Below are 72,089 nucleotides of genomic sequence, written 5' to 3'. Positions count from 1 at the left end.
AGACTATATTTGGGATCGCTTGACATGGAGTCAGAGGAGCCGGAAAACAACGTGCCCGTCACCATCTGGGACGTGGGCGAACAGGACAAGCTGCGGCCCAGCTGGAAGGATTACCCGCGACCCAGCCAGCAGCAAACAGCGACCAAGGAAAAGGGAGGAGTACTCCTTCCCTGCCTAGGAATCGCTGGAGACTGGCTGCCAAACCAACGAAACAACCGCACACCGACGCACCACCTCCATCATTCGAAAGGCATCCACTCTTTCTTCAACAGAAATACAAACTAATAATACAAAACAAACAAAGAATACATGGTTTCTCAGGCGGCTGCAGGTAACTCCCCACCCCCTTCCTCTTCCCCTTTTGCCAAAGCGGCCAAGGACGTGCCCAACCATCCCCAGCCTCAGGCAAGCTGTCTCCCACCTCAGGGATTCCCCGAGCACCCGGAAAAAGACGGCGCTGATTCCTGCAGCGCATAAATGTTCCAGCATTCCCCTGCAGCCAGCCTAAAATGGACCAAACATACCGGATCACCCCCCGGCAGCCCGAGACTGTGCTCTTCTCCCTTCTGCCAACTTAAAACAACCATCCCCGTCCTCAGGCAAGCCGTCACCCACCTCCAGGATGCCCAGAACCCCAGCCCAATGGAAAAAGATGGCGCTGCTTCCAACAGCACATTTCTCTTCCAGCATTCCCCTACAGAAACCCTGAAATGGCCAAAAAAAAAAACCGACAGACAAAGAACATGCTCCTCTACCTTCCGCCCATCTAAAACAACACTGCTGCCTCAGCACAACAAAAAATAAAAAACATGGAAAAATAAAAACAACACTCAACAAAGGCTGACCCCCCTACAACCACATTTACATTTCACCAACAGAAAGACCCCCCTCCACAAACCTCCTTGACAGACAAAACCACACACACACACAATACAACAGAAACACACCCTCAAAGCCACTCACCAATCCAACCCACTTTGCCAGCACAGCACAGCACAGCACATCCCCCAACCCCCAAGCAAAAAACAAAACAAAAAAAGACACACATCAACAACCTGCACACACACCGCACCCTCACACACTCACACACACACACACACACACAAAATAACTCTGTGACACATACACACACACACAAAAACCCACATGCTAGCGCCCGTTTCATTGGTTTTGGAAACGGGCCTTTTTTACTAGTTAAAGTTATAAATAAATTGTTGTTCATGTCTTTACAAAACCTTATCCAGTTCTCTGAGACAGTCACGGAAGAAAACCAACAAAAAAGATCTAATATTCATTAAAATTCTGACCTTTCTCCAAAGAATGTTCAACTAGAGGTTTGTCCTTCAATTTCCTTTTCATGCAACTTCTATGTTCAATAACTCCTTCTCTTGAACTCTCTTTCAGTCTTTCCTATATATAACAGTTTACAAGGACACATTCCTACATTTTGAGCTTATGGCAAAACAGAATATGAATAACATTTAGGGGCATAGTTATCAATGTGGACTACCTGGTTATTTTACCACTAATGCGTGCTATTTTAGCACAGTTCCCACTTTATGCAATGAAACCTAGTTACTAATAACCGGGGTTAACAGTAAAATAACATTTCTTAACAGTAGCCTATATTGATAACTTCTCACCTAAATGTGTTGATTAAAAAAAAAGGATATATTGGAGAAACAAGCCAGATATTAAAGAAGAGATTTAGGGGTCCTTTTACAAAGGCGCACTAAAAAATGGCTTGTGGGAGTGTAGGCATGGGTTTTGGGCGGGCACCATTCCATTTTTTAGCGTGCCTGTAAAAAGGGCCTTTTTAAAACATTTTTGTCGAAAATGGACATGTGGCAAATGAAAATTGCCGCGCGTCCATTTTGAGTCTGAGACCTTACCGCCAGCCATTGACCTAGTGGTAAAAACTCACACGGTAATCCAGGTGGTAATGACCTATGTGTTCCAAATGTCACTTGGCGTGCGTCCGTTATGAGCGCCAGAAAATAAAAAATATTTTTCAGACGCATGTAGTGGATGCACGCCAAAAATGAAATTACTGCAAGAGCCATGCGGTAGTCGTGCAGTAACTCCATTTTGGCATGCATTGGGAGCGCGTAGATGCTTACATGGCTTAGTAAAAGGACCCCTTAATTTACGTGGAGGGGCATAATCGAACGGAAACGCCTATCTCCATGGGCGTTTATCTCCGAGAACGGGTCAGTGAAGGGGCGGGCCGAACCGAATTTTCGAAAAAAATGGACGTTTTGAGCTGGGCATTTGTTTTTTTTAGCGATAATGGAAACTAAAAACGCCCAGCTCAAAAAACGTCCTAATCCGAGCCATTTGGTCGTGGGAGGGGCCACGATTCGTAGTACACTGGCCCCCCTGATATGCCAGGACACCAACTGGGCACCCTAGGTCAGTACGGTGGACTTCAGAAAAAGCTCCCACATGCATAGCTCCCTTACCACGGGTGCTGAGCTCCCAACCCCCCGCCCCCAAAACCCACTACCCACAAATGAACAACACTACCATAGCTCTTAGGGGTGAAGGGGGCACCTAAATGTGGGTACAGTGGGTTTTGGAGGCCTCCCATTTACCAGCACAAGTGTTACAGGTGGAGGGGGGGGATGGGTCTGGGGCCACCTGCCTGAAGTGCACTGCGGTACCCACTAAAAGTGCTCCAGGGACCTGCATACACGCAGGCCTCTAGGACTGGTTGCTGCTATATAACATTGGCACACCAGTTGACACCTGAAGACTAATCTCTCCGAAAACGTCCTTTATTGGAATAACCGCCTTTACTCACAGTTAACTGCTGATCAGAGGTTGTGCCCCACTGGCAACGAGTCTCCCTGGTACTGAGATGAGCAGTAGATCAGAGCTGGCAGAATGCTGTACAATGCCCTCTTTCAGCCACATTCAAGGGAAGAACTAAGTTGTCTAACGTGGCTAACACAGGAAAGGGAACTAAAACTGGCTTACAAAAATGGCCACTACCGCATGGACTACAACAGGAAACACAACAGGGCACACTCTGACCCAGTAGGCAGGGGGAAAAGCACCATGGGAGAGAGCCTACCAACTACCAACATCGTGAGACTGTAACACAAGCTAATGAAATCACGGAGCCCAATACCCTACACCCACCACAATGCAATGCTGACGTGACCCTGTACTGCACCCGAGAGCCACATCTGACCCAGGGAAAGGCTGTGACAGGATCAAACATATTCTGCTGTCATGGTGGTGGGTACGGCATTTGAGGATGGCATAGAGACTGGAAAAAAAATTTTTAAAGTGGGGTTTTTTTTTGGTGGTAGGGGGTTAGTGACCACTGGGGGAGTCCGGGGAGGTCATCCCCGATTCCCTTCAGTGGTCATCTGGGCAGTTGGGGTACTTTTTTTAGGACTTGTTCGTGAAAAAAAAGGGTAACAAAAAAGTGACCCAAGATCGCGCTAAAAACGCCTTTTTTTTCGATTATCAGCTAAAGACGCCCATCTCTCCTCGGCTGATAACCACGCCCTAGGTCCGCCTCCACCACGCCTCCAACACGCCCCCATCAACTTTATTCGTTTCCGCGATGGAGTGCAGTTGGAAACGCCCAAAATCGGCTTTTGATTATACCGATTTGGGTGCCTTTGCGAGACAAACGTCTATCTCCCGATTTAGGTCGCACTATAGGCGTTTTTCTCTTTCGAAAATAAGTTGGATAGGCATCATATGAAAATGCCAGTGCCAACCAGGATGTTATCTCTGTGCATTTTACAAAACCAGAACACTGTATCAATGATTTTATGTTGAGAATACTAAAAGTAAACTTTAAGACATTCCAGGAACGTAAAACCTTTGAAGTCAGAATGATTAAATATTTTGACACCGACCAGACAGAACTTAACAAAGATCTGGGTTTTCTATCCCATTATAAACCATAAAATTCTACTGCTTTGTCACCCTCTTATCACTATACATATCTCCCTGTCCCCCATCCACCCAGCTCTCCCTGTCTCTCATCTAACCCACCCCACCCTCATCCTGTGAGACTGTCACTGGAATGCTTTTGTGTTTCATTTATATATTCCGATATTTGTCAACATTTGATTATTTCTGATCTGAAGAAGAGGGGTTACCTTTGAAAGCTAATCAAAAATGTATTAAGTTAGTCCAATAAAAAAGGTATCATCTTATTTTCTTTTCTATGTTTTCTTTTATTGTATTTCTATTGATCACCTTTAAATAAGGAGCTTAGTTATAATTTTATCCCCTTTAGCTGAATGTAATGCATTCAACTAGTTTATAATAGTGGATACAACTTAATCCTTTAAAAAGAGCAGTGTATGCTCAGTAAGGCAGGAACAATAAGGATAATGAGAACCATTTTAGAAATAACAAGGTGCAAAGCAAGAGAGATCCCAGGGGAAACATGACTCTTGCAGACTTGTGGAAGTATTTGACCAAAGTGGAAGCTGCTAATTGCAGGTGATTGACACTGAAACCTTTAAAGTCAGCTCCACACCTTGTTTTTAAGCGAGTGGGGGATAGGGATATCTTGGGGAATGCAAAGCACCTTGAAAAGAAAAGAATAACAAAGCTTTGTGCATTTTGCCATCTGACTTCCTCCAGTACTCTTCTGCCTTCCTCCTTACTCTTGTTAGGACTTGTGTCAGTTTTCATGGATTTAAGATTATATCCCTCTGCTTTCAAAAAAAAAAATAAATCTGGAAATCCCAGTGTTTTGACTGTTCTTGTCCATCCCCATTCCCCCCTCCCCCTGCCACTCATCAAAGATCACTAGTGAAGCAAAGAATGGACCGATTTAAGAAGTGTCAGGCACTTCAAGAAAACCAAGCATTCTTTTCCCCTGAAAGGATACTTCAGAAGGGCACTATATCATCTCAGTGTCTTTCTCAAGGATGCACCTTTGTATTTGCTCGTAATGGAAATTTGTGGTCATGGTTTGATTTTTATTTTTTTTTTTACTTAGAACACAGTGAACCTATGGGTCCTTTTACTAAGCCTCTTAGACGCCTACGCACATCCAACACATGCAAATTCAGAACTACTGTCCGGCTACCACTTGGCCTGGGCGGTAATTTCATTTTGTACACGCATCCACTTAAGCGCATTTTGCTGCACGTCCATTTTCAGCCAAAAAAAAAAAAGAGTCTTTTTTTTGCAGGTGCGCTGAAAAATGGACCTGTGCACATGGAGTAGCCTAGTGGTTAGTGCAGTGGACTTTGATCCTGACAAAACTGAGTTCAATTCCCACTGCAGCTCATTGTGACTCTGGGCAAGTCACTTAACCCTCCATTGCCCCAGGTACAAATAAGTACCTGTATATAATATGTAAGCCGCATTGAACCTGCTATGAGTGGGAAAGCGCGGGGTACAAATGTAAGAAAAATAAATAAAATATCAAGTCCCATTTCCCTTTCCCTAATACATGCGTCTATAACAGCACGGGCCATTTTACTGCACACCTTAGTAAAAGGACCCTGTAGGAGCACTAATTTGTTAAAATATGCTTTCCTTTTCTTTTTTTGGTAATACATAGAAAAGAAAATATGTTTCTTATTGGACTAACTTAATACATTTTTTGATAAGCTTTTGAAGGTAAGCCTTCTTCTTCTTCAGATCAGAAATCTTGCTTACATGTTGGGTTCAAGAAAGCTTTCAGCTGGGGGTTACTTTCCTTGTTTATATTTGGTGGTAGAGGTATGGATATACTGTTTGTTTTCATCATAGGCATGATAGATACTCTTTTCAAGCAAGAAAAATTCAAAGCAAGACTAATGAAAATGGCCTCTCCAAGGGATCTATTATTAAAATACAGTGATCCTAGAAAAATAATTAAAATTTAAAAAAATAATCATTTATGGATCGATATTGAAAAGCGATTTAAATGGTCAGGAGAAGCACTAAACTGAAAGCCAGCTATTTTGTGGGCAGTCCAAGGGCAGAGTCAGCACTTATGCAGTTAAGTGCCAGTACTTAGTACTTAGGGTTGCCAACTAGCTCCAGATTCGCCCGACAGGTTGATCCAGTCTTGAGCTCACCCATTGAATTCCCTAAGGGGTCCTTTTACTAAGCTGCGGGAAAAAGGACCCTGCAGTAGCGGTGGAGGATGTTTTTCCCAAGCGCCAGGGCCCTTTTTACTGCAGCCAGTAAAATGCCCCCAAAAAATCTGCCATGGGTTACGATAACTCTTACCGGGTGGCCATGTGGTGGGGAGCAGTTACCACCACCCATTGAAACGGCGGTAAGGGCTCCCATGGTAATCCAGTGGAAACCAGGCAGTGCATGGTGATGCCTGATTACCGCTGAGCTAGCACTGTGCTAGGGAAAAAAATTTCCCGAAGTGCCAGAAATGTCACACATTCCAGCCAGATCTATCGCCGGCAGCTGCATTGGGCCGGTAGTAGTTATGTTTTATTGTGCGGTAAGCCTGCATTGGGCTTATCACCGCTTTCTAAAGACTCCCTAAGAAAAGCCAGGCTATAAGTCCCTGCATGCATTGAGGTAAGCCCAAGAATGGATCAAATCTGTTGGGCGAATCTGGAGTTATGTGGCAACAGGGGCGTAGCTATGTGGGGCCACGGGGGCATGGGCCCCTGTAGATTTGGCCCTGGCTCTCCCCGCCGCCAACACCCTCGACCCCCCCCCTCCCGCTGCCAACCCTCCCACCGAAGTCTGGCTATGCCCCTGCTTGGCAACCCTATTCGTATTTTACTTAAGTTAAGTGGCCAAATCAGATCCCACAAAGCACAGTCCTGTCTTTATGGTGGTGTCACTTAAGTGGTTAAGTGCTGAATATTGCACTTAATCACATAATGTTGTCTAAGGTATCATTCAATAAATAGTTGTATTAAATTCATACAATATACTCAACAACTATTGCATTTATTTTTATCTTTATTACATCAATTAATCTCATAAACCTAACAATTATTGTCTAAAATCCCCATATATCTATCATTCATTCATTCATCCATTCACTCTAATTCACATTTGTAAAACTAATATCAAAATATCAAACTCTATAACTCTATAAACTCTATAAATATCAAACAATAGAACACCCGGAATAATAGAATCACTTATGATCTTATAACAAAATGTTGCTTTCAATAGCAATACTGGTGTAAAACTTATAGATTATACTGACATTTGAATGTCAGTATAATCTATAAGTTTTACACCAGTATTGCTATTGAAAGCAACATTTTGTTATAAGATCATAAGTGATTCTATTATTCCGGGTGTTCTATTGTTATAGAGTTTGATATTTTGATATTAGTTTTACAAATGTGAATTAGAGTGAATGGATGAATGAATGAATGATAGATATATGGGGATTTTAGACAATAATTGTTAGGTTTATGAGATTAATTGATGTAATAAAGATAAAAATAAATGCAATAGTTGTTGAGTATATTGTACTTAATCACATAAGAGATAGCCGGCAATATAAACCTGGATATTCAATGCTGGTGCCAGGACATGACCTGGCATTGAATATTGGAGCATAAAACCAGCAGCAACTAAAAAAGGCTCACTCACTACTGCTGGCTGAGTATTTACTCCTTCAGTTCTTGCCTTAGTGTTTTGATTTTTATTAGGTATTCATTTACAAAAACAAGTGACTGTCTAATGAGGACATGAGGCTAAATTCAGTAAATGGCCCTAAATAAAATCATGCTGCTTTCCTTGCCTGGGAATGAGCTGGCAAGGGAAGCTACTCTCATTGGCTGGCAAGGTACGCAGCCTCACCTCAGCCGATGGAACCTTCAAGCCCATGTAGAATGGGATAGGATTGGACCACTGGCAGATGTGCTGCAGTGGAAAGCTTTTTTCCCTCCTTCCCTCATATGGTGGTTGTGCAGCGGTAGTGGCAAAAAAGGAATGGTGGGAACAGCAAGACCAGCAGCAGCCAAAGCACATTGGGACTAGTGAACAGTGTCAGCAATGTCGGGGACCAGCAAGAGCAGTGAAAGGAGAAGCGGGTCCAGCAGAAGCAGAATTTATTTATGTAAAAGATCTCTAGTCCACACCTCTACCATTCTGAGTGAAGAACAACTTACACTCATAATCATAATTCCACATACTATACAATCACAAACAAACATAAAACCACATAAAACATAAAGCAAGAAATTACTGATCAAAAAATAGTCAAAATAAAAATACCCATTGGGTAGAAATGTTAAATGCTCGCTGAAATAGAACAGTTTTTAAAATCATTCAAGCTTCTTAAAGTCTGAATCTCTTTAGGTGGAGAGTTTCATAGTCTTGGTCCTGCAATATATAAAAATCGAGTTTCTGTGTTCCTCAAGATAAGCTGTCTTAAAAGATGGAACATCAAGCACATTGGATGAAGCAGACCTCAAAGACTGAGATGGTTGGTGTAGGTGTAAACTAGCTGCAATCACAGGAGAAATGTTGGTAGTTATCACTTTAAATATTAATAGCAATATTTTATATTGCACTCTGTACTCAATCAGAAGTCAATCCAAATAAGTGCAAGAGTAATGTGTTCAAATTGTTTTAATCCTAAAAGGACACAGGCTGCTGCATTCTATGCTATCTGTAGTGACCATAAAACATTTTTGTAAGCCAAAAAAAAAAAAGCATTGCAATAATCAAAATGGGACATCACTATACTTTGAAGGACAACCTTCAACCTTCTAACCTTTGGGGACCAGTGGGAGCAGTGAGAGGAGTGTCAGGACCAGTGGGAGCAGAACAGCCTGCAGAGGAAAAGTTTAAAACTTTCAAAGAGCCTCTGTTTTTTTATTTTTTGGGGGAGGGGGCGGGATTATGAGAGAGATGGAGGGAGGCTCATGAGAGACTACTGTATTTGATTTTATATGGGATGGGGGGGGGGGGTCATGAGAGAGACCACTGTGAGATGCAATATGGGGTGAGGGTGGAGGTACACGAGACACTACTGTGTGGGATGGTGGATGGGGCCATGAGAGAGTCTACTGTGTGGGATGGGGAGGGGCCGGGTCATGAGAGAGACTGCTATGTGGGATGGGGGTAGAAATTGTCATATTCCAAATTTGATATTTGAATGTCTCTTATACCTTTGCACAATGTAATCCATAACCAAATTGTAACAAACGTATTTCTATTATTCATATCCTATTGTAAGCCACACTGAGCCCGCAAAAAGGTGGGAAAATGTGGGATACAAATGCAATAAATAAATAAATAAATAAATAAGGGATCAAAAATGGCTACTCCTCTGGGGAAGGTAGGAAAAGTTAGGGGTTCAAAGAGGCTGATACTGAGGTGGGGGGTTTGAAAGAAGCTACCGCTCAGATTGAAGGTGATGTTTGGCATGGATAATGATTTTATCAATATGGTTAAAGTACTATATTCAATTTGCTCTGCTAGACTTTTCATTAACGCCACATTAACCTGTCAATTCAACGCTACAAGAGGGACACATCAAGGTTGTCTGCCTTCCCATTTACTTTTTATTTTAGCTTTAGAATCCTTATAAATAACATTAAGAACTTTCCACTCTGTTCAGGGCCTATGAATAGCTGATACTACAATTAAATTATCAGCATATACTGATGATGTCTTGTTTTATGTCTCATCTCCTGATGCTTCTGTTCCAGAAATGTCTCATACTATTGAGAAGTTTGGTTCACTCTCTGGTTACACTATTAATTGGTCTAAAACAGAAATTAAGCCTTTAAATATTCTTTGCACTAAAAGTGATTTTACAACAATTCCTATTTGATGGTGTGGAAATAGCATAAAATATCTTGACTTAATCTTTCATCCCAGCATTTGAGAAACTTTAACCATAAATATCAACAAAATTTTAGACTTGATTAAAAATCCTGTTGCTGACCTCCTTCCAATCTGCTCTTTTACGTGCCAAACAGGATTATTATATCAAACTGACCAACTCTCTTGGCTCTAATCCTCGACTTCTCTTCACCACATTGAACTCGCTCCTCAAGGTGCCCCCTCCCCCAACTCCCCCTTCATTATCTCCTCAGACCCTTGCTGAATTCTTTCACAGCAAGGTTCAAAAGATAAACCTTGCTTTCTCTACCTTACCACCTCTCCCTCCACTAGTCCGTTCCCCTCTCTCTCCTTCCCCTCATTCCCTTTCCTCCTTTCCTGAAGTTACTATTGAGGAAACTACACTTCTCCTTTCTTCCTCAAAATGTACCACCTGTTCCTCTGATCCCATTCCCCACCCACCTTCTTAATGCCATCTCTCCTGCTCTTATTCCTTTTATCTGTCATATTCTCAACCTCTCACTTTCCACTGCGACTGTCCCTGCGTGCCTTTAAACATGCTGTGGTCCACACCTCTCCTTAAGAAGCCTTCACTCGACCCTACTTGTCCCTCTAATTACCGACCCATCTCCCTCCTTCCTTTCTCTCCAAATTACTTGAGCGTGCTGTTCACCGCCGCTGCCTTGATTTTCTCTCCTCACATGCTATTCTTGACCCACTACAATCTGGTTTTCGCCCTCTCCACTCAACCGAAACTGCGCTTACTAAAGTCTCCAATGACCTATTACTGGCTAAATCCAGAGGTCAATATTCCATCCTCATTCTTCTTGATCTTTCCCGCTGCTTTTGACACTGTCGATCACAGCATACTTCTCGTACCCTGTCCTCACTTGGATTCCATGGCTCGTCCTTTCCTGGTTCTCTTCCTACCTCTCCCTCCGCACCTTTAGTGTTCACTCTGGTGGATCCTCTTCTACTTCTATCCCCTGCCTGTCGGCGTACCTCAGGGTTCTGTTCTTGGTCCCCTCCTCTTTTCTATCTACACTTCTTCCCTTGGTTCATTAATCTCATCCCATGGCTTTTCCTACCATCTCTATGCTGATGACTCCCAAATCTACCTTTCTACCCCTGATATCTCACCTTGCATCCAAACCAAAGTTTCAGCGTACTTGTCTGACATTGCTGTCTGGATGTCTCAACGCCACCTGAAATTAAATATGACCAAAAACCGAGCTTCTCATTTTCCCCCCCAAAACCCACCTCCCCCGCTCCCCACCATTTTCTATTTCTGTTGATGGCTCTCTCATTCTCCCTGTTTCCTCAGCTCGAAACCTTGGGGTTATCTTTGACTCTTCTCTCTCCTTCTCTGCTCATATCCAGCAGATTGCCAAGACCTGTCGTTTCTTTCTTTACAACATCCGTAAAATCCACCCCTTTCTTTGCCGAGCACTCTACCAAAACCCTCATCCACACCCTTGTCACCTCTCGTTTAGACTACTGCAATCTGCTTCTTGCTGGCCTCCCACTTAGTCACCTCTCCCCTCTCCAATCGGTTCAAAACTCTGCTGCCCGTCTCATCTTCCGCCAGGGTCGCTTTACTCATACTACCCCCCTCCTCAAGACCCTTCACTGGCTCCCTATCCGTTTTCGCATCCTGTTCAAACTTCTTCTACTAACCTATAAATGTACTCACACTGATGCTCCCCAGTATCCCTCCACACTTGTCTTTCCCTACACCCCTTCCCGTGCACTCCGCTCCATGAATAAATTCTTCTTATCTGTTCCCTTCTCCACTACTGCCAACTCCAGACTTCGCGCTTTCTGTCTCGCTGCACCCTACGCCTGGAATAAACTTCCTGAGCCCCTACGTCTTGCCCCATCCTTGGCCAACTGAAAGCCCACCTCTTTGACATTGCTTTTGACTCATAACCACTTTTAACCACCCTCCTCTCCTCCTTCCTGTACACATTAATTGATTTGATTTGCTTACTTTATTTTTTTGTCTATTAGATTGTAAGCACTTTGAGCAGGGACTGTCTTTCTTCTATGTTTGTGCAGCGCTGCGTATGCCTTTTTAGCGCTATAGAAATGCTAAATAGTAGTAGTAGTAGTAGTAGTAACAAACTAGCACCCCAACATTATGGCTTGTGATAGAACACCTTTCTATCCCTATCCCCCTGAAATGTGGATAGGTTCTGTTTTAATTATCCCAAGGTTCCAGATAAAGACATTACTGTGATTCCCTAATGGCGACTCAAAGCCTGGATCATCTGTTAGAATGGCTATCATGAATACACAATATGTCCCTCTGTTATATGGAATACTTGGGCTAACTCATAGGCATATATCAGTTATATGTGTTATGTATAATGTTTCAACTGAATCCTTTACAATATTACAAGGCAAATTTTATTTACCTAAATCTCAGTTTTCCTATATAATAAAGCTCACCTCCAACATTCTGAGGCAGCCTGGTGGCTTCCGGTGGTGGTGGTGTCCTTCATGGAGTAGATCGTGATGTCAGGGAGAGGGGAGGAGCCACGAGTGTCCACTGTGGAGGTGGAGTAGGGAAACGTCAGGGAGAGGGGAGGAGGCGCGAGTGTCCTAATGTGGAGGTGGAGGAGTATAGAAACGTCAGGAGAGGGGAGTGCCGCGAGTGTCCATGTGGAGGGGGAGGAGTAGGGACAGGGGCAGGTTTTCCTACTCCTCCCCCTGCCTAGGAATCGCACCAGACTGCCTGAACCTCCCGACCCACGCGCCACCTAACGCCCTCCAAAAAACCAGCCGCCGCCGCCCTCCCTCTGCTCTCCAACTCCTGATTCGCACTGATGGAGAGGACGAGAGGGAGGGCGGCGAGACGGCAAGTGAGATGCTGCGCCGACTGTCCATGTCGAGGAGGCCAGTGATGGTCACAGCGCAGTCGCGGTCCACTCGCAAGAGGGGGTGAGGGAAGACCAGCGGGATCGACTAGCTGCACATCGCTCATCCACGTTCACTCACAACAAAGCAACCAAACCTAGCAGATGCTGCAGGATGTCTAATAGACAGGAATGGAAGACAGCACAAGTAAGTCTAGGGTAAGCAAGGAAGCCCATTGGTTAATCTCTGTTTCCACTCCCCTACTCAGCCCTCATTGGCATACTCTCAAAAACAAGGAAACCTAGGAGCTGCTGCTGCACATTGTCCTTTTAAAATTCTTGATACACAGTGCCTTAAAACGTCAAGGACAAAAGGAGGGGGGAGACAGACAGACCCTGCAACTGGGAGGGGGGAGGGGGAAACAGGGAGGACCCTGCAACAGGGAAACAGGGAGGAAGGAAGGAAGAGAGGGAGGCAGAGGAGGGGACCCTGCAACTGAGAGACAGACCGGGGGTGGGGGGGGGGGGGGTGATGACCCTGGAACTGGGAGGGAGGGTGGACTCTGGCACATACTCTCATTCTTACACACACACTTGCACCCAGTCTCACTCTCTCTCTGTCACACACACACACACACACACACACACACTCGCACATTCACTCTCTCTCACACACTCACTCTTATACACACTCACTCAAACATACACACTCCCAGGAAAACCTTGCTAGCGCCCGTTTCCTTTAAAACAGAAACAGGCATTTTTTTTACTAGTTTTAAATATTGCAATTAAGGTCTGCTCTGTTATTAAACAAATCTCTTTCAAAGTACTCTTCTTCTCCACCAGAAATTTATAACATCATATCAGTGGGTAATGTATCTAATAAGATGGCTTCAATTTTTTTTTACAAAACATTTCCAAAAGCTACTCCCCAAATACAGCATTGCAAGACTTATGGCATATAGATAATATTACTTCTATTACAGAGGCTCAGTGGTCATACTGGTAAAAAATCAGTAGACTACTGGCCTCAACAATCTTTATTTTTTTATGATGCATAAAGTTTGTTGGACCCCATTTAAACAAAACAAAGTAAATAGTACAATCTATAATCTTTGTTAGTCTTGCAATGATACTCTTGGTACTCTGGAACATTTATTATTCAGCTGTATTAATGTGCTTAGGTTTTGGATTGATGTTTGGGAAAGTATATCTGATATCTTACAATTAAAATCTAAAGCATCTTATGACATTGCCATTTTAGGTCGGCTTGCCTTACTGACTCTAACGTCTGATGAAAAGAAATTGATATATTGATGACAGTCACACTAAAAACTATTATCCAGGAATGGAAAAATAATAGCAAAGTCTATTTTGTATTCTGGTGAACTCTGTGTTTGATCCATAAGTATACAATGGTAGGAGGAATACCTTAAAGGACTCCAAAGCATAAGGTCACCAAACAGATGAAGATGAATCCGGTAAAACTTATATGGAAATATAATGTTTAATTTTTACAAAATATTTCTAAAAGGTCAGGAAAAGACCTCAAAATGCCCGACTGCTTACTTTCAATTTTCAGCGGCTTTAACTGGGGGCGTGGTGTTCATCACTGGTCATAAAAACTTTGCTTGAAACAATTACTTCAACTTTTAATTTATTTCCAAAAAGATTTTAGCAAATTTATTTTTTTGTAAATTTTTAAAAATATATTACCAATCTCAATGCTAACTTCAAATTTTATTTGGTTCACAAAAACCTTTACCAATTCTTATGAAATGCTATGAAGCAGTTATTTTCACAAATAAAGTAAAGCCGAGCACATATCTGTTGCCCAACGGTGGCCCCATCCGTTTTGCTTATAGGCTTTTTCAAGGGCTGTGCTTCGACAGAGAAGGCATCGAAAAATTTTTTTCTGAAAAATATATTTACCATATATTTCATTATAAGAGAAAACAACTGGAAAGTCAACATACAAAAACTTCTATGGACAATACAAGTAAGAACTACTTTTTAAACTTACATTTTGTCTCATTTTAACCATGACTGATTACTATTTCAGTTTACATACTCTTAAATCTCCAAGCAATCTGTACTGCTTGACTATAATGAATTTAATAAGTAGAAAGATTGCTAGAACCTAACATTATTAGAACAATAACTGTGACATTTAAATATAAGAACTCATGTGAACATTACAAATAAAGAATTCTCAATATGTCCCTCTTTGGGGTAACTCATGTTTGTATTAACAAAAAATCTGTTATATGGAATACTTGGGCTACTCATGGCATATATCAGTTACATGGTGTTATGTATAATGTTTCAACTGAATCCTTTAAAATATTACAAGGCAAATTTTATTTACCTAAATCTCAGTTTTCCTATATAATAAAGCTCACCTCCAACGTTCTGAGGCTGCCAGGTGGCTTCCGGTGGTGGTGTCCTTCATGGAGTAGATCATGATGTCAGGGAGAGGGGAGGAGCCACGAGTGTCCACTGTGGAGGTGGAGTACCCGCTCTCTTGTTCTGATTACGGCTTAGTGCTGTTTCAAACAGAGAACCCATAGTTCAAAACAATATTTAACTTGTGGGAACAAAGTGAATAAGCCAATCACAATAAGTTTTAAAACTATGATGTAATGTTGTGTAAATTGGCTTAATTTACCCTTTCAGAACTGATGTCCATTTTCTTGTCTCTTTGGCAACAAATCATAATAAGGATGAAACAATCTCTGCTTGCATTGAAAGCTCTTTTGGTTGTTAACCTCTAAAATCTTGAATACACTAAGAACTTTTCATATGTACAATCAATCTGCCCTATTTAGCTTCCAGAATTTTAATCAATGGGTAAATGGCAGGAACTTGACTGTGAGCTATTTGTTAATACAGCCAGTGCCTGACCAGCTCAATAGAACCTAGCTGTAATATGCCTAGACCAATATGCTCATATCACCCCTCTCCTTAAGTCACTTCACTGGCTTCCGATCAGGTACCGCATACAGTTCAAGCTTCTCCTACTAACCTACAAATGCACTCGATTAGCAGCCCCTCATTACCTCTCTACACTCATCTCCCCTTACGCTCCTACCCGTAACCTCCGCTCGCAGGACAAATCCCTCCTCTCAGTACCCTTCTCCACCAACTCCAGGCTCCGCCCTTTCTGCCTCGCCTCACCCTATGCTTGGAATAAATTCCCTGAGCCCATACGCCAAGCCCCCTCCCTACCCATCTTCAAATCTTTGCTCAAAGCCCACCTCTTCAATGTCGCTTTCGGCACCTAACCATTGTACCTCTATCCAGGAAATCCAGACTGCCCCCAACTTGATTGACTGGCACTTTTTGTCCTTGTTGTCCTTTAGATTGTAAGCTCCTTTGAGCAGGGACTGTCCTCCTTTGTTAAATTGTACAGCGCCGCGTAACCCTGGTAGCACTTTAGAAATGTTAAATAGTAGTAGTAGTAGTAATCATTCAATCAACGCCTATCATTACAGCTGATCTCAAATCAGTATCGTTATACCTCATCCAATAACCTTGATTGTTGATTATCAAAATCATGCTGTGTGTTGTCTCAATTGTCTAACTGGTGTATTCCTGACAAAACGCTGAGAAGATTGAACCACACTTTGTTTCAATTATGTCACATTTGATTTTTACCCTTACTGCTAACTGTGATACATTTGCTTAACAAGATAACTGACTTATATCTTGTTGCTGATGTAAAGTTGATAACAGATTGCTGCTAAAGTGCATACATATTTTATGCAGCTTGAATAAACATAATTAATTGAAGAATACCCTCTATTCAATGTTATTATTCAAACCTGAGGGTTCCAAATTGTTCAATCTGTGTATCCATCTCTGTTCCAATTTCAACAAAAGTTTTGCACGATCCCCTCCTCTAATGTTAGGTTTAATTAAATCAATGATGAAACATTTAAGTTGTCCAAATCCATGAGTAGTTTCAAACAATGGTCAACTAATGGAGCCTCCAATTTTAGTCTTTTGATGTTGCTGCAATGTTCATTTAGTCTAAGCTTGAAATTTGTGTAGTTTTCCCTACATATAAACGATTGCAGGGACAAAAAAAATTCCATATACTGCATATACAGTGTTGCAATTGCTAAAGTGTCTTAAATTTATAATTTTGTTGTCAAATGGATTTTAAAAGATTTACACTGTAAAGACCTACAATCCAGAATGCTAAAAAATCATACCACACATTCCTTAATCTTCATTTCCCCAATTGTAAAGGTCTAAATACAAACTAATGCACGAATCAACTTTTCCTCTATGAGCACGCAATTCTGGAATGCATTGCCACGTAACCTATGAACTTACCCAACTTCCGTAAACTACTAAAGACCCATCTCTCGACAAGATATACCACAAAGACCAAAACGTGTGAAACTCCCACATATACCCAGAAAATGTTAATACTGTCTTTGTTATATTCCTATCATGTATTCCATTACCATGTAACCCAAAATCCTTCTGTAACATTCCACATCACTCCATGATGTATTGTAAACACATTGAGCCTGCAAAGAGGTGGGAAATGTGGGATACAAATGCAACAATAATAATAATAAATAACGTGACATCACAAGTTTTTACATTGTCCACACTTGAAGTGTCCTAAGATCTTATTTTGACAGAAGTCACAAGAGTCTTTGTGGAGGAGATATGACGGACTGAGAATCTCTTTTATGTTTCTTCCTCTTGAGTATGACATTCTAAGGGAAGTATTTTAAATTTATCATGCGATTGCAATGATGTGCCATTGTTCTTTTAATGATCCTAGAGATTCTTGGACTTGCATTAGTGTATCTACTGATAATGTGAGAATATTATCAATCTACAGTGTTCACCGTTTTTTAAAAAGCCATTGTCTTCGTTGAATTTTGCAACGTTTATATGCTTTTTTAGAAGTTGATCTTTGTAACCACAATTTTTAAAGATCTTTAATTAAATTTTGGACGTGATGTTTAAAATCCTCCATCATTTGTGCAGATTCTTTTGTATCTTAAAAAATGGGGGAAAATGGTAATGCATCTTTACACTGTTTAGGCTGACAACTTGTGGAATGCAACAAAGTATTTTTATTCATTGGTTTTTGGTAAACTTAGTGGTTAATTTGCAATATTGTTGTGTAATATCAACATCCAGAAAATTAAGTTGTTAAAAATTGTTCAAAAGAACAATTGTAAGTAAATTGGGATTGCAGAATTGCAAGAATTGGCCCAGAGCACAAAAGATTTTAATTCAGTGATGTTTCCTTTCCAAAGTAGAAAAACATCAGCGATGTACCTGTGCCACGAATGGATACATTCCAAAAAAGGTGATTTGAAGATCCATTGTTCTTCAAAGTGTTTTCATAAATAAGCAGCTATGGAAGGGGCAAAGGTTGCCCCCATAGCGACCCCAGATACTTGATGGTAGAGTTGATCATTGAAGAGGGAAAAATTTCTTTCAATCGCAATTCTTGCTGCGACAATGATGATTCTGTTGGAACTTTGTGTGGCCTCTCACGTCTGTCTAAAATCACTCTGAGAACTGTAAGTGCCCTCATCTTGTGGTATTGACGTATACAGTGAAACAACATCTAGTGTCACCATCAGAAATGTTGGGCTTCACCTTGAATCTCATGTTCAGATATTCAAAAAGTGTGTCTTATCTCTGATGTAGGCAGGATGTTTTTCAACTTCATTTCTGATGAAAGAATCCACAAAAATAGACAGCGGTTCTAAGAGGGATCCACGGGCTGAAATAATTGGATGTCCTGGTGGTTGTTCATAGTTTTATGAACTTTGGGGAGTAAATTACAAACTGGTGTTGTTGGATTTAATTATTCAAAAACCTGGCCTCACCTTTTGAGATAAAACAAGACGGGCCCCTTCAGTAACAAAACTGTTTATTCTTTTTGCAATTTAGTAGTTGGATCTAACTTCAAAAGCTTATATGTGTTAGTATCAGAAAGTTGTCGTTCTGCTTCTTTTATATAATCAACGGTATTTTGCACTACTATTGAACCTCCTTTATCAGCTTTTTTTAATGATGATTGATTCATCTTCTTTCAATGATTTAAGTGCCAGTCTTTCTCCTTGTTGTTAGATTATTTTTCCTGTGATTAAAAGTTGCTTTAGATATTTCATTAAGGACAACTTGACGAAAAGTTGAAATTATTGGATCCAAAGGGCCAGGTGGCATCCAATTTGATTTAAGCTTGAAAGTACTTTGTTCAGTTGTAAATGTGTTATCAAAAAATACTTTCAGCTGTAATGTTCTAATAAATTTCTCAAAGTCCATCTGTCTATTTTTGTGGATTCTTTCATCAGAAATGAAGTTGAAAGATGAGGCACTTACAGTTCTCAGAGTGATTTTAGGCAGACGAGAGAGGCCACACAAAGTTCCAACAGAATTCATCATTGATCCATAAGTATGAAACTAACCCCCCTGTTCACTAAGCCACGTGGCAATGCCAACACAGCCCATTCAAAGTGAATGGGCTGTGTCAGCATTAGCACACCGGCAGCTGCTAGCTTGGCTTAGTAAACCGGGGGGGGGGGGGGGGGGGGGGGGGGGGGGTTAGATTGCTGAAATCAATGGAGTGCTTGTTTGACTTATGAAGATTGGGGAGCCCTCTCAGTTATTGTGCTCTGATAAGTCTGTTGCAGTTAAGACTTATGTATGAACTATTATGATTATATGATGTATCATTTTCTATTGATGCATATTGTTCTTTTTTTTTCTTTATTCATTGTTTGAATTTAAAGTTGAATAAAGATGGTTCTGAACTTAAAAAAAAAGTGTAGACAGAAGTACTTTCTAGGATATCTCCTGCAGGGCCCAGAATTAGTTTTGAAGTATCAACTGGAGAAAGGGAAATGGGTTTTACTCGCTAATGATTTGTCAGCTGGTATTTCTGGAATCAGTCATGAACCAACACTGCATGAAAGTTCAGTGTGTGATCATAAGGATGGAATGGCACAACCATTTAAACAACTCATGACCATGTCGTAGAATTGATATACAGAATGGCATAACATTCACTTACGGTTTTATAACTATAAGGATAGAATGCACTACCTAAAACATCATGACAGCCCTTCTTACAAGTTTTCAAGATACTCAAGGAGTCAGTGCTCAGGGGTGAAAGAACCTCACTAATGTCTTGTATTCGCTCTAGAATGATGAAGCACACTGTATGGAAAGTAAACCCAAAATAAAATGTTAACATAAAGCAATGGTTGCCTCACACAAGCCAAAGGTCAATGTCTTTTCTTCCCTGTTAATGCTGGCTTTGGAGGAATATATCGTGAAGTGCTATGCAATGCATTTACTTTGAACACATACTTCCATTAGCAGAATTCTCACTGGCTTTAAGTGGTTTCCCTGCAATAGTACACATTTCCTGTATTTACCAGCCTCAGATCTCCAAAAACACAAAGCACTACCAATGAAAAAAGATCGTCAAACTTGAAACACCAATATTTAATAAAAATGCCTCAGTTGTATAGGAAATACAGATACATTTATTTTCTTCCTTCCTCTGCCTCCCTCCCACTAAGATAGATTTATCAAAGGACTAGCTGTAGCTGAGCTCCCCCTTCTCCTTTTCTCTTTCTATTAGCCATATGGCTGTGTAACACCCTTCAGAAAATGGACAAGCCTTCTTGGTGCGGTACTACCCCCTACACCAATAAACAGAATGAATCTGGGTCTATCACACCTAGGTCTAAGGTCAGAGTGATTTAGAACTCAAATAAGGGAAGAACAATTTCCATAAGGCCTGCATGAAATTGTCTGCCAGCCCAGACATCAAGAGACATTTATCTAGCCCCTGATAGAAAACATTCATTCAACACTTTGCAACATCCACCATCCTCCACTCATTAGGTTTTCCAGATGATTAAGACATTTGGCTCCTACTGAATCGCTAATAGAATTTTAATTCCAGAGCACTGGGCTGTGTAAATAAAAGCCTCCTGCTGTGTGACCAATTGGATTTTGGAAAATGATGGAAATGGCAACGAGGGCCTGCCAGGAAGACCTTAATAAATGCCCAGCTGGTAATAAGACAGTCATTCCACTAAGTTCACTGGCCTTTGTTGTGCAACTTTGTTGTGGAACTTTATCAAAAGCTTTTCTGAAAATCTAGATACACTACATCAACCAGCTCACCTTTATCCACATGTTTATTCATGCCTTCAAAAAATGAAGCAATTGGTGATGCAAGACTTCCCTTGGCAGAACCCATGCTGACATCTGTCCCATTAAACCATGTTTCTCTATGTGTTCTGTAATTTTATTCTTTATAATATATATATATTTGGTTTTCATCAATAAATTACATTCTGTCTCCTATCATGACGAAAAGATGCAATGTCTAGTTATACAGCATGCGTGATGGGCAATGAATATGTGTAGATAGTGGCCAGTGACACGGGATAAAATTGAAAAATGAACTTGCCGAACTAGAGGACATGAAATGAGATTGAAGGGAGGCAGACCAAGAAAAATGTCAGGAAGTATTTTTCACGGAGAGAGTGGTGGATGCTTGGAATGCCCTCCCGTGGGAGGTGGTGGAAATGAAAACGGTAAAAGAATTCAAGCATGTGTGGGATAAACATAAAGGAATCCTGTTCAGAAGGAATGGATCCTAAGGAGCTTAGCCGAGATTGGGTGGCAGAGCTGGTGGCGGGAGGCGGGGATAGTGCTGAGGCAGACTTATACAGTCTGTGCCAGAGCCGGTGGTGGGAGGCGGGACTGGTGGTTGGGAGGCGGGAATAGTGCTGGGCAGACTTATACGGTCTGTGCCAGAACCGGTGGTGGAGTGGGGCTGGTGGTTGGGTGGCGGGGATAGTGCTGGGCAGACTTACACGGTCTGTGCCCTGAAAAGGACAGGTACAAATCAAGGTAAGGTATACACAAAAAGTAGCACATATGAGTTTATCTTGTTGGGCAGACTGGATGGACCATGCAGGTCTTTTTCTGCCGTCATCATACTAATGTTACCATGTTACTATGTTACTAACGATCTGCTTTGTTCATCTTGGAATTTGCAGATTGTCTGCCTTTTTGCTTTCTTGGAGTTATAGAATAGCCCCATTTCCATGCCAAAGTGCCAGGAGTTGGGCACTGGCATTTACACCAGGTTTCAGCTGGCATCAATAACTTGTACCCAACTTTTGTCATGAAAATGGACTTTAAGCATGATTCTATAAATGACGCAAAACCTGGATCACTGTTTATAGCATAGCACTGTGCACCAATCTTTTCTGGTGCCAAAATATCAACATCATTTATAGAATGCCACCTCCCCCCCGCCCCCCTCACAAGTGATCTAAGAACATATGCAGGCAACTAAGAGAAAGTCACAAATACAGAAAGGACAGAATACCTGCTCAGAATGCCTTGAAATCAAGAAACAACATTTTGAATGTTCACTTGATATCCAACTGGAAGGACAGTGATGTTGTTAAGCATTGGAGTGACATGATAGATTTGTGTGAATGACAGCTGTGTTTTGCATAAAAGGTAAATCTAGAAGCTTGGGCCTAACTTTAGGGTCCAATAGTGTGCTTGTTTATAGATCTTTAGTAGCACTTACATGAGTGACTGGCCAATAATTGGCAGTTCTGTGTGTAAGTGCTAGTGCTATCCTATAAAGAACACACTTAAATTGCATAGCATGCTATTGTCAGGGGTTGCACAGGTGGGCAGTGCATGGGTGTGTCATGGGCATGTCACCAAGCAATGTGCAGAACTTACAGAATACTATCATTTGCATGCATTGCATGGCACAATTAGGTATACCCACTTAGGCCAGCCATTGACCTGTCATACTAGATGTGCCTACCTTTTAGAATGCCAATGTGGGTTTGTGCTATTATTCTATAATGACTTATATAAGAACATCAGAATATAAGCATTGCTATACTAGGACAGTGGATTTTCCCAAGGCTTATGGACTTTTAGAAAATTAACCAAACCTTTTTTAAAAACGTGCTCAGCTAGTTACTTTTTCCAAATTCTCTGGCAACAAATTCAAGAGTTTAATTACACGTTGCAATGAAGAAATATTTTCTCCAATTTGTTATAAATTTACTACTTAGTAGTTTCATTGCATGCCCCCTAGTCCTTGTATGTTTGGAAAGAGTAAACAAGTGATTCACATCTACCCCATCTCCATGCCACCCAGGGCTAGATGCACTAATCAATTGTTAGAGCCCTTCCTTACCGATTCCCTTAGGTGAATCAGTAAGGAACAGGCATGCATCAAGGAATAGGAATGCAATGAGCTGCTCGTTGTAGCTTACTTGCATTCTCTATTCCCGCCGTTAAACAGTCGGAGAGTCAGAGCCGGTCAAGCAATGCGCAGAGCAGCCAAGCGTTATGCTGGCTGCTTCACTATAAAAAAAACCTGCCTCTAAAAGACGTTCTTTTACAGGCTACAAGCTAAATGTACAGTTCAGAGGCAAGAGAATAAAACTAACCTGACGATACGGAGGAAGCCTTCCAGCCCAGAAAATCGGGACGTGAGGAGAACACAAATCAAAACTTTTGGGACGTCCATCCCTCCAGTCTCTCTCAGCCAATCCCAGCGTTTTTAGCTGATACTGGTAACAGCTAAACGCGCTGGGATTGGCTGAGAGAGACCTGGAGCTCATCAGTTATGCTATTACTTACCTGTTCTAGAGTGCTGTATTTTGTTATGCTGTTTTGATAAATGTTCAATAAAGACTTCATACAACTTAAAAAAGTGGAAAAAAAATCCAAGTGCTCATCCTTTTATTTTTTTAACAAAACTATTAGGAGGATTTGAACCCGCCACAAGACCGCTGCTCTAACCACTCGGCCACAACTATACTTACTTGGATGTCCCTCCCTTACTTCCAGGTCTCTGAGCCCCCCAAACCCACTCCCCACAACTGTACACCACTACCATAGCCCTAAGGGGTGAAGGGGGGGCACCTACATGTGGGTACAGTGGGTTTTGGGGGGTTTAGAGGGCTCAACATTTACCACCACAAGTGTAACAGGTAGGGGGGGATGGGCCTGGGTCCGCCTGCCTGAAGTGCACTGCACTCACTAAAAACTGCTCCAGGGACTTGCATACTGCTATGATGGAGCTGGGTATAACATTTGAGGCTGGCATAGAAGCTGGCAAAAAATGTTTAAAAATTTGGGGGGGGGGGGGTGGGTGGGGGTCGATGACCACTGGGGGAGTAAGGGGAGGTGATCCCCTATTCCCTCCAGTGGTCATCTGGTCAGTTTGGGCACCTTTTCGAGGCTTGGTCATGAACAAAAAGGGACCAAGTAAAGTCGTCCAAATGCTTGTCAGGGCCGGCCTTCTTTTTTCCATTATCGGCCGAGGCCGGTAATCTCTTAACCACGCCCACGTCCCGCCTTCGGTACACTGCCAACACGCCCCCTTGAACTTTGGCCGGCCCTGCGACGGAAAGCAGTTGAAGCCGGCCAAAATCGGCTTTCGATTATACCGATTTGGCCGGCGTTAGGAGAAGGCCGGCCATCTCCCGATTTGTGTCGGAAGGTGGCTGCCCTTCTCCTTTGAAAATAAGCAGGATGGCATATAACCCTTTTCCCCATAGTTTTAAACTGAAACTTTCTCTAGACGTAGAAACAGCCAAGAGCATTAAAAAGGATAGTAGCAGGGTTTTGTCCTAAAATAAAGTTATTTTCTGTTCTTTGGCTGCTGGAGACGTAGCTTTGCTACTGATCTGAATTAGGTGTTATACGTGAGGAAGTCGAATATTTGCAAAGGTTACTAGGGCAATCTGACTACTGGGTTAGCTTCAAAGGCTTTTATCTCTGGTATTTGAATTTCAATGCTGTTAAATGTGTTTATTTTTGATACTGTTTCACAGAAGTTCCATTATTAGGTTTCAATTTACTGTTTTCAAGTTTATCATTTATTGTGTTTATGTATATTGTTGGTTATTTTACTATTGTTATGCTGTTAACAAAATTGTAAGTTTTATGTTAAACTGTACCTGCTGTACACCACCTTGGGTGAATCTCTTCATAAATGTGGTTAATAAATCCCAATAAATAAATAAATAAATAAATAAAGGGTCTGTCTGAAGCAGTCCCCTTAGAATCAAAACTATATAGAAAGGAAAAGTCCCACTTAATTTTCTTTCTAAGAAATTCTGAGATAAGAGGACATATTTTTAGGGCAGGTGAACATTAGTTTCCTCTGTGAACTCAAAGTTTGGGGTTTTAAAGAGGAAATGTAGGTTATTGGTAAAGACAGAAAAAGTAAACTTTATTAACTAGTCTCCATACCTTTTTCCCCATACTTTTAAAACTTGAACTTCTGCCACAGCTTAACAGATAGCCTCTAGAAGGCACAGAAGGGCCTAGTTCAGTCTTTAATCCTAATCCTCCTCCCCAGCTCCCCCTCATCTCTAGCACAACTCTTCATTTACAATCAATTATTCTAATTAGGATAACAAGAGGACAGTTTTCATTACAGTGTTATTATTTAATTAATTTCTGAGAAGCAAACACTAAATACGTTATACCATACAATCTTAAGACTCATTATATTAATCTAATATCCCTAGAACCGTAAGAAGTTTTAATTAAACAACTCTATAATATTAAGATGCAGATAGCAGTCTAGCAGCGAGAGGGGTGCTATCCAGTCTCTTGCATTGAGTGTCACATGTATTATTATCTCCCAGTTGATGAGAGGTTATATGTGTGTGCTCGATGCAAAGAGCTCCTAGTTCTCAGAGAGTGAGTCCGTTCTCTTTAGGCTAGAGTAGCAGACTTGGAGGAGCTGAGGGAGACAGAGAAGTATATAGAGGAGGCCTACAGGGACATTGTAGAGAAGTCTCACCTCCAGTCTGGCAGCCCCTGTGCTGCTTTGGAGGAGGGAGGTCTCCTAAAAGGAGCACATCACCCTGGTGAAGTTGGAAGTAATCATGTAGTCTAGACCAGCCCACCAGGGGATGCAATATCCTCTCACACTAAGGATGTGTCTCCAGGAGCTTCTGCCCAAGAGGGAAGGGTTAGGACAGCTGTTGTAGTTGATGATTCGATTATTAGGCATGAAAATAGCTGGGTAGCTGTTGAATGTGAAGATTGCCTGGTGATTTGCTTTTCTGGTGCAAAGGTGGTTGAAACTAAAATGGTGTGTGTGTGTGTGTATGTGTGTGTGTGTGTGGGGGGGGGGGGGGGGGGTTGGAAGCCAACAGTCGCCCAGGAGCGCATGGTTCAGTGTGGAGTATCCTTGAAGGATACTATTGAAACAGGATCTTTAAGGAATCCCGATAGAGAGGTTTAAATGATGAAAGAAAGCCAGGCATGTTCAATGGGAAAACAGAGTAAGGTATGCAAATTATCTCTATTAACTTCAAAGCAGCCTATAGATGCAAGAACACAAGACAGTTTGAAGTGACCATATAGAAATGCTAGAAGCCTTAAAAGTAAGATAACAGAATTGGAGTATATAGCACTAAATAAAGAGGTAGATATAATGACCAGGGGACACTCAATGAAATTGCATGGAAATACTTTTAAAACAAATAGGAGGAAATATTTTTTCACTCAAAGAATAGTTAAGCTGTGGAACTCATTGCCAGAGGATGTGATAATGGTGGTTAGCTTATCTGGGTATAAAAAAGGTTTGGGCAAGTTCCTGGAGGAAAGTGCATAGTCTGTTATTGAGATGGACATGGGAGAGCCACTGCTTGCCCTAGGATTGGTAGCATGGAATGGTGCTACAAATTGGGTTTCTGCTAGGTACGTGTGACCTGGATTGGCCACTGCTGGAATCAAGATAGATGTACCATTGGTCTGACCCATAATGGCTATTCTTATGTTAAAAAAGACTCCCACCCCAAGGAACTGGCCTAGTACATCACTCACTCTATACTTTCCTCCCATTAACAGCTCCCAAAAGGAGAATTTCCATATTTTAGCCTGTGGTAAAAGCCTTATGGACCTTGTGCTTAGGTTGGCCCAACAAAAGTATCACAGTTGCAAAAAAATCTGGCGTTCTCCATGGTCAGTACCAACACTGTAACTCTATATTTTTATTTCAATAATTTTTATTGGAAAAAACTTCAAAATAAACTTGTTCAACAATACTTTGGCTTCTACTGTAACTTATTTAAGTCAACATCAACAACTCATTTGTCCAATGTATATCTCAACAGTATCTTATGCATTTAAAGACATTGCAAAACCACGTCATCATAAACAGCATCATAATATGTTCCTTTTATCACCAAACTGGTCTATTGTTCTCCAATTCTTTTATATTTCCCCCCCCCCTTTTTCCCCCTCCCCTCCTTCCCTCCCTTTCCCCTACCCTCCCACCCTTGCCCTCCCTCTATCACAGTTATAATTCACATCACAGTTATTTCCTATTACCCCATAGTTCTCACATATTTATTATTTGTCCTCTGGCTTGGGGCGTCAAGGTCAACCAGAATAAAGTCCAGCAGTTCCAAAATTTTTTTTTTTGTGAGAAGGGGTCCCTGACTTCTTAGGCCTGTCCGCTCCGTGCGTAGCAGGTTGATCATCTGTCCTCTCCATTGGGAAATCGAAGGACTCTCCACCGACAGCCACATCAATAAGATTATTTTCTTGGCAACCATGATTGTTTTAAACACAAATGCCCGGCATCCCCTTGGGGCATTTCTCGATAATTTTGGGTGTCCGAACAACAACAGTGGTTCTACTTGCCACTGTATTCCCCACATGTCTGCCACCCGCCGTGTTAATGTCCTCCAGTATGTTTTAATCTGTGGACAGTTCCAGAACATGTGTCCCAGTGTTGCTCCTTCTGCCTTACACTTAGGACATGCTCCATCCGGCGATATGCCCATGTGAAATGCGCGTCTGGGAGGGACATACGCTCTCAACGTAAATTTAAACTGCATTTCCCAGTAGTTTGTTTGATCCGTATTCTTACGGTATCCAATTAAGTGTTCCCGGATCAATGTTGCAGTTATATCCCTTCCCAACTCCGCACTCCACAGTTTCGATAGTGTCACAAAGTCTGGTTCTTGTGCCATTTCCTTTAAATGTCTGTGGAAAAATTTCAATGGGACTTTTTGTTGTGCTCCCAATGAAAGGGCCGATCCCAGTTCCTCTTGTACATCTTCTGTCATTGTTTCCTGCGGGAGACTACGACTATAGTGTTGCAGTTGCAGGTAGTGAAACCAATCTGATGAGTCGAGCGTAAACTGGTCTTTAAGTTGGTCCCATGATTTAATCTTCCCATCCTTGTTTATTGCCTGGTACATGTATTCCAAGCCCTTGTCCTTCCAGCGTACAAAGGCTGCATGTTGTAGTCCAGGTGGAAATTCTGGGTTACCCCAGATTGGAAGGTATGGGGTTGTGTTGGCCCGAAATTTATGGTGCCTACAGAGCCAACGCCACACCGCTTGCACTGCGGGCAAAATTTGCGCTGTTACTAACAAGTTCGTTTCTGCTTTGCTCTTTTTGTGTAGCAGATAGCTAATATGTCGCTGGCCCACTTCTCGCAACTCAAGGTGTGAGGGAGTAAAATATTGTGTTTGTCTTAGCCAGTCATTCAAGTGCCTCATGCCACTTGCAATCGTCATCTCCCGCAAGTTCAGTAATCCTAGGCCTCCAAATTCCCTCGATAGGTGAAGCACAGGCAGGGCTATTCTTGGTTTTTTCTGTATCCACAAAAAGGTCTGTAACATCTTATTTAGTTGTTTTTCATCAGCCTTAGTCAGATATAAAGGCAAAGTTTGAAATACATAAAGCCATCTGGGTACTGTTACCATGTTGTAAAGGGCTATCCTGCCCATAAGCGATAGTGGGAACCCTTGCCACATTTGTAGATTTGACTTTGTGGTATTCATCAGCTTTCTCACATTTCGGTCATATAGCTGGGATAGTTCTCGAGGTATTAGTACACCCAGATATTTTATTGCCTCTGTCCCCCACTCTATGGGCAAAGTCAGCTTCTGTCTTAAAGAATCCCCCTGTAGCACTTCCAAGGCTCTAGATTTTTGAATGTTCAGTACGTACCCTGATAAGTCCCCAAACTCCTGTACTACCTCCAATATTCTAGTTATTGCCCGTTCTGGCTGTTGGGTTATTACCAGTAGATCATCAGCGAAGGCCAGAGCCTTAACTGTGCCTCCCGTCAAGGGTACTCCCCTCACCTCCCCATCCGCCCTAAGAACATGTAGCAATGGCTCCATTGCAAGGATAAAAAGAAGAGGCGAAAGTGGACACCCCTGTCTTGTTCCCTGTCGAATCTCAAAAGAAGTTCCTTTTATTCCATTTACTAACACCGCTGCCCGGGGTTTGTTATACATTGCCCTCAATGCATCTCCGTACCATCCTTGAATTCCCATATAGTTTAATAGTCCAAACAGGTAACCCCAGTCTACCTTATCAAATGCCTTTTCAGCATCCAAACTAAGAATCAAAGCTGGTTCCTGGTCTTGTTGACTTTTTGCCATTGCCAAGAGCAATCGTCTAACATTACTCCCTGCTTGTCGATTCCTCACAAAGCCTACCTGTTCCTCCCCTACCAAGTCTGGAAGTAGCTGTCCCAATCTGGTGGCAAGAATACGGGCTAGGATTTTTACATCTAAATTTATCAAGGAGATCGGCCGATAGGACCCTGGTTGTGTTCCCTCCCTGCCTGGTTTAGGTATCAGAGTGATTAGTGCATCATTGGCGTACAGGGGAAATTCCTTGTCCTCAACTACCTGTTCTAGGTATTTCCCAAGGGCTTCCAGACCTTCCTTCGGTATTGTCTTATAATATTCTCCCATAAAACCGTCAGGTCCAGGTGCCGAGTTCGTGGCTAACGCTTTAATCGTATTTTGTATTTCCTTCCCTGTTATAGGCCTATTTAGCATATCCATCTGTTGCGGCTGGAGTTTAGGGAAGCCTATTTGATCTAAGTATCCTACCAATTCCCTTATATCCTTTCTCGGCGAACCTCCATATAAAGAGCTGAAATAATTATAAAATATTTCCCCTATATCTTCGCTTTTATTTTTTGTCTCCCCGTTATGATCTTGTATTGCGGTGATCACCCATCCTGGTGTCTCTGTTTTCAGCAATCTTGTTAACATAGTGCCTGCTTTGTTACCAAAGCGCTGTAGTCTGCATTTGTAATATGTTAGGGATCTTACAGTCTGTCTGTGAATTAGCGTATTGAGGGTTATTTGAGCCGTTAAATACTGTTCCTTGTTTGTTTCTGTCGGATTGTTTGTGTAAGCTTTTTTAGCCTTCTTAAGTTGGGCTTCTAGATGCAAAATTGCCCGTGCCTGCTTTTTCTTACGAGCTTGCACAAAGGCTATGATATCCCCCCGAACTACCGCCTTGGAGGCCATCCAATATAATTTTGGATTATTCTTATGTTGCTTGTTAAACCGTTCGTATTCCCCCCACTTGGCGTTAAGGTAGCGTATGAACTCCTTGTCCCCATGTAAGTACATCGGATATCTCCAACCCCCTCTATGCCCATAGTGCTCCGATGCCTCTATCTCCATCCACACTATTGCGTGATCCAATATTTCTGTGGGCCCTATTCCAGTATCCCGTACCCAGGAGAATGCTGAGCTGTCTAAAAGTATATAGTCTATTCTGGAACTGGTACCATGTGCCCTAGATAGATGTGTATAATCTTTTGTCTCTGGGTGTAATGCCCTCCATGTGTCTACCAGGTTTAGTGCACTTATAAACGTCGAGAGTGCCCGCTTTCTGCTCCCCCCTTGTGGCGCTTCTCTTGGGTTGGTGGTATCCATCTTTGGTTCCACTACTAAATTAAAGTCTCCACATATCAACAATTTCAGGGAAGTGTATGGGGCACACTGCTTTATTATGGATTGAAAGAAGCCTGGCGAATAATCATTGGGCCCATATAAAGATATAACCAAGAACTCTCTATTTTGAAGCCAAAGATGTATTAGCACATATCTTCCTTGAGGGTCTGCCTGAAGTAATTTTGCCTTAGCTGCTATTCCCTTCCTTATTAAGATTGCTACTCCTCTCGACCTGCCTTCAGCAGAGGCATAAAAGACTTCCCCCACCCAAGCTCTTTTCAATTTACAATGTTCCTCCTCCGAAAGCCTAGTTTCCTGGAGGCAGGCCACATCTGCCCTATGTCTCTGCAGTGCCTGTAATATTTTCGATCTTTTCACAGGAGTTGCTATGCCCCCAACATTCCAAGATATAAAACGAATCGTCTTAGCCATCCCAGTATAATTTTTGCCATATTAATATCCAATTTTCCTTTTGTATATTTGGGATTCGGGCGCCCAGCCTCGCCCTCCTCTCTATTAAACTACCCCTATCAGTGGGTTCCTTAATTTGTGTTCTACTCAAAGAGTGTGAGAATGTATTACTCCTACCCTCCCTCCCCAAGATTATCTCCCTTCTCCTCCTTCTACTTGTCATCTCTTCTTGCAGCTGTGATTTCAAATCTGTTAGATGTTCCTGTGATAGCCCTCCCTCCCTCTTTAACCTCCCTTGTCCCTCCCTCTTCCGCCTGTTCTCCCTCTTCCCTCCCTCCTTCTTTATTCTCCGCCCTCCCCATTCCTTCTTCCCTTGCCCCTTGGTCCACCCCATCCACCTTAAGGCGTAAGACTTATAGTGATGGTTCCCCTCCCCCAGCCCGCATTCTCTTTATATTATTCAGTTTCTTGTTCCCATTCTTATGCAAATCTAGTTGTCTTCCCCCTCTAATTTTATGTTGAATAACAGTCAATAATGTCTTTTAAGTTCTAGTTTTGCTCCCTGTGTCAAAGTATTCAAACTTATACCTCTGATTTGCCTTGAACTGGATTCAGGTATCAGTGTCCTCAGAGTTCAGTTGTTCTTGGAGTCCATCTCGTGCTTCTTGTGGGGATTGAAAAACTTTCCAGTTTCCATTCTGTAAAACCTTCAGTTGTGCCGGGTAAACGAGCATGAATCTTCTATTCGATGTTGCTAATTTCGTGCAGATTGGCCCAAAAGCGCGCCGGCGTTCCTGCAGCACTATCGAATAGTCCTGGAAAATCTTTACCTTTTTGCCATCGAATGACAATGTATCCCATTTCTGGCGTGCTCCTCTTAAAATTTCGGTTTTGTGTACAAAGTTATGGACTTTTGTAATGACTACTCTTGCTCTACCACTTCCAGCTCCTCTTCGGCCTAGCCGATGGGCGCGCTCCAGGCAGAGAGGTCCCGCGCTGTCCGACAATGCAAATTCCTCTTTTAGCCAGCGTTCTAATTGTGTTTGAAGTAGTTGATCAGGTACTGTCTCAGGAATTCCCACTATCCTCAAGTTTGACCTCCGCGATCTGTTTTCTAGATCGTCTAGTTGTTGGGCCTGAGCTGTGGTTAATTTTTCTAGTTCCTGTACTCGTTCCTGTAGCGCATGTTCTGCTTCTTCAGCTGCTACTATGCGGCCTTCCAGATCCCCGGTTCTCCTGGTCGTATCTGCTAACAACGTTTCTACCGCTGCCAGTTGTTCGGAGATCTGGGTGTATTGTGGTGCCATAGCTGTTTTAACTGCCTCCGTTAATTGTGCAAGCTGCGAGGAGGTAAACATCGACGGCGGGTTTATCTGCGCAGGGCTTTCCACCATTTTAGGTTCGCCAGACCCGCGTTGTCGTTCAGTTTCTTTCTTTATTGTTTTCCCCGGCATTGCTGTTGTTATTCGGATTAGGTATTGTTCCATATAGGTCTTTTCCTATAATCGCAAATCGCTGCTGTTTCGCTTATTTGAGGTGTTATTTTAGCGTTGCTGGGAGAGGGTTCTTAGAGAGAAAGAAAGCACGTCCTCTCCTCTCACTCCATCACCGGAAGTCCCCTCCACTCTATATTTTTATAAGGATCATTCATTTTGGAAAACATAATTTCTATTCTCCTCAGGTATCTAAGCATCACACATATTTTCTCCCATTTTTGCTTTCTTCATTCTCAGATGTGTTAATCATTCCTAGTTTTTTCTCACTGCAAGGTCTTTTATCCCCCTCCTAAAATGACCTATATGTTGTCCTGTTGTCCTGCACCCCTCTGTATCTCTTCTGCTTCATATTTCATGAGTATATTGCTCAGTCAGCTGTTTTAGCTGTCAGCTAACACCACTAAATTGTGAAGCTCATTGCCTGAATCAGTTATTTCATTTTCCAAAATAATAATTAAGATCTCTTATTTCCTCCTCAACACCAAAACATCTTCATAATGGTTCTTGAAAATATATAATCCCACAATTAGTATTGCTTGATTCAAGCAGATTCACCAGAGCATAAATGCAACTGGTTGAAAATAAAGAACAAAGGGGAGAAAAATAGACTAGATTATTCACTTCAAGCAGTTTTTGATGGCTGTTTTATTAAAGGAAATATCTTTTTCATGAGAGACTCAATAGGTTGTCCTTCTACTTCTTTCAACAGAGATGGAAGCTCCGACTAAAAAGCTTGCACATGAAAAACCAAGATAATAGAGAACCAAGGTAAAAAGGTCTTATGTCAGTAAATAGTTTTATATTGCAGTGAGATCTTTACAGCCAACATTTAATTAAGCCTTTCATTGGAGAACTACTGTTGATGTTTAAGTGTTCTTATACTGAAGCCTCTTAGTCATTCAGCATGTTTTGAAGGGATATCACAGTAATAATGTCATCTTGCGGCTTCTCTCATCGACATAAAATTACTTTATTGGACGTGACCTTGCATTGCTTTATTTTTTTCCCCACTAAAGTGCTGTTATACTTAAAACAATTCAATATGCCAGTCACTGAATGTTGGTCCTTAAACATACTCACTATAGAGTGGAGAGTTAGCATAGTAGTTAAAGTAAAAGGCTGAGTATAAAAAATGCCGAGGTTCAGATTTCAGTAATGCCACTTGTGATTTTGGGTAAGTCACTTTGTGCTTCATTGTCTCATGTACAAACAAAGACTCTTGTTAAAAACTTGTATTAGCAAGGTAGCATGAGTTAATACATTTCAATGTGCATTAAGTTGAATGTAAACAGATAAGCCTTGATTTTATAACAGGATGCCTAGGTGGGAAATCTAAAAAGGACCCTGTTGTATAAAGGCACCATAGGTTCCAATGTCCATTGTAAAATTTGCTCCCAGAATCAGACCCAATTATTATTATACTTAAAACTTATATCCTACTATATCCATGAGCACAGTGGGTTACAACAATACATACACAAGAACAAGAAACAATAAAGCAGAACAAAATCAGTTTAAAATATTCCATAAGCCAATTTTCATACATACAATAAAACTGGATAATTTTCAGTTAAATGATTTATGATACTGTTTTATTTATAGTTATCAAGAACAACAATAGTAGAGCAATATGACATTTAAAATTGTCAGAGAGAGCAACAGCATAGCACAAGAGTGATGAATGTCAAATATTAGCACAGTCCTATAACACCAACACCAATAAAAGAAGTAGCCAATACTTATCAAGCACAGCAATTTATTTGGTTAAACATTTATAGCCTGCCTACTAACTAGGCGGGTTACAAAATAAACAAACACAGTAAATTAAACAAATCACATACAAATGCAAAAAAGTCAGCAACTATAATTAAACATTGTTTCTTTAATTTCATAAAAGAAAACATATCTATCTCAATCCCAAAATATGCCCGTGCAAATAACAATGCTTTTAGCTATTTCTTTAAAATATCAAGTTTCTGCATGAAATGAAGCCTCAAAGGCAATTCATTCCATCCAATAGGATCCACATAAGATAACGCTGCCTTTGCAGTATAAGTGAAGCGCAAACACTTCTTTGAGGGAACAATCACTTGTTGTGTATTTTCAGAGCATAATGTCCTTTTAGGATTATATCACTGCAACACTTTCCTAAAATGGGCAGGAACTGAATCATGTAAAGGCTTAAAAGCCAGTAATAACAGTTTAAAATGAACCCTAGAGACAATTGGCAACCAATGGAGAGCTTTCACCATACCCGTCATAGACTCAAAGCATTCTAAACCGCAAATCATGCATACTGCGGCATGCTGTATTATTTGCAGCTCATGAATTCTAGCTTCTGAAATCTCTAGTAAAAGGCTACTACAATAGTCTATTTTTGTAAGTGCTAAACTTTGCAATAGCACAACAATCACTACAGTATTATCAGTCTGATGTTATTAATTTGTTACATTTGTATCCCACACTTTCCCACCTATTTGCAGGCTCAATGTGGCTTACATAGTACCGTAAAGGCATTCACCAATTCCGGTATGAACAAATACAGTAATGTTGTGTAGAATAAGGTTCGTGTGTACAGAACATTAGGGAATCGTAGAGAGGAAGAGGTTATATATGTCCATACGAGCTTGTTTCGTTGTGTTGCAGGGTAGAGGCATTTAAGTTGGGTCGGTAGGGTATGCCTTTTTGAATAGGTTAGTTTTAATGATTTCCGGAAGTTTAGGTGATCATAAGTTGTTTTCCACGGCTTTTGTAATGCGTTCCATAGTTGTGTGCTTATGTAGGAAAAGCTGGATGCATAGGTTGATTTGTATTTGAGTCCTTTGCAGCTTGGGTAGTGGAGATTTAGGTATGTTCGTGTTGATCCTGTTGTATTTCTGGTTGGTAGGTCTATGAGGTCTGTCATATATCCCGGGGCTTCGTCGTAGATAATTTTATGAACCAGGGTGCAGATTTTGAAAGCAATACGTTCTTTGATTGGGAGCCAGTGCAGTTTTTCTTGGAGGGGTTTGGCGCTTTCAAATCGCGTTTTTCCAAATATAAGCGATTAAAGAAAGAAAGAAAGAAAAACAATCAGTTTTTCAAATAGCACTACCCATTCCTTCACAGCTTATCAGAATTCAGATAAGCAAGTAACAGCAACTGAGTTTTAAAACATTTCTTCAATTCCTTTAAATTCAATTTATAATGAACAAACGCTGACACACACATTTAAACCTGCTCCCAAGTTTGTGTTAATGTATGTTATATTATGCTATGTTATACTAAGGTGCTCATTTTCAAAGCACATATACTTACGAAGTTACTTAGAGGGGCTTTTTCGATATGACGTCTAAATGCGACTTTGGACATTTTACGGAAAATGTCCAAAAATCCAGAAGCGAGCATAGCCATTTTCAAACCTGAAAAATATCTTTTTTTCAAGATTGGCCATTTGTAGATGTTGCTGTGTTCAGTGCAGCTATCTTTTTGGACCTTTTCGGAAAAAAAAAAAAAACATGTTCAAGTGAAAAATGCACAAATCAAGCCAATGAGATGTAGGAGGAGCCAGCATTCTTAGTAGACTGGCCACACAGACATCTCAGCAGAGCAGTGGAGCATTGCAGTGGACGTCACATAAAAAACTCCCACATACACATCTCACTGTTACCTCCTTATATTGTATAGGGAGCCCTCCAAAACCCTCCAAAAGCATACTGTACCCAACTGTACACCACTACAATAGCCTGCAAATGCCACCTATATGTAAGTATAGTAGGTTTTGGTGGGTTTTGGAGGGCTCACACTTTCCACCACCAGTGTTACAGTTAGAGTGGGTTAGGTCTCTGCCCACTTCTCTACAGTGCATTGCACCGACCAGTAGGCTACTCCAGAGACCTACTTGCTGCGCTAATAGGACTGACCATAACATCTGAAGCTATCATAGAGCCTGGTATGTACTGTTTCTTTTACATATTTGGGGGATGGGAGGGGGTCAGTGACCACTGGGGGAGTAAAGGGGTGGGGGGTGGGATCATGCCTTAATCCCTCCAGTGGTCATTTGAGGCACCTTTTTGTGACTTAGTTGTTATTAAAGCAGGTCTAGCCCAAAACATCTAGGTTTTAGCTCTGGATGTTTTTGCTTTGTTCCATTATGGCAGAAAAGCATCCAAATGTTAGAAGCATCCAAACCCTGCTCCAACATGCCACAACACACCTCGATGTGATTTGAATGTACTTCAGATGAACTGCGATTTTGACATTTTGGGGGGGGGGGGGGGGGAAGTCCAAATGCCACTTTGTGCCACTTTTTGGACATTTTTCTATTTTGAAAATGAGCCCTGTGGAGGGGCATAATCGAACAGAGCCAGCCATCTATATGGGCGGCCATCTATATGGGCGGCACCGCAAACAATGGTCCCGAACCGTATTATCGAAAAAGATGTCCGGCCATCTTTCATTTCGATAATACGGTTGGGGCCGGCCAAATATCAGAGATGGCCGGGTTTGAGATAGCTGGCCTCGGTTTTCGTCGATAATGGAAACTGAGGCCGGCCATCTGAAACCCGGCCAAATCCAAGGCATTTGGTCGTGGGAGGGGCCAGCATTTGTAGTGCACTGGTGCCCCTCAGATGCCAGGACACCAACCGGGCACCCTAGGGGGCACTTTTAAAAAGTTAAAAAAAAATAACTCTCAGGTGCATAGCTCCCTTACCTTGGGTGCTGAGCCCCCCCCCCCCCCCCCCCAAATCCTCATGTACACTAATTAACATTTTTTCACAATCTCCATTTTGGAAAATAACTTTCCATAGGAAATAATAGAAAAGTTATATTTTTAGACAAAAATCCATAACATTTCTATACAATTAGATCAAAATATCTTACAATCATTGGTGCCATCAAACTATACATACAGTGTATTTTATATATGTTTAAACACACATTTAAATATATTTACAGACTTTTATCATACATCTTTCAAAACTCTTATAAAACTAGAAATGTTTACTCAAAAAAACAAATCCAACACTCAGAGCATTGGGGCAAACTGCAGAACCGCTTCTGGAGTCACAGCACTGGCCACCAACAATCTCTGGGACCCCAGGTAAAAATAAAAAAAATTAAATATAACCCACCTGGTTACATTAATAGCACTGTGCAGTTTTATGAAATTGTTAGAAGCCCAGCTGTATAAGAGGGAGCTACTACTACTACTTGACATTTCTAAAGCGCTACTAGGGTTACGCAGCGCTGTACAATTTAACATAGAAGGACAGTCCCTGCTCAGAGGAGCTTACAATCTAAAGGACAAATGTACAGTCAGTCAAATAGGGGCAGTCTAGATTTCCTTTAAGGTATAAAGGTTAGGTGCCGAAAGAAACATTGAAGAGGTGGGCTTTGAGCAAGGATTTGAAGATGGGTAGGGAGGGGGCTTGGAGTAAATACTCAGGAAGTTTATTCCAAGCATAGGGTGAGGCGAGGCAGAATGAGTGGAGCCTGGAGTTGGCGGTGGTGGAGAAGGGTACTGAGAGGAGGGATTTGTCCTGTGAGCGGAGGTTACGGGCGGGAACGTAAGGGGAAATGAGGGTAGAGAGGTAATGAGGGGCTGCAGACTGAGTGCATTTGTAGGTAAGAAGGAGAAGCTTGAACTGTATGCGGTATCTGATTGGAAGCCAGTGAAGTGACCTGAGGAGAGGGGTGATATGAGTATATCGGTTCAGGCGGAATATAAGACGTGCAGCAGAGTTCTGAACGGATTGAAGGGGGGATAGATGGCTAAGTGGGAGGCTAGTGAGGAGTAGGTTGCAGTAGTCAAGGCGAGAGGTAATGAGAGCGTGGACGAGAGTACGGGTGGTGTGCTCTGAGAGGAAAGGGCAAATTTTGCTGATGTTAAAGAGAAAGAAGCGACAGGTCTTGGCTATCTGCTGGATATGCGCAGAGAAGGAGAGGGAGGAGTCGAAGATGACTCCGAGGTTGCGGGCAGATGGGACGGGGAGGATGAGGGTGCCATCAACTGAGATAGAGAGTGGGAGGAAGAGGAGAAGTGGGTTTTGGTGGAAAGACGATAAGCTCGGTCTTGGACATGTTCAGTTTCAGGTGACGATTGGACATCAATGCAGCAATGTCCGATAAGCAGGCTGATACCTTGGCCTGGGTCTCCGAAGTGATGTCTGGTGTGGAGAGATACAGCTGGGTATCATCAGCATAAAGATGATACTGGAAACCATGAGATGAGATCAGTGAGCCCAGGGAAGAGGTGTAGATTGAAAAAAAGAGGAAGCTGTTCGATCAGAAGGAAAAATCTGCAAAAGAACTGCATCAGTTTCAAACCGGAGGTGAAATCAAAACCAAACTACTCATTCTATAATGTGGCTCCTATATTTACATGCCAATTGTGTGTATTTAAGTTATAGAAAATGCGCAGTTATGTATGGGACTCTTACAGTTATGCGTGTAAGTGCTAGCTGGATGCCAAACGGTATTCTATAACTTTAACATAAAACTCGCTTATCCTCAAATTCTATATATTACACCTTAATTTCCATACGGAAATCAAAGCGTATTCTATAACATTATGTGTAACTTTACTGGTTAACTAGCTAATCAGCGCTGTCAATTGGATGCTAACAAGCAATTATCAGCACCGATTGGCATTTATTATGATTTACATGCACAACTTGCTAAGCATATTCAGTAACATGGTGCACCTGAATTCTAAGTTGCATAGTTGAAAAGGGGGCATGGTTAGGGGGTGTGGAATGGGTATTTCTAAAATCTATGAGCATTATTATAGAATATACCCGCTCTGTGCCTAATATAGGCATTAGGATTTGGCCTAAACACAACCAAATTTAGTCACGTGTAGAGGCGCTTGGCATATTCTATATTCTGTGTGGAAATTTAAGCCTTTTCTATAAAGTTTAGGTATACTTTAGAGAATACTCCTAGGCGTATTTTTTTCCTCATGGATTTTTCAGACACCATATATAGAATCTAGTCCTTTGCGGGTAAATGCAAGTGGGCATGCACAGGGTGAGGCATAGGCATGTCCAAAATGTCCATGAATAACTGACAAAATAATGTAAGCTTTACACTAAGGGGTCAATATTTAAAATGGCTGTGACCCATGCCACCTACCCAACAAGGTAGGCCGAAGGCTTTCTGCCAAACACCATTTGCTGAAGAGCAAACTGAAGCCACAAACCACTGCCCAGTACTTATCAAAACTTAACCCAAAGTCTGAAGCCTGCTTACCAAAATACAAGCCCAACCCACTGCTTGTTAAAGTGCAAACCAAAATCTAGAGCACTATTTGCTAAATTACAAACTAAATCCACTGAAGCATAAACTGAGAATCAGAGCTGCATAGTTTACTAAAACATAAACTGGAATCCTAATCTCTAGAGATTACATTCTATTTCTCTGGTGCTCCTGGGCTGCTAGGGCCTTATAACAGGTCCCTTTCTCACTCAGGGTGAAATGGTGTCCACGTCAATCACCCCTTGTCCAGGTCACCCCATATAAGTCTAGGGCTTCAGTTCAGCCCTGAGAGCCAATGGGTCCCATTCACCTTCCCCTGATGTTTAAACTCTTGGTTAGTCCAAGTATGCAAATACACATGCAGATCACTATTTTAACCAATGTTATTTCTTTCACAGATACTTCTCACACTACTAATCCACTCTCCACCTTTCAGAACTGGGTAGTCTGTCCCTGCATCTCCCACCTAGTCTCAACCCTGGACTAAAACCACCCCAGCAGGGTCCCAGAGATCTACCCTGAGTAGAATGGGAATGGACTACACACAGGTGGTTTTCCTATAGGTGATTACAGACATCCTATCTTATCTGGGGGAATTTATTTTTCAGTGGTAGGGTATCAACCCTGTTATAGTAATTTAAACAGAAACAGCTTCTGGGAGTTAAATTACCTGCTCAAGTCTCACTGCTAAATTTCAGTGACATTTAATTGGTTAATACTAACACAAAGATCAACTATTTTGGGATATTCCAGCACTTGGCTAGTTAGGTGCCAATATTAAACATTTAACCAGCCAGGTTAATAGCATAAATAAGACCAATCATAACTACATATCTGTTAGTCAGTTCCAGCAAGGTGGAAATTCAATGCTGGTGCCTAGACTGTGGACCTGCCTAACTGTAAGCATGTAGATTCCAACGTGTGCTAGTATTCTATAATGAAATCAGGGTGCCCAAGTGCCATTATAGGATTAGGGACCAATATTCAGACTGTGGAAGGTATGTCTGGCTGCCTCCCGCGGTCAGTGCTGAACCTAGATATTCAATGCTGGGCCATTTTTGGTGACTGGCGTTGAATATCCGGTTTATTTTTGCCCGATTTGAACTTAAAACGGCCAAGCCAATATTCAGCGCTAGCCAATTAAGTTTGAACCAGCCATAGATACCAGCTATTAATGCAGCCATATTTGGCTGCCAAAATTAGCTGGCGATGTGCTGAAAATTGGCGGAAAGCAGGTTATATTGTGTGATATAACCATCTATCTGCTATGCACTAACAGGCAGTATTCAGCAGGAGACAACTGGCTATCTCCCACTGAATATTGCTGGATAGCCAGCTAAGTGGCATTCGACTGGCCAGGTTTTGAATATCAGCCAGTTAGTGCTCAGTGCTCTGCATTTAGGTGCCAAACTGGTGACACCCACATGTAGAATTGCCCCTTTCTCCCGGATTCTATAAAGGTCACCCAAACTAATTAACTAAAGAGTCGTTAACAACCAATCATTGATGTTAAATGACACAAATTACGACTTACGGGTGGTTCTGCCTATGCTCTATAACACTGCGCACCTAAATTGTCTCGTGCACAACTCACAAGGAGGCATGGCCAAGGGAGGGGCATGGGTCAGATGGATCAGGGATATTCCCAAAATGTAGGTGCAGTGTTATACAATAGGGTCATTTACATGCCCAACTGCCATTGGTTGCATGTCAGCATTTACACCAGGTTTCAGCAGGCGTATGCCCTCACACCCAAAGTTGAGCACGGGAATCTTTGCTAAGCGCTAGTCTATAAGGATTGCTTAGTGCTAAGCGACCTTTATAGAACTGGCGTGGATCTTCCCAGCACCTAACTTTGGCAGCTATTTATAAAATTCCACTTTTGTGACTAATCTTCTTGAATTAAACATGCTTTTATATATTAGGATTTATTTACCGCCATTTTGAAGGAATTCACTCAAGGTGGTGTACAGTATGGCTCTAGACTACATCCCTCCATTAAATGGAAGCCTGTCTTTGCTGGAATATATAATAGACAAACAAAAAAATTGACCTGGGCCCTCAGGGTCTTCTTTTGCAAAGATTTATTACCACAGACAGCGTATAGAATAGAGTATTTGAACACAGCATTTTGGAGTTATTTATTATTTCTCTTCCCCCCCCCCCCCCCCCGGGTTTTTATTATTTATTTATTTGAACATTTGTTGTTCTGCCATTCATGAACCTTTTCAAGACTAACAACTTCCAAACTGCACTTACTTGCTATGAGCGAAATTCAGTCAACACATTAGCAGAAGCCTTTCCATCTCCCTTCCTCAGTTCAGCACTTCTAGAGGTAAAGTTTCATTCTTATCTCCCCAAATCATCAGAAGAGGAAGACCTCCTTGACTTTAAGTGAATTACTCTCCTTTTTGCTCACACAAAAGGTGCTGTTGTCCTTTCCACACCTGTAGGCATTTGCCCTGCAATTTTTGTGTCACTTACAAGCTCAGCTTGACTAAAATGTGGAATAGTTTTCTAATCTGTCTGTTTGCTTTTTTAGAAGCTGCTAATGCTGAGCAAACAAACCCTGCTGTTGGTCGCTTTTGCAAAAACCTGTGTCAGACACCAAACAACAGTAATTGATGGTGGAGAGTCCCAGCTAAAGCTCCTAAGGATCTGGCTATCATTGTCATGCTTTCCTAAAGTACCAATGCTACATTTTTTGTTTTGTTTTGTTATGGCTGAAGTTCTGTGGGACTGATGCAGAAAGCAAGTGTGGGCAGGGGCCTTTTAACTAAGCTGCAGTAAAAAGGGCCCTGCACTAGCGGCAGGGGCCATTTTTGCCATGCGGTGAGGCCCTTTTTACCACAGCAGGTAAAAAGGCTGAAAAAAGACAGGGCCGCATGGTAAGACTGAACTTATCGCGTGGACATGTGGGAAGCACTTACCACCACCCATTGAGGTGGTAGTAAGGGCTCCGATGCTAATCCAGCGGTAACCCCTTGTGGAAATATTTTTCAAATATTTCCACTAGCGACAGAAATTCTGCTCGCTGGGGGTGGAACTACCGCCGGTGATAGTTCTGTATTGCTGAGCGGTAAGCCCATGTTGGCCTTACCGCCGCTTAGTAAAAGGACCCCTTAGTTAGCACGATGTCTGTGTGCAATTTTATGCCTGCACAATGCAGAGAAGTGTTTTATACTGAAGATAATGCTGTGTGAATCTTCAAGAAGGACACTGATGCACAGCATATTAAAATGAATGATAATGAGGTATTAGCTATTCGGCCCCAGTACGGAGAAGCACGCAGAAGGCTTATGGAGAGTACAACGCTAGAACTTGAATGCCTAGTCTCAGAAAGCATAAAAAGGCTAGTTCATTCTTCTGCTCTAGGGTTTGAGAGGCCTGATATTTAGCCACAGAATTACATTCCATCCCATGCACAGATGGGTGCTAACACTTTCATTGTGCTCAAGCATGTGCACAGTACTAGCTGCCCTTAGCACAGAGCCTGACTAGCGTTCTATATACTTCAAATCCTATATAATAAAACACGCCTCCAACATTCTGAAGCCAAGAAAGTGAAGCCTTCAAGCTTTGAAGCATTCCTGCAACATTCCAGAACTACATGTCGTCAATTGAGAAAGTGGAGCCTTACAGAGCACATGAATGCTTTGTGAAAATGATGAGGCTATTGTGAAGATGAAGCTCCCACCTCAGGATCCCAGGTCCCTCTTTCACTCAGGGTGAGCTGGTTCTCAGTATGCAGATTTTATGCAAATTATTCTACTACCCCCTTTCTGCTCAGGGTGACCTGCTTCTCAAAAGGCAAATACAGTCAGGTCTCACCAACGGGATATTTCTCATACAAATCTTTTATTCCCTCTTCCTGGGGCACACTTCTTCCAGCTTAAAACACTTTTACAAGCTTAAACAGTCCTTCCAGCTTAAACATTTCTTCCTACTCAGTTCAATCTTCCAGCTTAAGCACCTGGACACACAGTCCTTCCTTGTAACATGGACACTCAGTCCTTCCTTGTAACCTGGACACCCAGTCCTTCCTTGTAACACACAGTTCTTATACCTGACACTCTAGGGCCTTCTTACCCCAGCCAGCTTCCTTGCTTTGCACACAGTTCACCACCAGCCCCAAAGGGCTCAGCCAGTACTTCTCATGGGGATCCTCCTGCTTCAGCTACCAGCTCTCTTCTTCAGCGGCTAGCTCTCTTCTCTCCCTCACAACTCAGGTGGGGGTATTAAGTGGTTAATGGCCAAACAGGACCCAGCCCATAACCTGCTGCACCTGTTTCTATCCCCAGGACTCTCCTCGGTCCTAGCAACCTCCTGCTATGCACCCCTTACTGGCTTCCTTTAGTGACTCACCCAGCCCTTCTCCCTGGACATTTTAGGGGAACAGCGCCCTCTAGGGGCCTAACCAGGGTAGGACAGCCTCTTCCTTCTCACAGCTTCAAGGCTTGAAGGCTTCACTTTCTCACACACACACACTCACTCTCTGTCTCTCACATACACTCTCTCTCACACACTTTCTCTCTCACACACAGACTCACACACACACACACACACACACACACACACACTGTCTCTCACACACTCTCTCTCTCTCTCTGACACAAACACACACACACTCTCTGTCTCTCTCTCTCTCACTCATTCTCTCTCATATACACACTCCATCTCTCACCCACACACTCTCCCTCAAACATACACACTCCGAGGAAAGGGGGGCATGGAACATGCTGGGGAGGAGAGGGAGGGGGCATGGAACTCGGAGGGAAGGGGGACCAAGAACTCGGAGGGGAGGAGAGAGAGGGAGGGAGGGGGGCCTGCACCTCGGATGGAAGGGGGGCCTAGAACTTGGAGGGGAGGAGAGGGAGGGAGGAAAGGAGGGGGTCATGGGACTCGGAGCCACACACACACACACACATACTCACTCTCTGTCTCTCACATACACTCTCTCTCTCTCACACACACTCTATCTCTCTCTCACACACGCACACATACACACACTCACTCTCACACACACATACACTCTGTCTCTCACACACTCTCTCTCTCTCTCTGACACAAACATACACACACTCTGTCTCTGACACACACACTCTCTCTCTCTGACACAAACACACACACACTCTGTCTCTCTCTCACTCATTCATTCTCTCTCTCACTCACTCACAAACACACACACCATCTCTCACACACACTTTCTCTCACACACACACACTCTCTCTCAAACATACACACTCCAAGGAAAACCTTGCTAGCGCCAGTTTCATTTGTGTCAGAAACGGGCCTGTTTTACTAGTATACATATAATTATTGCAGTGCATTGGCATGCAAAACTGTCTTTCTTTTTCTTTTCTTTTTAAGAATTATTCAAATCTTACAAGAAACAATTTTGCATAGAAAAGACCGTTAGGCAGCAATGGGAATCAAACCCAGTTCCCTAGGTCTGTAATCTTAAATTTCCACATGGTTTATAGAATATGCCGAGTGCCCATCTGCACGACTAAATTTAGTCATGGGCAGTTTCGCAAAGTAAAACTTGGTGTAAATGCCGATGCCCAGGCTGTCCGCATCAATAGCAAATGAGAAGGCTCTTTTCTTTCCAAGTTCTCCAGTAAGGTCTTCTCCGGTTGTCTTCATGATTTCCATGGAGCTTGTTCTCTTCTCCTGCTTCGATACCAGGGTGTCTTCTTATCATCTTTGTTTTCTACAGCATACCAAGGGTTTCTTTCTTGAAATCTTAATTCTTCCTCTTTTTGCTTTTCAACCATCTGGTCAATCCTAGCCAGGCAGGATTCCCAAGTTACATACAGATCTTCATTCATCTTTGAATCCGAAACAGCCTCTAACCTCACAGAAGGATCAGATGCCACCCAGGGATATCAAATATAGCAAAGCTCTACTCCTCACTCTAAATCCATTACAGGTGGGATTCTTGCAACTAGGTGAGAAATCCTGTCCATGATGCCATTTGTAAAGCCCCTAGCAGCAGACTGGTGTTACTACAGCTTACTTGTAATTTTGTCATGGTGTTAGGGTTTCACACTGTAACCAGCCACTTAGGGAATTCATAAAGAAAAAAAGAAAAAGTGGGAACTTTGCAGTTTGTATCATGTTAAATACCTGAACTTTTTACAATCTTGATGCTAAGATGTCAGCATTAAACTGCAACATTAAGACCAGATTTGCAGTTGTTTTAAAATAGCTTTATTGCACATTAAACTTTAAAAGCTGTCAAAATGCAAATGAATATAGTTAAAATGTATTTTTAAAATTAGGATTAAAAAATTCACAGCTGCATTAAAACCAGTTTCCATAAAGTTCTCAAGATGTTTTGATGGTAAATTTGAACTAAAGTGCTGTTTACAATTTAAGTAACTAACAACGTTTTCTTTTCCTCCACATAACCAGGAATTATACATCTAAATTGCAGATTCAAATGACTTTCAGGCTTATTTTCGAAAGTGATCGCCGGCGATCTTCCGACATAAATCGGGAAATGGCCGGTGATTTCGCAAAAGCGGCAAAATTGGTATAATCGAAAGCCGTGTTTTTGACACCATCGCTGCTTTCCCGTGCAAGGGGGCGTGTCGGTTTCAAAGCGAAGGTGGGACATGGGCAGGCATGGGCATGGCTACCAGATGGCCGGCTTTCGCGGATAATGGAAAAAAAATAAAGCGGCGTTAAGCAGTATTTTGCTGGGTTTACTTGGTCCTTTTATTTTCATGACCAAGGCTCAAAAAGGTGCCCCAACTCACCAGATGACCACCGAAGGAAATGGGGAATGACCTCCCCATACTCCCCCAGTGGTCACCAACCCCTTCCCACACTAAAAAAATAAAAATAAAAACCTTTTTTGCCAGCCTGTATGCCAGCCTCAAATGTCATACCTAGCTCCCTGACAGCAGTATGTAGTCCCTGGAGCAATTTTTAATGGGTGCAGTGCACTTCAGGCAGGCAGACCCAGGCCCATCCCCCCTACCTGTTACACTTGTGGTGGTAAGTGTTGAGCCCTCCAAACCCCCCAAACCCACTGTACCCACATGTAGGTGCCCCCTTCACCCATAAGGACTATGGTAGTGGTGTAGAGTTGTGGGGAGTGGGTTTTGGGGGGGATTTGCGAGGCTCAGCACTCAAGGTAAGGGATCTATGCACCTGGGAGGTATTTGTATATTTTTTGTTAAATTTTTAGAAGTGTCCCCTAGGGTTCCCAGTTGGTGTCCTGGCATGTCAGGGGGACCAGTGCACTACAAATGCTGGCTCCTCCCACGACCAAATGCATTGGATTTCACCGGGTTTGAGATCGCTGGCATTTTTTTTCTATTATCGCTGAAAAACAAACCCGGCCATCTCAAACCCGGCGAACTCTGGCATTTGGCCGGGCTAAACCGTATTATCGAAAAAAAAGATGGCCGGCCATCTTTTTTGATAATACTGTTCCGGCCAGCTGTTGCACCGCCGCCAAATTAGATTGCCGGCAAACTATTTCGCCACCGACGTTCGATTATGCCCCTCTTTGTGACACCAGAAATGCAACATACATTACCATCAGATAAGTATTATAGCTCTGTTAACCTCTTGTTTCCTAGACATGGTTTTTTTATATACTTTAATCTTTCTCTTAAAGTATTGATTCTTGTTTCTATGTTTTTATATTTTAATGGTAAACCTGAATGCCCCAGAACATGGATCAGGTAAGTAGTCTAACCTCCACCCCTTAGCATAAGACAGAGTCTCTGGTGTTGTGTGCTGCAGTGTGGTAGTCACTTAGCTGAAGGCCTTGCTTGAGTTGGGCTTTGATCTTTCTTGGACAGTGGGGCCTAACCCCATCCAGCAAAGCCTCCTCAGAAATGTCTCTAGCACCTGTTAACTTAAATAAACTCAAAGGGAAATAAACTTTGTCTCCCTCTTTCTGTCAATGTAACTCACTAGTGACTTTAATTTTTTTTTTTTTTAAACTGTGGACTGTTTAACTGTTTTAAGTCAAACAAATATTTTCCCTGCTGACGTCCTAACAGTACTGATTCCCTGAGTAAAGAGGAGCTCGTGGTTGAAGTGCAGCTCACCTTACAGCATACACTCTCTCTCATTATCACACTGAGCGAATGAATTTCAGCCAGCTAATGTCAGGCCAAACCAGGTCAGAACTGGATTTTTAACTAAACTCAAGCACTGCTCTCAAAATCTTAGATTGCAGGCTCTCTTACAATCAACTTTCTCACCTTTGAGACTTTATTCAGCCTCAGCAGCTTCTAAGAATTTCAGACAATGAAATTCGTGTTAAAATTATTTTCTTCACACATTCACCTTCATATTCAATAATTTAAATAAAATAAAACCATGAATAATCTTTTTCTGACTTTTCAGTCACAAAGTTGCTCTCTTTCTAACTCTCTCATAGAGACCTTGGCACACACAACTCTCTCGTAGTCTTCAGCTCCTCTGACCAATGTTCCCAAGCCATTCTTAAGGCAACAAGGACTCGGTTTGAGTCACGTGCTCCTCACCAGCCAATCGGCTTCCATGCTACAAAACTTACAGCTGGAGTCCAAAGCATGGAACTCAGAATTTACAATGATAATCTCCATTTTGAAACTGTAATTTCCCATAAGTTTGAATTGAAAAATCAATGTTCTTTACAAAATAAAGTGAAAATGTCCCAGAATTTCCATAAAAATGTCCCAGACACTCATGTCATAACAGTACAATACAGACCATGCTTTTAAAATTGAAAAATCACGCTCCATTGCCGCTTTTCATATTTTCAGTCAAAGTTAGTCCAAACATTCAGCAGAGTATTCCAAAATACACAAAGGGTTAAATACTTGTGTGCTTGTGGACATCACTGACAGAATTGGAAAACTCACATTTTTGATGATGCTAGAACCTGCACACCTGAGCCATCAAAAATAAACAGTTAAAATACTTTCCAAGAATTTTTAATCCCTGATCTGCCACACAGGGATCCTTAGATCCACCGGCTGCAAAAAAATATGTATTTTCTAAAACAATCCCCTGAGGTCTGAGCAACATACCTCCAAAAACAGCCCATAAAAAAATGAATAGAAATAATCTAGGGCCAGGAGACCTCTTACGTGGCTCTTTTGACCTGCTTCAGGCTGCTCCCACCTCTGGACGGCTCCACGCATCACCAGTGGCTGCCTGTAATTTCCAGTGGCAGCCCACTGGGTAAACTAAAAAATTTAGGAGCTCCAGCAGGCTTTTTTCCTTCTAACCCTTTCTCCATTGCACTCATTCACAGCAGTGTGATTTCTTGTGGCTGCAACCTCTATTCAGTTGTGAGCCCCCTACTCCCTCCAAATGCCACCCAAGCCCCCAAACTGGCCACTGGTCACCAATGAAAATTAAAATTGGGTATACAATGGCCCAAAGACAAATGGGACCTTCAGTCACCCCCTGGATCAACATGGGCCCAATCAGGTCCCAACAAAGGGGATGTCACCCTCTGAGGCCAATGGAGGCAGGGCAGGCAGACAGTGCAATACTTTAAGAGAAAGATTAATGCATAAGAAAACCAAGTCTAGGTAATAAGAGGTTAACAAAGCTAAAATAATTATCTGTCAGCCATAAGGACGTAAGAACATAAGAATAGCCATATGGTTTTGTATGTTGAGCATTTCTGGTGTCACAAATTCGTTTAAATCTTCAACTTAGATGCATGATTCCTGGTTATATAGAGGAAAAGAAAATGTTGTTGCTAGTTACTTAAATTGTAAACAGCATTTTAGTTCAAATTGTACAATCAAAATATTTTGATCACTTTATGGAAACTAGTTTTAATGCAGCTGTGAATTTTTAATCCTAATTTAAAAACTACATTTTAACTGCATTCATTTCCATTTTAACTGCTTTAAAAGTTTTGTGTGCAATAAAGCCATTTTAAAACAGCTGCAATTCTGGTCTTAATGTTGCACTTTAATGCTGACATCTCAGTATCAAGATTGTAAAAAAGTTCAGGTACTTATTTAGCATCACACAAACTGCAGAGAAGTGGCTGTTTACAGTGTGAAACCCTAATACTGTAACCAAATTACAACTAAGCTGTAGTAACAAAAGTCCTCCACTAGGGGCTTTACATTTTCTTTACTAGTAGTTTGCTCTGTTGTATGTATCCTGTCCTATCATGGTGTTCTTTTACTTACTTGTATGATTTTAGCCTGTACACCACTTTGATGTGCTGTATTAGAGGTGGTATTGTAATATTCAACAGCACTGCCATTGAATATCCCCTCCCTCCATGCCTGCTTGCATGGTTTAACTAAGCCTCTTCTACTGATTAAACCTTTTTTTTTTTAATATTGGGTCCTATATTTCTCTGTTTCTATGATGATATGTGCTGATGTATCAACAGAAGAAGGAAATGACTTATTTACCTACAGGGCATGAACACACTGCAACAAACTGTGATAAATGCCTAGTACCAGGACTGATAATTTGGTGGGGCTGCTTGAGGTTAGCATGAGTGGACACAAAACAGTGTGGATATTGAAACCACTCTAGTTCTCCTCTCATTGGCTTGTGCTTCTGCCACTTACTAGGTGAGCCTCACTCTAAAGTGGAGGAACCTAGGCCCATGGAGGCCCACCAAAGTTTATGCCTCTGCTTAGAACAGAGCTATTTCATAAATAATGCTGTGGTGGCAGAGGTACATCTAGTATTCCCAGTTATTCTGTCCCCACATACTATAACTACCTGAATGGTTGTAGTGGCAATCCATTGATGCAAACATTGCATTTCACATTCAGCAACATCCAAAACATCTGGAAGTTTAGTTCTGGTATCAGTTTAGGATCATAAGTACATACGTATTGCCATACTGGGACAGACCGAAGGTCTATCAAGCCCAGCCTCCTGTTTCCAACAGTGGCCAATCCAGGTCACAAATACCTGACAGGATCCCAAAACAGTACAATACATTTTATGCTGCTTATTCTAGAAATACTATTAATAGATAGTGGCAATACTCTACTGTGACTTACAATAACTACAAACACATACACCAGTAGAAGTGATCGTGAGAGTATCGGATGCGTAGATATTTTTATTTACTTCATGGACAGTCTCATATGGTCACCAGGACAATGTATATCACCAATCACAGGTGTATCCTTCCTCTGTGACAATTGTAATGATTGACTGACTCCCTCCTTCCACTATGTGTTAAGTTTTTAAATCTGTTTTTATATTAATTTTTCTAATTTCAATTATTACTTCTTTTTTTCTTTTTTTAAACTGTTCCACAACTTATATATATGCTTTATACCCTCTGGTATTGCTATGCCATTTTTGCTTACTCCCATATAGATGCAAAAAATGTCAACGGTACTTGTCGTTATGCACAGTTATTGCAGTAATGCTTTACACACCCTTACAATGGGCTTCCACACTTAACAATAGCTGTCTTCACTTTGAACTTAATTATTCACTGCTCAGGCATCCATACATTTGCGCCCAAACAATAGCCGTCTTAACCGTCAATAATGGCCTTCTGTACTAAACAATGGCCGTCTGCACTCTGCACTTATCTGTGAGGATGCTCACAGAAATAAGCAATGGATTTTCCCTAAGTTCATTTTACTAATGGTCTATGGACGTTTCCTATAGGAAGCCAACCAAACCTTTTTTAACCCCGCTAAGCTAACCACATTTACTACATTCTTTGGCAATGAATTCCAGAGTTTAATTACAAGTTGAGTGAAGAAATATTTTCTCTGATTCGTTTAAATTTACTACTTTGTAGCTTCATTGCATGCCCCCTTGTCCTAGTATTTTTGGAAAGAGTAAACAAGTGATTCACATCTACCCGTTCAACTCCACTCATTATTTTATAGACCTCTATCTTATCTCCCCTTAGCCATCTTTTCTCCAAGCTGAAGAGCCCTAGCTGCTTTAGCCTTTCCTCATAGGGAAGTGGTTCTACTCCTTTATTTTTTTTGTCTCCCTTCTCTGTACCTTTTCTAATTCCACTATATCTTTTTCAAGATGTGGTGACCAGAATTGAACACCATATTCAAGGTGCAGTCGCACCATGGAGCAATACAAAGTCATTATAACGTCCTTATTTTTGTTTTCCATTCCTTTCCTAATAATACCCAATATTCTATTTGCTTTCTTAGTGACCACCTCACATTGAGCAGAGGGTTTCAACGTATCATCAACGATGACGTCTAGATCCCTTTCCCAGTCGGTGACTCCTATGGTGGAACCTTGCATTATGTAGCTATAGTTCGGGTTCCTCTTTCCCATATGCATCACTTTGCACTTGCTCACATTAAATGTAATCTACCATTTGGATGCCCAGTCTCCCAGTCTCATAAGGTCCTCTTGTAATTTTTCACAATCCTCTTGAAATTTAACAACTTTGAATAACTTTGTGTCATCACCAAATTTAATTACCTCACTAGCTACTCCCATTTATAAATATGTTAAAAAACAGCGGCCCCAGCACAGACCCCTGGGGAACCCTACTATCTATCCTTCTCCATTGAGAACACTGACCATTTAACCCTACTCTCTGTTTTCCATCTTTTAACCAGTTTTTAATTCACAATAGGACACTACCTCCTATTCCATAACTTTCCAATTTCCTCTGGAGTCTTTTATGAGATACTTGTCAAATGCCTTTGAAAATCCAGATACATAATATCAACCGGCTCACCTTTATCCACATGTTTGTACACCCCTTCAAAGAAATGTAATAGATTGATGAGGCAAAATTTCCCTTCACTAAATCCATGTTGGCTTTGTCTCATTAATCCATGCTTTTGAATATGCTCAGTAATTTTATAATAGTCTCTACCATTTTGCCCAGCACTGATGTCAGGCTCACCAGTCTATAATTTCCCGGATCACCTTTGGAACCTTTTTAAAAAATTGGCGTTACATTGGCCACCCTCCAGTCTTCCGGAACCATGCTTGGTTTTAAAGATAAATTACCTATTACTAACAATAGTTTCGCATGTTCATTTTTCAGATCTCTAGAGCAACTATGATGAAGCCCTACAATATTATATGCTGACTGCAGTTCTGTGTGCCATAGAAATAATAACTTTTTATAGGTACTACATCAACAAGATCAGAAGCCTGCAACTGAGACATCTGTGGCAGCTTTTGGGAATTAAATGGTAAGATCTAGTTCCAAACACTGAGGTATTAAAAAGAGCTGGCATACCCACTGTATAAGCACTAATAACAGCTGTGTAGCTGAGGTGGACAGTTGTTCATTTACTCAAATATCGGCTCCCAAAGATTCTTTTATGGTGAACTTAAGGAAGAGAAACAGAAGAGGAGATCAAAACCTTCATTTAAAAGGCCTTTTGAAATTGAAGAAAAAATATCAGTATATAGAACTGGTAAGAAATTGCCAAAGATAGATGTAAAATGAAGATATATAATGACAGATTCTACTTGTTTATTTGATGTACATTGGGAGGCAATGAATCAACAATACCCATCTTTAATAGCACAATATCAAGTCATATTCCAGGTTCCTTTGTCCAAATTGTCATAAAGATCTCATTTCAAATGCTTGACTTGTTTTTCATCACCGGACTAAATATTGTTACATTTCCTTCCTCCATGATAATCACCGTATTCAATAAATCGTCAAATACAGCAAACTTCTCGGGTTAACTAGGGTTCTCCAATTTGAAATAAACAAGAGTACAGCATCTAAATTACTCCCATCCTATGATGCCTTAAAGCATGCAACTTGTCTTAGGCTAAGTAGCAACAGTTCAGCTAACGCAGAATCAATGAGATGAACTTCAGCACAATGCTCCATATATATAAATCTACAATCATCGCTATCCATAAAAGTAGTCTAAAATGCTGTTTGAACAAACAATTCTAAAAGGTAGAATTACTGAGCTTTTGGGGGGGTAATTCTATAAAGGTCACTTAAAGTTGGGCAACAAAAACTCATGTGCTAGGCTAGTATTCTATAATTGCAAAATTTTGTGCCAAAACCATTATAAAATTCCACCATAGGGTATCATGTCCAAATATCCTATGTTAAAATCCATCAGGGGATATAATATTCAAATACTCACAATCGTAAGAGTCAACCAGAGGATGTAATGTCCAAATATCCTGTATTAAAGTCCATCAGTGGAAAAGACATCCAAGTACCCAACACAGGTCTGTGTTTCAGCAGGAACGCATGCCTCAGGGGTACTAAAAATCTGATTTACACAGGAGAAATAATTGGACGCCTCAATAGTGGCACAAAATGTCAAAATTAAAAATCGCTTCATGCACAAAGCAAATGCAGAACTAGGATCACTTGTCCAATGAGCCACGATCTGCAAGCACAGGTGTCCTCTGGTGGACTCTTATGATTGTCGGTATTTGAATATTATATCCCCTGATGTATTTTAACATAGGATATTTGAACATGATACCCTTTGATGGACTTTTACTATTTCCTTGTATTGTATTTTGACAGTTAATTGTATGTAACTATTTATTAAAACTCCAGTTTGGAGGCTTTCTCACCCAAACTCCTCACAGGGAGGACCAGAGAACCAGAGCAGGTGTTTACTATGGCTTTGGATGATGTCAGCTAGAAATAGTGCTGCAGGAAGTCTTGTAGCATCTGTGATAGGATTGCTCAGAAAATATGGTTCATGCCTCATGGCTTAGTCAGGCTTCAGGCCTGCAAAACGTGAGATACAGGAAACACCCCTACAGCTCCCAATACTTTGTTTTCCATTAAAGGGCAAGTCATTATAATCACAAAATGACCTAATTCTTTATTTTCCAAACGTGTCAGGAAACATTTTACTAGAATTATAGAAAGATCATTCATGCATATGACGACTCATAAATGGAACGCTCTTCTAATTCCTTTAAGAAACTGCTTGCGTTACTCTATGTTCCATCACAGGCTTATGACCTATATATTCTTAACTTATTTAGGCAAGATTTCTGATGGGTAATCACCAAGATTTTGATATATAGATATTGTATTCAATTAGTTATATATTAACACATAATTGCTATTCCTAACTAGATATATTCTAGCTTCTTGTTTTTGTGACCCAACTTGGACCATAAATAATGGAAGTTGGTGAGATATAAGATTTAGAGACTCATTTTCAAAGCACATAGATTTACAAAGTTACATAGGTTACTGTCCAGTTTATTTTTGAAAGAGAAGGCCGGCCATCTTCTGACACAAATCGAGAGATGGCCGGCGAAATCGGCATAATCGAAAGCTGATTTGGCCGGCCTCAACTGCAGTCCGTCGCGGAGCCGGCCAAACTTCAAGGGGGCGTGTCAGCAGGGTACAGAAGGCGGGACGGGGACGTGCTTAAGAGATGACCAGCTTTGCCCGATAATGGAAAAAAGAAAGCCGGCCCTGACGAGCATTTGGCCGACTTTACTTGGTCCTTTTTTTTTTTCACGACCAAGCCTTGAAAAGGTGCCCCAACTGACCAGATGACCACCGGAGGGAATCGGGGATGACCTCCCCTTACTCCCCCAGTGGTCACCAACCCTCTCCCACCCAAAAAAAAATAAAAAACATTTTTTTGCCAGCCTCTATGCCAGCCTCAAATGTCATACCCAGCTCCATCAGAGCAGTATGCAGGTCCTTGGAGTAGTTTTAGTGGGTGCAGTGGACTTCAACCAGGCGAACCCAGGTCCATCCCCCCCACCTGTTACACTTGTGGTGGTAAGTGTTGAGCCCTCCAAACCCCCCCAAACCCACTGTACCCATATGTAGGTGCCCCCCTTCACCCGTAAGGGCTATGGTAGTGGTGTACAGTTGTGGGTAGTGGGTTTTGGGGGGGGGGGGAGATTTAATTTAATGATTAATTTAGTCAGTGAGCAGGAGTGACAGAGAAAATTTGAAATGTCGGAGTTGTCAAGTTGATTCCAAAAGTTAGTCAGAGAAACTCTTTAACTATTGCTTGACTATTCTATTTTTGTAGTGTTGACTTCTAAACGGTACTATGGCTGTGTGGCTCACTGTGCATTAGTTGGAAAGCATTAAAAAATGTATTGGGAGGCAGGGCTAGTGCTGGGCAGACTTCTACGGTCTGTGCCCTGAAAATGGTAGATACAAATCAAGGTCAGGTATACTTATAAAGTAGCACATATGAGTTTATCTTGTTGGGCAGACTAAATGGACCGTACAGGTCTTTTTCTGCCGTCACGTACTATGTTACTATGTTATGTATTGACCTTATCCTCCCCTCCCCCCAACCCCCCCCCCCAATGAGTTCTGTATTAAAAAGAGAAAACAGATAATGAACAAATTTTTAAGACAATGGTCTCTAAATTGTGACACAATAATACAAAGTAGAAGAGATAACAAGAGTAGCAGCTCTGGGAGTATATGCGAAAAAATCCCACACAGGTAATATATAGTTCAGGAGAAAACCTTTATTTGTTCCAGTATGGATCCGACATGGGATCATGTTTCGGTGGGGCAAACCTGCCTGCCTCAGGGGTCATAGAGACACTGATGGATGTTGGAAATCAGTTCAGTCAAATAACCCTGAGTGAGTACCATATATAAATGTAGACGGACGCTGCTCTCAGGGAATGGTTAGACAAAATGGTGCTGAAAAAGCAACAAATGTGTCCTGTTGAGACTCCATGATACATCAGTGGCATACCAAGGGGGGGGGGGGGGGCGGTCCGCCCCGGGTGCACGCTGCTGGAGGGGGGTGCCGCGCACCTGTTGGCCGAGTCCGCTCGTTCCCTCCCTGCTGCTCCCTCTGCGCGGAACAGGCTACTTCCTGTTCCGGGGCAGAGGGAGCAGCAGGGAGGGAACGAGCGGACTTGGCCAACAGGTGCACGGCACCCCCCAGCAGGTAAAAATGCACCCGGAGGGAGGGTGTAATTGCGCCGGTGGGGGGGGGGGGGTGTAATTTCGCTGGTGGGGGGGGGGGGGCGCATCGGCGATCCGCCCCGGGTGTGAAGCAGCCTAGGAACGCCACTGTGAAACATAGAGGCTTTTTCATCAAATAAAGGTTTTCTCCTGGACAATTACCTGTGGGGGATTTTTTCTGTTACTCCCAGAGCTGCTACTCTTGTCTCCTGTACTTTGTTTTATTGCCTTTGTGTTCCCGCAGAGGTGGTTTCCTGTTCTCCTTGCTTCTCTAAATTGTGAGCCACCAAGATGCCTGCAATTTGGGTTATCTGCCATGAATATTTATGATATTTGCCTGTGTTCTATGAACCAAGCTAATCTGCATCTTTGGCTATTCTGCAGCCCAGACCTGTTTGGGTAGGTTGGGAGATAAGATCCTTTAGAAAGAAAGATCACCACCTGCCTGTGTTGTTCTTGTTATTGTAGGTTTTTTCATATTTGAAGTAAAGATATTTTCAATTGTCTTTCCATCAGAAGCATGGGCAGGATATTATTATTATTGCACTGAGCAACACCCTGCTAAGTGAAGGAATCCCATTGATCTTGGCCATGATCTTTTCCTTACTGTCCTGTTGACAGAGATCCAAGCTGCTGTTAGAATGCCACAGTGAGGTCTGGAATGCAATTTACTGGTTTCAAATTCCAAGCTAGTCAAGATGAACACCATGCAACACCTACTAAAATGCAAAGCAAACGATATTAGAGCCTATGTACAGCACAGACCATAGCATACCTTCTGCTGAAGTGCTGAATAAGCAGTTTCCAGCTGCGATCATCTCTCCCTCATCCCACCCCACCCATCCTTTTTACGACCTGTTGGTTACCTATCACATTTTCCTTTTCCACTGTTTCCCTGTTTACATAGTACACCACATAACTCTTTGATCATATTTCTTGTATTGTCAGTGCATAAATTCTCTATTAGGCTTTGTCACCATTTTCTGTATTATTGTATCACACTCCTTGCATTTTTCACTTTCTGTATTTCTCAGCCACCCTTTAATGTTTTGTAGATGCGTTTTTAATTTACTTCCACCTATCCTCTTTTTTATATTATGTTTTTGACTCACAATACCTCACAACTCTTTACTTTTTTGTTACACTTATTTATTTTTTATTAATATATTATTGTTTATTATATACTTACTTTGATGTTATATCTATATTTATGCTCACTTTGCAAGGACTCCTGAGGAAGGCTCTACAGCTGAAACACAGCCCGTGTTTATTTTATTTATTTTAGTTACATTTGTACCCCGCGCTTTCCCACTCATGGCAGGCTCAATGCGGCTTACATATACAGGTACTTATTTGAACCTGGGGCAATGGAGGGTTAAGTGACTTGCCCAGAGTCACAAGGAGCTGCCTGTGCCTGAAGTGGGAATCAAACTCAGTTCCTCAGTTCCCCAGGACCAGAGTCCACCACTAGGCCACTCCTGTTTGAGTCCACAGCTTGACTTTCACCTATATCTTCAGTAAAGGATTTGTTGTTGTCATCCTGGTCCATTCGTGTATTAATTCCCACCCTTCTTGTCCTGACAAATTACCATGTGATAGTCGAGAAATCACCTGCTAACATACATTTAGGAGAGCTGTCAAATCTTACTCATTTGCTCAGTATCTGGCAGGTATTTAAATTACAGATTTCCCCCCTGATTGTATACAGTAAAAGTCACCAAAAAGTGCACACGAGAGGTAGGTTTTTAAAAGGATCTTAGAACAGAGAATTTGTGCATAAATAGAACAAGTAGCAGGTAGGTTAACTCACAGTCCTTGTTACAAGCATGCTGTGGTCCAGCTGATTGATGAGCACATGATCAGGAGCAAGGCATCAGCAGACCCCAAAGAGAGCAGCAGGTCCCAAGAGGAGGCAGGTTCCAAGAGGGCGAGCTGGGCTGTTTCCAGGCCTTTTATAATGTTAGCAGAGAAGCATGGTGTGTGCATGTCCTGGATATTTTGCAAGGCATTATGGTTAATGTAGTCTGTTCACATGACCACATTATAAGTCCTTCTTTCTGCAGATGTCCTGGTGTCCATTTGTCTGATAGATGATGGGAGGGGCAGGTATACCTTTGACAAGCAAATGTCTTGTTTATGGTTTCCCCTCTGAAGTCTTTGTTATCAATAGCTGGAGTTATGCCTTTTCCAGACTATCTGTCTGCTGGTGGAGATGTCTATGTGATTCTTCAAGTATCCACCTTAGTCATGCTTTTGTTTAGTCTTTTTAGGTGGGAGGGCAGAGAGAGTTTTATTTCTCTTTGAAGCACAGTACCCTTTTGTCTCTTAAATGTCTTTTAAATGTTCCCCAAAGGGAGAGGGAAGAGGGCTTTTGGAATGAAAGCCAGTTCTGCTGCAGTGTGAAGATATGTGAATGTATAAAGTATTTAAGCTAGAAGAACTGTGCCCAGGGGCTGGAATAAAGAATTGCCTGAATATGCTGTTGGTAAGACCTGTTTAATTTTGCCTCTGGAGAACCAGGTCACCCTGAGCGTGAAAAGATAACATGCTGATCTGCATATAATTTGCATACTGAGAACCAGCTCACCCTGAGTGAAAAGGGGCCCAAGAGCTTGAGGTTGGATTGCTCAGGGTGTTTGGGAAAGACTTGGAGTCCTGTTCAGATGCCACAGGCTAGTGATGCCTGCTGGAGAGTGAGAGCAGTAGCTTCATCTTCACTATATATATATATATATATATATATATAAAGGGGATTTTTTTTTCTCTATAACAAATAAATGACTAGGTGTATGTTAATGACTTGCAGCAACATGTTCTGGAGAAGTGAAAGCATTTGAAGCTGTGTATCATTGACTACTCTATTAAGCAGTGGCATAAGCATCTCCATCACCGTTTTCTCTAAGTTGAGCAACAGTCATCCACTTATACTTCGGCCAGTGGAGGGCGTTGTTTCATTATCACATTTTCAATAATGAGAGACAGGCAAGCTCTGTCCCCAGTGATTGAAAACACAATGCAGTTGAAGGATCCTCGCTTAGCTGATGTTGAGCATAATCAGGCCTTTTTTTGAGGGGGTACTTGGGGGTACTGAGTACCTGCACCTTTGCAATTGTCTCCTAAAATTGACCCATAGTCCCCATGTTTCAGTGAAAGAGCTCAGGCTCTAAACACCAGTTCTGCCTTGTTGTCGATTCTGTGACTGGCTACAGGGGGCCTGGCTATTGTGGGATAAGTCCTTCAGTGATAACCCCGCCCTTGAAGGGTGGCCTAGCATTTGAGTACCGGCACCTTTTTTGCTAGAAAAAAAATGCACTGAGCATAATATTCTTAGCATTCACCTTTATCATTTTGATTTGTTCATGTGACATTTCCAAGTACCTTTACTAAGTGAGGTTTGCAAAGAATAATAGACATGAAGATCAATAAATTATGAAAAGCCAAGGTATATCATCCTTTCAGAGTTCAAAATATTTAATAGACCTAATTCATCATCTGACCATATGTATAAATACATACATTTGCTTTCCAAAACCTTGTATTTGAAGCCAACAGCCCACCCAAGTCACTGAGGATTTTAAAAATGGCACAACTTTGCAAACTGTGTCAATGGTGTGCTTAAGCCTTGAGGGAAGGGTTGACAGATGAATGGACAGTCTTTTCCTTTTCATCTCTTTTCAAAAATTATTACAAACAGGATCTGCTGCTTCAGCGATGATGTGCAGCAGCTATTAATCTTTGAAAGGAATCTGACTGCATGTTGTACACCTTGATGCTTCAGCATGTGTGGGAAAATGCCCCTCAGGAGCCCCAGGGTTTTGTGCCTTTCTCATTCTGCAGGCATTCATTCATGGGGGTTCTTAGAAACAAAATTTTATATGTGCCTCTCACTGCAAAAGCTTCATATATGATACCCTCTGAGGGGCATTTTTGATATGACATCTAAATCTGATTTTTGGATGTTTTGTGAAAAATGTCCAAAATTCCAGTAGCGAACATGACCACTTTCAAACCATAAAAATGTCAAACTTTTTGTTTTGAAAATTACCATTTGCTAAATGTTTTTTGTGCTCAGTGTTTCTATCTTTTAGGACCATGTCTGAAAAAAAAATCCAAGCGAAGAATGCACAAAATCAAGCCATTGAGATATATATATATTTTTTTTTTTTTGGGGGGGGGGGGGGCAGCATTCTTAGTAGAATGACCACATAGACATCCCAGTAGAGCAGTGGGGTGCTGCAGTGGATATCACATAAAAGGTCCCAGGTACCCCATTATATTATATGGTGAGTCCTCTAAAATCCACCAAAAAACTACTGTATCCAAACGTTCACCACTACAGTATAGCTGCAGGTGTCACCTATAGGTGAGTACAGTAGGTTTTTGGTGGGTTTTGGAGAGCTTACACTTTCCACACAAGTGTACCAGTTAGAATGGGTTATGGGTTTGGGCCTCCTTCTCTACAGTTCACTGCACTGACCACTAGGCTACTCCAGGGATTGACTTGCTGCTCTAATAGGACTGGTCATAATATCTAAGATGTAATAGAGACTGATATGTACTATTTCATTCACATCTTTGGAGGTTGAAAGGGGGTGATTGACCACTGGGGGAGTAAGGGGGGGGGGTCAAGTCTTAATCCCTCCAATTGTCATCTCATCATTTATGGCACCTTTTTTGTGACTTAGGTGTGGTTGAAACAAAAGAAGGAGTGGGAAACGGATGACAGCTCTTTGCAGGAAGCCACGTTGCTGACAACATTTCTATTTGGACATTTCTAAGCTTTTTGTTTCAAGGTCTTTATCAAGACCAGTTGATTGAATCTTGTATACACGAGTTGAAGCTCCATTTTGCTACATTTACATTATATTTCAATTTATGAGACTCCTGAGGCAGACACATTTAGCTGAAACACGGTGCCATGTCGAGTCAATAAAGAAGTATTTCTTCAACTTTTGGGTGTCCCATGGTTTGTCTGTGAAGACCCATCATCCATTTCCCACTCCTTCTTTTGTTTGTACTCCTTTGTGGGATTCTGGTGTCCTTCCACTTTTTGGACTCTGAAACAGGTCTAGACGCACAGAAAGTGGAGTCAGTCAATGTAGACAGGAACCAGATGATTTTTTATTTGATAACTAGAGAAAATCCAGCATAGCTATGTTTCGGTATAGCGTGTGCCTGCTTGTGGATTTTCTTCTTACATGGAGATTTTTTCCCTTCTTCATTCTCTTTGAAACAGGGTCTAGACCAAAACATCTAACTTTTAGCCCTGGATGCTTTTGCTTTGTTCCATTATGGCATAAAATGTCCAAGTTTTGGAGATGCTCAAATCCCACCTAACACCCTTCTGCTCAGTGTGCTGCTGCGGCTAAGAAAGCGAATAGAATGTTGGGTATTATCAGGAAAGGTATGGAAAACAGGTGTGAGGATGTTATAATGCTGTTGTATCGCTCCATGGTGCGACCGCACCTTGAGTATTGTGTTCAATTCTGGTCGCCGCATCTCAAGAAAGATATAGTAGAATTGGAAAAGGTGCAGCGAAGGGCGACTAAAATGATAGCGGGGATGGGACGACTTCCCTATGAAGAAAGACTAGGAGGCTAGGGCTATACAGCTTGGAGAAGAGACGGCTGAGGGGAGACATGATAGAGGTATATAAAATAATGAGTGGAGTGGAACAGGTGGATGTGAAGCGTCTGTTCACGCTTTCCAAAAATACTAGGACTAGGGGGCAAGCGATGAAACTACAGTGTAGTAAATTTAAAACAAATCGGAGGAAAATTTTTCTTCACCCAACGTGTAATTAAACTCTGGAATTCGTTGCCGGAGGAAAGTGGTGAAGGCGGTTAGCTTAGCAGAGTTTAAAAAGGGTTGGACGGTTTCCTAAAGGACAAGTCCATAAACCGCTACTAACGGACTTGGAAAACTCCAAAATTCCAGGAATAACATGTATAGAATGTTTGTACGTTTGGGGAAGCTTGCCAGGTGCCCTTGGCCTGGATTGGCCGCTGTCGTGGACAGGATGCTGGGCTCGATGGACCCTTGGTCTTTTCCCAGTATGGCATTACTTATGTACCCCCCCCCCCCCCCCTACATGTTCCCTTGTGATTTGGATGCACTGTAGAGAAAATGTCTGAAATCCAAGTTTAGAAAATTGTGATTTGGACATTTTTCAGAGAAAAACATCCAAATGCCACTTTATGTCATTTTTGAGCCATTTTTCTCATCTGAAATATGAGCCTCTTTATTTTTAAAATGTGTGTTTCAGATTGTGTTAAATTCAGCAGCATGATTAATGTTTGGTTTATCTAGGACGGAGCTTGATACAACATATCTGATGCGAATGAAGTGGTTGTTAATTGATTGTCAAATTAAGTTTTAAGCTATTGTCCATGGTTCACTGTGCACTGTATCAGGAGTCTTCTGCTTATTTAAAAATCTCTATGCACTGCTATGTGCCAGCACAGTCTTTGAGGTTCGCAGTTGGAGGTGATCTTTCTGTTCCACCGTTTCACCGCCTGCATCTGGGACTGATGTTAAAAGGAGTATTTTATTTATTTAATTTGTGACATTTATATCCCACATTATCCCAAAATTTCTTGAGCTCAATGTGGCTTACAATATAGATTGAATGAATATAGAGAATGTGAAATTACATTGGTCATAATACATTGGATTGAGTAACAAAGACTAACAGATTAATAGAAGAGTCACTTCACTGGCTTCCTATCCATTTCCGCATACAGTTCAAACTCCTCTTATTGACCTATAAGTGCTTTCACTCTGCAGCTCCTCAGTACCACTCCACTCTCATCTCTCCCTACATTCCTCCCCGGGAACTCCGTTCACTGGGCAAATTTCTCTTATCTGCACCCTTCTCCTCCACCACTAACTCCAGACTCCGCTCCTTTTATCTTGCTGCACCATATGCCTGGAATAGACTTCCTGAGCCGGTACGTCAAGCTCCATCTCTCGCCGTCTTCAAATCTAAGCTAAAAGCCCACCTTTTTGATGCTGCTTTTAACTCCTAACCCCTTATTCACTTTGTTCAGAACCCTTATTTTATCATCCTCACTTTAATATTCCCTTATCTCTTGTTTGTTCTGTTTGTCTGTCCTAATTAGATTGTAAGCTCTGTCTCTTCATGTTCAAGTGTACAGCGCTGCGTACGTCTAGTAGCGCTTTAGAAATGATAAGTAGTAATAGTAGTAGTTATAACAATGTACAATTTGATAAAGACATAATACAAGCAGAAGATAAGGTTATCAACCAGTTAATTAGATCAAAAAACTTACTTCCCTGTTTACTAAGCCATGGTAGCTGCTGCCATGTGTTAATGCTGACACAGCCCATTCACTTTTCGCTCTTTAGTTCAATCTTTAGTGCTATCTAAATTTGATTACTGTAATGTTGTTTACTCAGGCCTAAAAGTCTCTATTATCAAAAAACTTCAAACAGCTCAGAGTACTGCGGCTCGTCTTGTATGTAAAGCCTCTCGATTCACCATGTCAGTTCCTCTTTTAATCAAACTGCATTGGCTTCCAATCAGGGCCGTGCCGATGCGGTAAGCGGGGTAAGTGCCGCAGGGGGGCGCCCACCTCTGGAGGGCGCCGCCGCAGTGCTTACTCTCGCCCCGCGAGGCCTATAAATCTTTTTACCTGGTCGCAGCAGCGTCAGTGAAAGCGCTGCCGACGTCTCCCTTCACTTGCACTCATTGGTTCTCTCAGTGTCCCGCCTTCTTCTGACGTCAGAAGAAGAAGGCGGACACTGAGGGAACCAAGAGCGCGAAGGGAAGGTAAACGTCGGCAGCGCTCCGCTTTCACTGATGCTGCATAGGCGCCCCGTATAAGAGGCTTGGGGAGGCTAAGCCTCCCCAGCCGTGACCTTTCCCGCCCATGCTGCATTGCCTCCCCCCCCAAACGTAGCCACTTTCCCTCCGGGCCCGAGGCCCGCTCATCCAGACCTGCCAAGTCCGGAGTCTCCCGCACTCACGAGTCTGGGCCGGCAAAGTGGGAAGAAAGTCTCCTCTTCAGCGCGAGTCGCGCGATAAAACAAAAAAAGAAGCAAGAGCGGGGCCGTGGCAGCCTTCAAGCATGGGCTGTCTGCGCTGCAGCCGCTCCTCTCTCTGCCCCTGGAGGAGCAGGAAGGAAGTTGACATCGACTTCCTGCTCTGCTCCGGGGACAGAGAGGAGCGGCTGCAGTGCCGATAGCCCATGCTGAAAGCTGCTATGGTACAGCCCCGCGCTTGTTCCAGCAGCCAACTGTTGCTCCTGGGGGCTCCAAAGCGGTTGAAGCTGCGTGTGGTGTCGGTCCTCCCAGCTGATTCCTGCACTTTGGGTGCGTGTAACGCGTGCTACCTTTTTTTTTTTTTTGTCTGGACTCGGGGCGCTGCTGCTGCTGCTGAAGAGGAGAAGCAGCAGCAGTGGCCAACAAATTAATACCGGGTGGAAGGGGGAGCGAGAGGCACTAGGCAGGTATAATGGAGAGAGTGGGAAGATGGGGAGAGAAGGAGGGGACATGGAGAAGGGCTGGAGTCCTGCAGAAAGGGAGAAGCTGCTTAAAATGAGGAGAAAATGGGAGGGGGGGGGGGTGAAAGAGGGAAGACACTGGAAGGGAGAGAGAAACTAACAGGAGGAGAAACATTGAAGGATGGGGAGAGAGAGGGGGGCATGATGAATGGAAAAGGGTAGAGAGAGAGACACTGGATGGAAAAGGGGATAGAGAGAGAGAGAGAGAGAGAGACACTGGATGGAAGGATTGGGAGAGAGGGGGGTAGATGTTGGATGGCAGGATCGGGAGAGGGGGTAGACGAATGGAAGGACATGGAGAGAAAGAGGGAAGAGGAAGACAGAAGGATGGGGAGATAAAGAGGGAAAACAGATGGAAGGATGAGGAGAGGGGGGGTAGACGGGACGGGAGAGAAGATAAATCACCGGACTGGACATGTAGGGGAGGGCAGGGGAGAGAGGAGGATTGCTGGCTATGGATGGAGGAGGGAAGGGCAGAGAGGGACAAGAATGGACATGGATGGGAGGGCAGGACCCAGGGAGAGAGGAGAAATTGCTGGAAATGGATATAGAGCAAGAAATGAAGAAGAAAGGAGAAAAGTAAAGAAATAAATGGAAAGGAAGCCCTGGAAATGGAGTTAAGAGGACAGATAGCAGCAGACTCAGATACTGGCCAGCATGATCGGAAAAAGAAAGTCACCAGACAACAAAGGTAGAAAAAAATCATTTTATTTTCATTTTAGCGTTTGGAATATGTCTACTTTGAGAATTTACATCTGCTATCTTATTTTGCAATGTATAGCAATTTGTTTCTAAGAATATTGCTGACAATTCCTGGCAGTGTAGCAAGTGGTGAGCGATCATTTTCACCGGGGGGGGGGGGGGGGGGGGGGCGTGATCATTTTCACTGGGGGGGGGGGGCGCCAACTGATAGTCTGCAGGGGGGCGCCAGAGACCCTAGGCACGGCCCTGCTTCCAATCAATGCAAGAGGTACTTTTAAACTATGTGTTCTTGTTTAGTTATCTTACTGTAATTTGCTTTAAAAGTTTGATGCAAGCCACATTGAACCCAAACATGTTTGGGATAAGCTGTGGTACAAAAGGTATAAATAAATAAACACCCACAGTGATAAAGTAAAATCCCCTCACATGTAGGAAGCATAGATTAAGATTCTTTCCATTTTGAGGAAGAGGGTAAAAGGATTGTAAACCCCCTGGTGGCAGAGCAAGGTATTACAATGATGGTACCAAATATGTCACAATGTTTCCCCAAAATGACTCAACACCAACCAGGGAGTTTAACAATAAAAAGACATTTTTTATTAGTATTATATTTAAATGTTAATTAAATTTTACCAACTTGCACATTCAACATATGTATTTCAATTACAGGTCTAAACATTGGGAGCATTTTCAGATAACTATAAATATTAGGTACATAAATCATGTAAGCACATTCAATTTTACAAAACACTAGATTCTTTAACATTTCTTTTCTCCTGTCTTTCAGATTTCCATAGACCCTCAAGGATCTCAACATGCAACTCTACTCTTTTTTTCCTTAGTTATCTCTCACTTATTGTTCAGGTTTCCTTTACTATTTTCTCTTTTGTGCACTTTTTAAAATAGTCTCAGTCACTTAGCTGCTCTCTCTGTTTTCTCTCTCTCTCTCTTGAACGGTGGGTGCCTTTTCTTTCAGGTGATGATCTCCAGCATCAGCTTTCTTGCAGTCTTTCCCTAGTAATCCCTAGTAACATGTTCTCACCAATAGAGCTCTCTCCCAACTGCCAGCCTGAGCTGTTTGTCACTCTCCTGAGAGTTCCATCAGCATGCGGAACACTCAGCGCATGCACACAGACCACTCAGTTTCACTGCACTGCTCACTGTCTCCACACCAGATTCAGAATGAGCCAGGTAATCTTTTAAAATTTAACCCATAGGGTTACAGGATTAACAGGAATACTTGGTGAGTTCAGTATGTGCACTTTGTGATGCCTGTGGGGGGATGTATGCAGCAATCCAGGCCCTGCCTCCACGCTTGTGCAGTACTCTTGAAGCAGGACTCTGTTCAGAACAGAAAAAGATTTAATGCCAACTCCATCCACAAACAAAACAAACAAAATCCTCTCACTATTGGGGAACCAGTTCCAATTATCCACACTGTCCCATTCGTTTGGTAGCAAAGTTCTGCCTTCCCTTATTTACTCCGGCTTATCTTTAGCCCAGTTCCCCTCAGTCTTCAGCACAGTTCAGTTCTACTTTTAGCAAAATTTCACCCAACATTTAGCAAAGTTCAGTTCAGCATTTAGCCAAGTGCAGGTCAGTCTTTTAGCCAAAATTCAGTTCCACAAAAACAAACCCTCCAAAAACAGAGAAAAAATTATATGAACTAGGAGCATCATACCTTTCCTTCTCCAGCACTTCCACCAGCTTTCTCCCAAGCAGGCTGGTAGCACACCTCCCTCTACACAGTACAAACACCTGTTTCCTCCCACATGCTCTTGTGCTGGAGAGGTTAACCTTGAGTATTTTTCCAGTCCATGCTGGCTGTTTCCTCTTGGGCTGGCAATTCAGCCAGCATATCCAGCTCCTCCTCGTAATCCATCAGCAACTCAGCTTCCTCCTCTCTTCCTTGCTCTCTCTCTCCTCCCCCTGCTTCAGAGCCTTCAGAAAAATCTCCCCTCCTCCCTTCACAGCTGGCAGGAATCTGGTATTGATTACACAGCCATGGGAACTGGGCGCGTCCTCATGGCTCTTCCTCCCCCTATTAGTAACTGGGGAAAATAGCTCCCTATTCCCTGGGCTGCCTTCCCTTACGCTTTTGCTGAGAATCCCTCCCGGGTTTTTTGGCCGCCCCTTTCTCCCCGTCCCCCAGGGAATTCTGGACGTTGTAGTTTTGGGATGCCCTGCTCTTTGCTATACCCCTGCTTACCTGCCTTATCACAACTTCCACATTTTTCAATGGCAGTTGAAAGGTGACAGCTAGACATGTGCCAACAATTCAAATACTGAATCAAAGAAAATTCAAACTAGTCCACTGAGGGTTTTCCTCAGTTTTAGCAGATTTAGGGAAATCAGGAATCTCTACTACTTTATAAAAACACGCAGCAATAATATTGCGCTCCAGAGACATGGCCACATGTACTACTTTATCCCAAGAAATTTAAAAAAATTCAAAGCAGATTTCTAAAATCATAGCCTTATTCTCCTGCTCTGTGTTTAGTATATTCACTTTAGAAGCCTTGTGTGGCATTTCCATGTGTAAATAACTGGATTTACTTATGCAGATTACAGAGATGTGCATTTCAGAATGCCCCTATTTGAACATGAGGATGGCTGGGAATGAATCAGTGTAAAGGGTCTTGGGCATGGCTAGGGTGGGCCAAAAATTATATGGATTTCCCCATCTGCTTTTGTGCCACTTCTGAGGCATGCATAACTTTATGCAAAGCGTTTGTCTCGGCCTGGGCTTGAAACAAGCAATTGAGGGGAGTAATGGTGCTTAGCTTTCTACTAATTTGTTTAGACTTTAAACTGTCAAATGTTACCTTTCAGGCCTTTCCTCTTTAATTGGCTGCACTTATATGTGTAAGTGTCTGGAATATGACTCTTATATGTATAGCTGCTGGCTCTTCTGCATGGATATTGCAGAAATCAACACTTCAAATCACTGGCATTTATACATGGAAGCTGCTAAGTGATACCATTCTTTGACTGCATATGTAGGTTCTTGAAACGGATACTCCTGCTGTACATGCCAGCAAATGCACATGTATTCACTGGTGTCATTACGCATATTTTGCAAAGGGCTTCATTCTCAAAAGAGCCTTTTGCAAAATACTGGGGGGAATTGTGAATGTCTTGATTTAGATTTTCCAATTCCTATCTCATCATGCTATGCAAAATGGGATTTTATATTTTTCTGGTTTCCCCCCTCCCCCCAATTCATGCTCAGTCTCAAACCCCCATCCTTTCTAGTCTCCAATTTCCTACTTTTCCTCCTCCACTGCGAGCCCCCACTCTCCCGCCCAGTTGAGTCCCTGCTTTTCCCCCAATAACCAAGTCTCAGATTTTCTCTGAAACCTTGCTCTTCGCTTGTTCTCCCCAGTCACTGAGTCCTCATTGTTTCTCTTCTCTCAATCCAGTTCCCACTGCCTGAGTCTCTGTTCACACCTAGTCCCTGAGGCCTCAACGCTCAAAACTCCGGCACTGTACTGAACAGCACTGAAGAAATAATGCCTGAACAATGCCCCAGAACAACTCCCTAATGCTCAATACTAATGAGATGCAAATATAGATGCCCTCATAGGATTTAGCATAAGGGAGCTCGGCAGTTTGCATGCAGATAGCATGTGAATACACTGAGGCCATTTCTTTGACATTTGATCAGAGTTTATTAAGTGATGTTTATAGTCTACATGCTAAAGTTTTAGTACATACATGAAAAAATATTTTTGGCAGGACTTCTAGCACATAGGACCATATATTTACAAATGCAGAACCTAGTTTAGAAGGCAGAGTCATTATCCCATTGCTAATTCTCTATATTATTATTTTATTAAAAGTATAAGTGTGAAGATCCAAGATGGCGTCATAGTGTTTTACTGCACCAGACGCGATCAGATACTCTCCTCAAGCACTGCTGTGAACGGCTCCGGACCTCCGTGAATAATGGGGAAAAGGAAAGGGAAGGTGCAGGAGTATCCCTCGACTCCCACCGGTACCCACCTTCATCAGCAGACAACTTTGGAGCAGTTCGGGCTGACGTCCGGTCCCAGGCAAGCCTCTTCTCATGCGGTCGGAGACAGCGTATCAGTGCTGGCCAGCAGTATCGACGGGGTTTCCTTGAGCCCCGTCTTACGTGCGGCTCCCCCACAACCAGGAAGGAATAGCATGGAGTCAAGTCCTGTAGCTCAATCTCCCAATATAGAAGAGATAAACGCGCAGGGAGGAAAGTTGTCCACACGGGGAGAATCGATTAGGAGCAGCCAGCTGGATGAACAAATTGCAGCACAGACATTGCCATCACAGATAGTGAGTACTTTAAATCAGTCTTTAAAGGCTCCCCTTCCTGCTTCTTCTTTGGGGCTTTTGGCAAAACCAGCCATAGTGACAATGGAGTCACTCTGGGACCAGACATTTAACTTACAGTCATCTTTACAACTATTGATAACCAAAAATATTAGTGAAATTAAGGTATTGTCTGAAGCAGTCCTTATCCAGGCACAGGCAACTGCTCAGCAATCCTCAGAAGTGAAACTTCTAGATGAAAAAATTCAAAAACTGGAATCTTTTGGTCAAGTCTCAATTAGGGACAGAAATTTTACATTTCGTAGATAGGAATTCTTAGAGAATCAATCTAGGAGATTAAATCTGAGGCTAACCAATTTTCCCAGATCACCATTGATTACTCTGATAGAAATGGTTAAAAAATATTTGGTGGAAATTTGGAGAATGTCTGGGGACTCATTACCTCTGATAGCTCGGGCACAGTATTTGCAGAGTAATGTTAAACATTCATCTGGAATTTCTCAACCCCAAGTAGGAGATAATGAGGGGCATAATCGAACAGAAACGCCTATCTCCATGGGCGTTTATCTCCGAGAACGGGTCCGTGAAGGGGCGGACCCAAGCGTATTTTCGAAAAAATTAGACGTCCATGTTTTATTCGCCAAGTTGTGAGCTGGGCGTTTTTGCTTTTCAGCGATAATGGACAATGAAATCGCCCAGCTCAAAAACGAATAAATCCAAGGCATTTGTTCGTGGGAGGGGCCAGGAGTCGTAGTGCACTGGTCCCCCTAACATGCCAGGACACCAACCAGGCACCCTAGGGGGCACTTTTACAAAAACAGAACAAAAGGTAAAAGAGCTCCCAGGTGCATAGCACCCTTCCCTTGTGTGTAGAGCCCCCCAAATCCCCCTCAAAACCCACTGCCCACAAGTCTACACCATTACTATAGCTCTAAGGAGTGAAGGGGGGCACCTACATGTGGGTACAGTGGGTTCGGGGGGGGGTTGGACGACTAAGCATTAAGCAGCACAATTGTAACAGGTAGGGGGGGGATGGGCCTGGGTCCACCTGCCTGAAGTCCACTGCACCCCCTAACAACTGCTCCAGGGACCTGCATACTGCTGCCAGGGAGGTGGGTATGACATTTGAGGGTCAAAATAAAAAGTTGTGAAACATCATTTTTTGTGGTGGGAGGGGGTTTATGACCACTGGGGAGTCAGGGGAGGTCATCCCCGATTCCCTCCAGTGGTCATCTGGTCATTTAGGGCACTTTTTGGGGCCTTATTCGTGAAAAAACAGGGTCCAGGAAAAGTGCCCTAAATTCTAGCTAAAAACGCATACTTTTGTCCCATTATCTGTGAAATGCGCCCATCTCTGTTCGGCAGATAACCACGCCCCAGTTCCGCCTTCGCCACACCTCTGACACGCCCCCATCAACTTTGTCCGCATCCGCGACGGAGTGCAGTTGAAAACGTCCAAAATCGGCTTTCGATTATACCGCTTTATTCGTTTTTGTGAGATAAACGCCCATCTCCCGATTTAGGTCGGAACTTGGGCGTTTTTCTCGTTCGATTATAAGCTGGAATATGAACCTCACATCTTTCTTGGAAACCTCACTAGAGGTTATTACCCAGAGGACAACTATGGTGGTTTCCTTTGCTTTGGAGATAGATCGAGATGCTGTGTTGAAACATTCTTTTCGTCACTTAGACTCTCTCTTCCTGGGATCTAAAATAAGAATTTATCCTGATTTGGCTAGAGAAACACAGAAAAGGCGTAAAGCCTTTTTGGCTCTAAGTCCAAGGACTTTGGCGTTAGGTGCAAATTTTGTACTTAAATTTCCTTGTATATAGTAACATAGTAACATAGTAGATGACGGCAGAAAAAGACCTGCGCGGTCCATCCAGTCTGCCCAACAAGATAAACTCACATGTGCTACTTTTTGTATATACCTTACCCTTGATTTGTACCTGTCCTTTTCTGGGCACAGACCATATAAGTCTGCCCAGCACTATCCCCGCCTCCCAACCACCAGCCCCGCCTCCCACCACCGGTTCTGGCACAGACCGTATAAGTCTGTCCAGCACTATCCCCGCCTCCAAACCACCAGTCCCGCCTCCCACCATCGGCTCTGGCACAGACT

Source organism: Microcaecilia unicolor, chromosome 3 (genome assembly GCF_901765095.1).
Source record: "Microcaecilia unicolor chromosome 3, aMicUni1.1, whole genome shotgun sequence".
NCBI lineage: Eukaryota > Metazoa > Chordata > Amphibia > Gymnophiona > Siphonopidae > Microcaecilia > Microcaecilia unicolor.
Note: the sequence above shows the minus strand (reverse complement) of the source record.